At 43.9% G+C, this 72,089-nt stretch overlaps 1 protein-coding gene across 5 annotated transcripts; it reads right to left on the bottom strand.

Annotated features, from left to right (window-relative positions):
* Positions 1 to 3,856: 3,856 nt before the first annotated feature.
* Positions 3,857 to 46,113, bottom strand: EHF (ETS homologous factor). Of its 5 annotated transcripts, none has more exons than XM_025357437.1 (9): positions 45,926 to 46,113; positions 25,027 to 25,126; positions 20,806 to 21,051; positions 18,375 to 18,437; positions 15,808 to 15,876; positions 15,621 to 15,689; positions 10,508 to 10,570; positions 8,403 to 8,598; positions 3,857 to 8,299 (listed from the first exon to the last, which is right to left on the bottom strand). In XM_025357437.1, exons 2-9 carry the CDS (start codon positions 25,121 to 25,123, stop codon positions 8,200 to 8,202), a joined length of 903 nt encoding a protein of 300 aa, XP_025213222.1. In that variant the 5' UTR covers positions 25,124 to 25,126; positions 45,926 to 46,113; the 3' UTR covers positions 3,857 to 8,199. The 5 variants fall into 5 exon arrangements, with proteins under 5 accessions (XP_025213222.1, XP_025213223.1, XP_025213221.1 ...); XM_025357438.1 differs by lacking the exon at positions 45,926 to 46,113 and adding an exon at positions 45,066 to 45,204; XM_025357436.1 differs by lacking the exon at positions 45,926 to 46,113 and adding an exon at positions 44,838 to 45,194.
* Between the last annotated feature and the right edge of the window lie 25,976 nt (positions 46,114 to 72,089).

Genomic DNA, 72,089 nt, shown 5'->3' on the forward strand with positions numbered 1-72,089 from the left:
ACCTCTCTGAACCTCAGTTTCCCAAACTTGTCTCGTGAGGTTAGAGTGAGAGTTACAAGAAAAAATAAAATCAAAGTGTTTTGCACAATGCCTGCACATATAAACCCTTTAAAATTATCGAATGGGCCGAGTGTGGTGGCTCACACCTGTAATCCCAGCACTTTGGGAAGCTGAGGCGGGCAGATCACCTGAGGTTGAGAGTCTGAGACCAGCCTGACCAACGTGGAGAAATCTGTCTCTACTAAAAATAAAAATAAATAAAAAATTAGCCGGGCGTGGTGGTGCACGCCTGTAATCCCAGCTACTCGGGAAGGAGGGGGCGTAGGCAGGAGAATCGCTTGAACCCGGGGGGCGGAGTTTGCGGTGAGCCGAGATCGTGCCATTGCACTTCAGCCTGAGCAACAAAAGTGAAACTCCATCTCAAAAAAAAATTATGAAATGAACAGGGGCTAGAATCTGCTTGATTCCCACAACAACACTGGGAAGAAGGTATGTCTCCATTTCATAGAAGAAGAAACTAAGGAATGGAGGAGTGACAGGTTCATAGTCTCCAGCCAGTTAGAGTTGAAGTCAGGACCAGGAAGAAACAGCCTGTACCTCCCTTATATCATTATGAAGTTTCTTAAGGCTGAACTTTCAAGAGGCTAAACTTTGAGGCAGAGAATGGGAGGAAAGAAGGGGGCTGAGGATTTAATCTTAGGGAACACAGACAGAGGAATGGGAAGAGAAAGAACTGAAGAACGAATACTCAGGAAAGCAGAAGGGCAAGAATTTCACTGGTGCAGAAAACAAAGGATTAGATTATTTTCCAAAATTAAAGGGGGCAGGGTGTCACCAGTGTCAAAAATCATAAAGACCTTGTAATTTGAAAATAAGCATGTCCTTTATTTATTTATTCATTCTACAAATATTAATGGGGTCAGGGGGACGTGTCAGGCACATCCTCGCTCTAGGAACACATTGGTCAACATGGAAGTTTCTGGCTCCCGTTCTCCAAGAGCTTATGTTCTAGCAGGGATAAGAAATACTATAAAAGTAATGAATTCTTTTTGAGGGGGTTGGGAGACCAGAGTTTTATTATTACTCAAATCAGATTCCTCAAGCATTCGGGGAGCAGTTTTTAAGGATAACTTGGTGGGTGGAGGGAAGCCAGTGAACCAGGAGTGCTGACTGGTCAGAGATAAAATCATAAGGACTTGGTGAAATAATGAATTTTTAAAAATAATTTCAGATACTGTAAGTTCTGTGAAGATTAAATGTGGACAATGTAATAGGAAGCAACGTGAGGTAGGTGGGCAGCTGAAGCAAGTACAATCAGGAAAGCAAGGTTTTGAACTGAGACCTGCACAACTGGATGGAACCAGCCACATGAAGACCGAAAGTGCGTTGTCGCTGGAGGGAACAGCTGCAGCAAAGTTCCTGACGCAGGAATGAGTTTGACTATGACCTCCAGTAGGGCATTGTCAGTGACTTGATGTGAACAGAGGCCAGATCATGATAATAATGAAGGAGAACTGATTTATAAGGAAAGAGTGCCTAAGGGCAGTTGACTCACGCAAGAAGCTGTTCTTGAAAAGAAGGAATAAAGTGGTATTAGTGCCATTTATAGCAGAATGGGCAGTGGCAACCATTTCTATTTGGGGACCCTCTATTTCCCTTCCCATTTTGGTCATCTCCCCTCAATGCCAATATTCTCAACCAAAAAGCCACATCCTTGGAACATTCATATTAACGACTGTAGGGTATTTTTGGGGTTTGGAAATAGGAATAATCAAATCCTCCCACACCAAGGCTCCACTGACAACATCAAACCTGTTTATACTGGCAGATACTGTCATCACTCCAGCAAACACAGTTATTTGCTTTGGATCTTTATTTTTTGTTCTCTACAATTCAGGGTCACCTTTGGTTTCTAAGGCTCCCGGGAATCCTATTTCACTGTTGGTTAGTTTTGATCACTATCCTTTCCACCCTTACCCCACCCTCCCAGGTCAGATTTTAGAGCAGTATTAGCCTATAGAATTTTCTCTGATGATGGAAATGTTTGGTGTCTTCACCGTCCAGTAAAGTAACCATTTAGCCATATGCGACTATTCAGCACTTGAAAAGTGGATAGTGTGACTAGGAACTTAAATTTTAATTTATATAATTGTAAGTAATTTAAACTTAAATTGTCACCTGGGGCTAGTACCTATAGTTTTGAGTAGGTAATTCTAATGAGTTAAAATTGAGGAGAGTTCATGGTTTTCAAAGAGTCACTTTGCAAGATCTTTATGATTACTGAGAAATGCATCAATGCAAATACATAATGCCCAGGTCAGTAAGTAAGGGATTTCTTCTCAAGGAGGAAAAAAATGGAATAGATTCCATTTTGCAGAAATATTATCAGAAAATTTATTTAGCCCAAACGTGAAAAAACTACCTCTTCTGAGAAGTAATTTTTAAAGATTAGGAGTGTCCTAAGGGGTGCTGGTTTCACGAGGCCTACTTTGGTGAAAGGTGTCCATCGTCAAATAGGCTTAGGGAAGTGGGCACACTTTTTCCCTCTCTTGTAGATTCACAATGCACATTATTATCGTAAAAACTCTGAGAATTCTTACAGTAAGTAGCTCTGTTTAACTATAGAAACCTCTGTGTGTGTGCGTGTGCGTGAGTGTGTCTGTGTAAAAAAAAATTACATCCTGAGAAACTAGAGAAATATTATTGGTAGAACATGGACTTGGGTTGGGAGTGGGAGGGAGGAAAGAGGGACTTGTGTAAACAATGTCAGATCTACCCCTTATTACTAGCTGTGTGACCCTCAGAAAGTCATTTAATTTTTCTGATCTTCATTTCCCTCATTTGAAAACTGGAGATAATATCTACATATCTAAGTTTATATGAGGATTGAATATAATAATATATGTAAAGAATATTATCATAATTCCTGGGACAAGTGAATCTTCCCAGAATAGTTAGCATTATTATTTTCATGATCATTTATGAAATTATGTGATTAAATAGCTGAGATTTTCTGGACCCAGGGAGAAATGTGCTATGAACTACTAGAGCTCACTTACTGCCTAGAGACATTTTTAAGTATTGTATTGGAGACCTGGAGATGAGGGTCATCTTTTCTACCTTTCTTTATATCCAGCATTGAATGCTTTCCTGCAATCCATTCTCAAAACAACAGCCAGAGGAATCATTTTAAACCAGAAGTTGGATCATGTCACTCCTCTAGTATCTCCATCACACGCATGCAAAGGAAAAACTAGAGCCTTCATAATGGCCTCCAAGCTGTATGTGATCTAATCCACCAGTACCTCTGTTTCACCATTTTTTACTATTGCTGGTCTACTCTGGCAAACAGACCTCCTCACTGTTCCCTGGGCATGATAAGGAACACACCCACCTTAGGACCCTCTCATATCCCTTCACTATGGATCACTCCCCCAGTTATCTGTATATCTGTGTGGCTCTTTCCTTTAGATCCTTCAGTTCTTTACTGAAATGTTTCCTTCTTAACACTGCCTAAATTTACAGCACGCCCCTATCATATTAAGTGCTCTAGCACTCTCTGCTCCTCTATATTTCTTTACTACACATCCGATATGCTATGCATTGTTTATTTGTTTGTGTTTTTTCTTGACTGTTTCTACTCAATACAACATAAATTTTATGAGAGCAGAGATTTTTGTCTCTTTCATCCTCTGCTACAATTTGGTGCCTAGAACAACATCTGGCACATAGTAGATGCTCAATAAATGCTTTTTGAGTAAAGTAACACAGAAGCTGTATATGTTCTGTTGTTAGAAATTAAGTGCATTTTCTCTAAGCCCAGCGTTGAATGGCTTATTGAAGAATGAAACACACATTTCCAGGCTGGTCTCTGTGGTTTTTATTAGTGTTTCCTGGGACCCATCAAACAAATAAACATATTTTGAAAAATATAATTCTTTCATAAATCAGGAATAGTCTGAATTTAACATAGCTTAAAGGGAAAGATTTCTGATTTTTTTTTAATAGTAGCAATAGAGTTGTTTCCCACAAATTGTCAACCCAGGAGTCAGATGGGAAGAAAAACAAGAATTATGCAGATAGCTACAGAAAGATTAATCCCAATTTAGTTAAACTTGTGAAGGCTTGTACATTTCAGAAGTTCATAAGACATAGTCTCAACAGGAATTTTTTTTTTTATAAATGTTCTATCACTAGTTCCAGAAACTGAATTCCAAGAAGCAACACTGAGGATAATTCAGCTCTGATATTGTGATTGCTGTGATGTTCTTTCATTCATACAGTAAGTATCTGCCCAATACGTAACTACCAAGATCTATTGCATCCTACATAATTAGACAAGCTCCTCACACATATGGGCCCATGCCGTGCACATAGTAGGCACTCAACAAATGTTTGCTTAACTACAGAATAATAATATAATTGCCTTCCTTCTTAACTGTTTTACTTTTTTCTATACTTGATACATTTTAAAAACAACATGCTTGCAAAACTAAAATCTAATATGCATTACTAACTTTATCAAAAGATCCCTCAGTATTTTTCAAAAAGGAAAAAAAATAATAAAAACCAATCCCCAAATACTAAAACTTAGAACTGCTTTACACTTAAATAGCAATTTACATCATATTAACACATTCATAATCTTCATTGGTTAAAACAGGTCAAAGGTTCATTACTGGCTTCTCATACCAGATAAGTCTCTCAGTTCCCAACAAGGCAACAGAATTCTCATCCAACATATATTTACTTGTGGAACCCAACGGCCTGTTTTGGTTTCATTTCAGCGCAAGTGAAGGCAAAATAAAGAGTCTCACAGTAAAATGTTCATAGTAGATAATATGTCCTTGAAGGTTGTGCCGTTGTGCTCTTATTCCATTGAAGAAATGATTCACATCCCAATTATAGATATGGTCTCCCAATCAGAGGAGTCTTTTAGGAGACATTCATTCATTCATTGAACAAATATATGTTGTGTACTTGTTTCATGCTAGGTAACAGGAAAATAATAGTGATTGATAAGACATAGTCCCTGTCCTCAAAGAGCTAACAGTTTAGCAAGGCAGGAACTTTGAGAAAAGACCAATGTGTTCAAAGGAAAACTCATAACCTGGATCTCCCTTCTCAGATGGCACATTCAAGAAACTGTTGCTTATGCCCCTGGGAGCCAGAGCCTTGCTTAAGTCTTACCAAGTTAACTGTCTAGCAGCCTCAGATTATTTGAGCCTGGTAAGGTCTTAGCAATAGATCTGCTGCCTCAGGTTCCCATGAAAACCTAATAAGGGAGAGGCCTTTCAACTCAGGCATAAGGGGGGTTTAAGGATAACATGATTAGTGACCATGTGGACGTTCAGCACAGGTGAGCTTCTCAAGTGAGAGCCATGCATCCCCAAAAGGAAGGAGGGCTTATCCATAGGACTTTGCTCTCCCTTTCAACACTGTGGTGGGAAGTACTCTGTTCCCACCTCAAGCTGGCATAACTCGATTACTTTACGTTCTCCAAGTCACGAGCAGCACGTAGAAAATGCGGCAAACTCAAATCAAGACGATAGAAAGATATGCTGAGAACTTAATACTCCAGCCTTAATCAGGCACCAGGTGCCAAGAAACCTTCACTCTCAACAAACAACCCAATCCACTAATTATCTGTAGAACTGTTGTAGTTGGTACTCTTCATATTCACTTACACCTTAGCAAAGATTGCTCTTGAATGGAAAGGTTGCAGAAAGAGCCAAAGCCAATTTGAAAGAAGTGAGAAACTTACAGGTTTGAGGAAGAGTGAACTCAGAGAAGGATCTAGCCTCCTTAGATGATGAACAGGCAAAGTCAGAGAAGGAACCGCAGTGAGAGCATTGGTAGATACCCCTAATAAAGTCACACAACTCAGACACACACAGACACACAAATATTCATGCATTATACCCATTCAAGTAACTGGATATTTAATTCCTTCTATGTAATGAACAGTCAAATGCTGGGAAGGCCCCATAGTTCTTTGGCCTTGCTTGTAAAGCAACATATGTCTTTTCTGCAGGAATGTCTGAGTTGCATAGTCAAGATCTTTGCTGTTCATTGTTCCTTTTCTCAGCTCTTTCAGCAACTGTTACTTGACAACACCAAGTTAAACCTTTACAGAGGTGACTAAGTCAGGCAGAAATAAAAATGGATTTGGTTACACCTTCGGAAACTTATTCATGGGTCCTCCAAGATCATGACCTAGAATGGTTCTCATTATAATTAGGACAAATTTTTGACTCTTCCTACTTCTAGCCTTGTGAATATATTACAAACACTTTGCAACCTTTGAATATGAATTGCTTACCTCTACCAGGGAAGACACTGTGGTAGGTGCTCTATTAGTTGATGAAGAGCACTCCCTCTTACTGATACATGTCTTCATTTGCATATCATTGCTGGAGAAAGAGAGGTAGAATGGAGGAGCAAGCCAAGGACATGAGAGAGCCCAAAAGAAAAGCTGCAAAAGGGGTAAGAACATTCAAATCCATTTTCAAAGTGTCTACTGATTCCTGTGCTTCCCTGATTGCACGGCTCAATGATAAGTCTCCAGGACCCCCAGAACAATTCCTCTATTGAAGAAGAAGCTTCCAACTCCTTGGTGACAATTGTGCCTGAGCTGAGTTTTCGGTTTATTTTTTTCATCCTTTCTTTCTTTTCTTAAAAACAAAACAAAACAACCCTCTGAGTAAAAAATCTAGGCAATAAACCATTCACTTGGAATCAGTTCAGATGACACAGTAAACAGATAATCCAAAAGACAAAAAATTATGAGAATTAATACCTGCAAAGAGGATTTTCCCTGGAAATTCTTTTCTTGGTGTTTCCTTCTACAATATAATTTTAATTCTGCTTTGTAATTCCAGTGAAAATGTCTTCTATTGTAGTTTCTGCTACATTACTATGTTTACCTTATCTGACATTGGCTCTCATCTGGGATTCTGAAAAGAAGTTCCTCTAGCTATTTCAACTTATTGCCCCTAACATTTAAAACATAAAGATAGGTTGAGGTTGAAGTCTTACTTTTGCTTCACTCTAAGGAACTAAAAGACCTTACATATCTTTTTCTTCTGAGAATAAACCACCATCCTCATATTGACTAGCTAAACTGGTGGTTCTCAATCAAGGGCAGTTTTGCCCCCCAGGGAACATTTGGTGATGTCTGGAGACATTTTGGATTATCACAGCTGCGGGTTTTCTGGTGTCAAGTGGTTAGAGGTCATCAGTGGATGCTGCTGAACATCTTACAATGCACAGGAAAGCCCTCACCACAAAGAACGTTCCAGCCAAACAATGTCAATTGTGCAGATTGAGAAACCTTGGACTATAGGGATACAAGAGCAAACTCTTCAGTCATTTCCACACCACCGTCTCCTTTATCCAACTTATTTTTAAGCACTTGGAGCAAAAAAGAACCAAGCTAGGCTCTCTTTTAAATAGCTAGAAGTAAGCAGAGAGGGCAATTTTTTTAAAGTATTTCACCAACCATCCAAGGGAGAGGAAGGAAGACAGCCCTGGCATCAGATAAACCATTCCTGAATGAGTATAAAGACCCCACCATTATTCTTCTTGCTGATTTAAGTATTCCAAGTCATGTGATTATGCAGAGATTATAGCCAACCTTGAGTTTTGGAAGTCCCCATTCTCCACTCACTGGATCCTAAGGCTCAGGTTAAACTTCCCAGCATCCATCCACTTTGTCCTCACCATCTGAGACCCTGGAATTCAACCCAGCAACCATGTTCACCTCCCTTGACGAAGCCATATGGATGCTTACATGTGGGATGCATCACCTTTTTCTAAATCGTGTCACATACAAAACATTTAATGCCCTCTGATTTTTTTTTCTTTCTCTTAGCAAGAAGCACAAGGCTACAAACCCTGTTACTCTTGCAGTGAAAAAGAATTCACAATAGAGGTGAAAACAAATCACAACCACATACAGGATCATATTTCACAGAAAACTGTGTACGTTTTTTCCCCATATAGGACATACTTCAAAGTAACAAAATAATTTTTTTAATCAATTGTAGTGTTTCTTCTTCCCGCTAGAAGTAGTTTCTTTTTCCCCTCATGGTACATAAATATCAGAGAAAAGTAGTCTTTGAAATATTTACGTCCAGGAGTTCTTTGTTTGTGATTAGTTGGTGTGTGTTTTGGTTTGTGTCCAAAGTATTGGCAGCTTCAGTTTTCATTTTCCCTCCATCCTCGGGCATTCTTCCCAAATTTATATACCAGTCTTCGTCCATCCACACGCTCCAGAATTTCTCTTTTGTAGTAGTATCTGTAACAAAGGAGATCGCATAAGGTGACTGATCAGATGAAGGTTGCTAGGTAAATAATGGGTCGTGCAGTCTTATCGTTTTCAGAGACATGAAACTCCTCACCTCATAGCTCGGCTGAGCTTTTCATAGGTCATGCTGCTGTTGTTCTTCTTTTTACCCCATAGCTGAGCCACTGCCTCTGATTTCAAGAACCTGAAGACACCCTCAGATCGGTCTTCCCATTTTATTAATCCTGGGTTCTTGTCTGGGTTCAAGAGGATGTCGCGGATGAATTCCCATAAGTGAGTCCCTCTCGGGTCTGATGAAAAGCAGAAAGGGAGGTTATTAATGGCCCAAGTCACAGCAAAGGTAGGGCAGAGAGCATTGAGTTGGGTCATCTTCCTCCAAGTAGGAGATACTCATTTCTCCCCTACTTTTCAGGGAAGATGGATCACAGAATTACCAGATGTTGGACATTAAAAAGGTATTTAAGAATAAACTAGCACAGGCCGGGCGCGGTGGCTCACGCCTGTAATCCCAGCACTTTGGGAGGCTGAGACGGGCGGATCACGAGGTCAGGAGATCGAGACCATCCTGGCTAACACTGTGAAACCCAGTTTCTACTAAAAGTACAAAAAATTAGCTGGGCGTGGTGGCGGGCGCCTGTAGTCCCAGGCTCAGTCCTACTCGGTCCTACTTGGGAGGCTGAGGCAGGAGAATGGCATGAACCCAGGAGGCGGAGCTTGCAGTAAGCCAAGATCGCGCCACTGCACTCCAGCCTGTGTGACACAGTGAGACTCCGTCTCAAAAAAAAAAAAAAAAGAATAAACTAGCACAAATTTTATTTTACTATTTTATTTTACAAATCAGGAAACTGAGACACAGAGAATTTAAGTGAGTTGATCAGGGTCACAGCTAACTAGTGACATAGCCAAGACTAAGGAATAGGCCTTCCCTGTCTCCTAAGCCACAGGGAAGTTTCTTCTAGTTATTATTCACAAACTGCTTGGGGTTCATTTCAACCTGTTACTTCCCCAAAGAGCAACTCTCAACCACTTTTATCTAGTACCTCAACCAATTAAATTGCTTTGACCCAGCAACTGTGTTTCAGCCAAATGCAAATCAATAAGGCTCTAGAATGTTTACTCCCAGACTAGATGAGGGTGGTAGGGAAGAGGGTGGTCATGCAGGGACTGGAGGACCCAAATTGAAAATGAAGCCACTACTGCAATAAGATTATCAACCAAATTCAACTTGACTCCCACTGAATTTGTGATGCCCCACCCTCACCCCACCCACTATTTGAGGGGTTGCATTAATTCAATGTTGTGGGATGATGTGGAATAACAGATAAAGACATTCTAATTCCTTATAATTTCTGGATTATACTTTTTTTTTTTTTTTTTTTTTTGAGACAGGGTATCACTCTGTGGCTCAGGCTGGAGTGCAGTGGTGCAATTATAGCTCATTGCAGCCTAGACCTCTCTGGCTCAAGCGATCCTCCTGCCTCAGCCTCCCAAGTAGCTGGGACTACAGGCATGTGCCACCATGCCCAGCTAATTCTTGTATTTTTTGTAGAGATGGGGTCTCACCATGTTTCCCAGGCTGGTCTTGAACTCCTGAGCTCAAGTGATCCACCCACCTCGGTCTCCCAAAGTGCTGGGATTATAGGCCTGGATTATACCATCTTGATTTCTTTCTGTGTTCCACCCACAATTCCATGTCTCTGATATTTCATATATGTTCATAAGATTTTATTACTGGAGGAGATCCAACTCCCAAAGAGCAGTGTTGAATCTTAAGAAAAAACAGTCATTTCTTGGAATGGGAACTCCACAAAGGTAGGAGGTCAACATTTAGCAAAAGAAAGGATGATACATCTCAACTGGTTCTTCTTATCTCGCTCCTCTTCCCACCCTTTTCTTCTGGGAGAGATGGAAATTGCTAACCCCATGCCTGAAGCAGTTCTTAGGCACTGGGTGTCTCAGTTTTAGAGCACATATGACAGAACGAGGAGGAAATATCCAGTGAGGCTCCACTTTGAGAAACAGCTGCAGAGGGGGTTACTTTGCTAGCAAGTGATGCCTCTGTTTTCTCACTCCACCCTGTTTGGGATGAAGACATGAAGGCAGCAGACAGAGGCAATATTTGCTGAAAAACTAGTGGCCTCCAGGTGTGCCCGATGTGATGGGAAGGACAAAAGGCCATCTGAAAGCCAGTCAACTTACTGTGCTTTTTGGTGTGGCACTTGGCAGGGGGGTCTTGCTCCTTTTTCGTATCAGGTGACTCTGCTGAGGAGAAAAATGAGAGCCATTTAACTGACCTATTTTCTATCATTCTCTTTTTACTTCCTGCATCTACTCATTTAAGCAAAATTTACTGAGCACCTACTGCATGCCTGGCACTCTTTGAGTATGTGCTAGTGAACCAGACAAAACAGAGATGATAAATGCTATGGAGAAAAATGATGCAGGGTAAGAAATGGAGATAGATGTATGGACTTGGGAATAATTTGCAATTTGATACAAGGTGGTCATAGGAGACCTCTCTGATTCCACGACCTAAAGAATATGAGGGAGATGGTCATGCAGAGAGCTTGTGCAACAGCCTTCCATGTGTAAGACAGAAGTGCAAAGGCCCTGAGGTTGATGCGTGTTTGGTATATGCATGCTGTAAGAGGCAGAGAGGGAGGAGCTGAGGTTCTGATCATTAATGCCTCATGGGGCTTTTAAGGACATGACTCTGAGAAAGATGGAAGCCATTGAAAGATTTAGATCATTGAAAAATTTGTGGTTTTTTTTTTTACATAATACAAAAATGTAAACATTTATAACAAAGGAAGATGGCTTTTAAGCCAGAGGAGTGCCCTTTTTTGGCATGCAAAGTTACATTTTAATCAGCCTGACAAAAGGGCCATTGAGTGGCCCAAGCTCAGTACAGAGGACCATAGTGGACTATGGAAACACAGATTAGTTTAACAAATGACTCATTATGGCAACCTGTGGGACTATTACCAAAGAGGAGATGATGGAGCCGGACCTGGGAAATAAAGATTCTTCTCAGAAAGACAATTAAATGATCTAGCCGCATGTGTGTGAGTGTGAGTGTGTGTGTGTGTGTGTGTGTGTGTGTATTGGGAGGACTAAAGCAGATCTTATGAAGACTATCACACTCAAAAACCAGCCAATTCTAATACAAAATAGTCCCCAAATACAATCCAATTATTTTAAGAAATTGGGCCAGTAAAACTGATGTCTTCCATGTGCCCTTCCTAACCTAGGGTCCACTGACCCAGTGTGGCCTTCAAGGGCACCTGGACTGACTGAAACCATATGTGAAGGGAGAGGGTTCACAGTACGCATTCAGTTATCAAGAGAGGCCTATTATTCAAAAAAGCTATGAACTGTCAGCCATTAGCTCCTAATTAAATTGGTTAAGAAAAAAAGCTACTGTTTATTGAGCACTTACTATGTACCAGGCACTGTACTATGCACTTTACATGAATCACTTTATTTAATTCACACAATAACTCCATGAGGCAGGTACTAATATGATCCACAGTTTTCAGCTGTGGAGGATCTGAGAAACAGAGGGGTCAAATGACTTGTCTAGAGTCACACAGCTGGAATGTGGTGCCAGGATATGAACACAAACAGTTTGAATCCAGAAGCTTTACTCATAACCACAATTCTATGTCATTTCCAGAAATGGTGACCTACACATAATCTCCCTTTGCACATAACAGATTTCACACAAGCCTTTCCTGCCAAGAATCAGGTTCACTTCTATAATGCTCTTGTTAGTGAAAAAGATAATTTCAATCTGACAATTCTATATTTCCCAACGTTCATGGACCCTTTCACCCATCTTATCACCCAGCTAATCAAGACTCAGTGTTCCCAGCAATTTCTCGAAACGTCACGGCAGGATGGAGAGAGAGATTTAATAAGACCTCAGTAAACGAGAAACCTCTCGTCCTGGTTAAGAATTTCTCTCCTGGCATTGTCACTAGCAGGGCCTGCACCTGACTTGGGTTTCTCTGAAATCCGAGAGGACGAATTCACAGGAAATGCAAAGAGACTTCACTCTCCCTCCCTGTGGGTTGCAGGGTGAGGTTGCAACATCCCATCAGGATGTAACAATATTGCGACAGGTCTGGCATCCACTCCGGTTTCCAAGTGATACATCACTCTGACAGGGCCACGTTGTACTGCAGACAAAGAGTGGCATTTACCCAGCAGGCCACAAGCAAAGCTCGTTTTCAAATGACATCCAGGAGGGATGCAGGGCCATTCTTTCAGAGCCAGGAGTTGAATTCAGAAAAATACAAGAGTCTCAGTATATTGGCCTCAATTATTGCTTCTGGGTTCCTAGTTGATCTAGAATCAGTTACTTTAGAGTTCAGGTTCCTTTGTGAATAAGATGAAAACCTTGGACCCTCTCCTCAGAAAAAATGCACGTATATGCACACATGAAATTTTGTCAACAATTTCAGGGGGCTGTGGCCCATGTAGCAGTCCATGGACTCTAAAATCCCTAGGCCCGATAAACCATGAGGAAATATTCTTTGAGTTGTCAGCCATTTACCCAAGCTAGGCTCCATCCAGTTTAGGAATGTTCTTTTTTTAATCCCCAAATAAAAATCTTTCCATCATCATAAAAGGGAATAAGCAGTCAAAGGCAAAAGAAGAACCTAACTTCTTCCAGCCCCTCTTCCTGTTGCAGTGTGCAGGGATAAGCCACGGAATCACTGGCCTGCCTTACCACTGATATCTTTTGATCTTTAACCTCGCTTTAATATGTGTCCTCCTTCTGCCCTAGAATAAAAGTCAAGACTTTGAAGTTAGCCATGTGGTTAAGTGATTCATTCTTATAAAATAATGGCTTGCCCCGGAGAAGTTGTCCAGCCTGGCTTTCTCTTGCTCGGCTCCCAGGCACTCCAGGCCAACGTCCATCCGGTCCAGGCAGGGACAGCAACAAGCCACAGGTTTGTGATGCCCGTGCGAGAGCATGACTTCAGCTAAGCTGCTTCGCAAGAAGCAAAGATTAGAAGCATTTGCATATGATTCAGCTGTGAGCCATTTCTTTACGGGATATACAAATTTCAGTGTTCTAATAGACCGTGCCACCCTAGCTTTAGGCTCAACAAGTCAGTGGATAAACACATCAAGCCCGAGCTGGCATGACAGGCTGGAGGACTGTCGAGCAGAACAGGACACTGGCAGCGGGCATTTTATGAAATGGGCAGATGACAGAGAAATCAAAACAAAGCCTGTTTCCCCACCTGCGTTTATCACAGAGGGCATCAGTTTACGCTGAGCCTCGCCTTAGCTCAGCTGGTAACTAGCATTCAAACATAGAAAGATATTTCACTGCATTCAATTTCATGGGAACTTGAAATATAAAGACTCAGGCAAATGACCAAGGTTTTCCCTGGGGTTCTGGTTCCATGCAGTAGAGACTATCAACTATTCTGAAAGAAACTGACCCATATAAGGCTGTAATTAACTATCCTACTGAAGGGCTATTACCCCAACTAATACACCAACCCCAGAGACTGCATTGATTCTTTAGGGCCTGGGTGGTTGATCTCATTTTCCAGCCTGGTCTACAATTACAGGATAGGAATGGGGAGCTGCAGCAAACAAGGATCAGAAGGATAAGGAGAGCAGATTCCTGAACTCATCTTAAGAAGGACTATTGAAAAATACAACCGGTGGACTCGGGAGACAGTGAGTTCCTTGCTGCTGCAAATGCGAAAGCAGAAACTGGTCTCTAAGGCCCCTGTTGATTTTGAGATTCTAGAAGGTGTAAGTCAAGATGTAGAAAAGAGGATGGCCCGGCTGTCAGGGCAGCAGAGCTGTAACTATGACGTTTTGGTTTCCTGGGTACCTCAAGACACACTAGCCCCTGAGGCTCAGGAAGTGGTTGGTTCAGCTTTATTCTTAGTTGGAATTTTTTGCCATAAGTCAAAGACCCAACTGGAAGGATGGAAGGATGTGGGAGATGACACTGTAGGAAGTCGCAGAGGAACTCAGAGTGTGACTCGGGAGGTTTCCTCAGCCCTGAACCCCGTGGTCTTGACTGAGTGGTAATGATTGCCACAGAAATTTTACCTCGGTTGGCTCAGTTCCCCCAGAATAGCAAATACACAGCCAAGCCTTGACAGTATTTGATCTATTTCCTAATTTTAACAAATACTTCAAGTGACATATAATGCTAAGGGCTACTAGGGGAAGGAGAAGTCGAGAGCTATGCTGGCCTCAGCTTTTAACCTCAAATCCAGAAGCATTTACACTGGCTCCCAGCCCCATCTCATTTAAGGGGCTTGACCCAAATAAAACCTCAAACTAAAACCTTTCATTATTTCAGTTCTCAAAAGCAAAAACAAAAACAGAAAGAAAAAAAAAAGAAGGAAGGAAGGGTTGCAGACTAATTTCTTTCACAAAGACCCAATTAAATCCCAGTTCTGAAGTTGCTCCAAATTTAATTCCAGGAGAGAGGCACTATCACTTGTGACTGATGTCTAAGTGCCATTTCATAGACCCAAAAAGATCCACAAGTTTGTACCCAGATCACAGGAAACCATAAGATCCTCTTTCAACCAATTCCCACGGTGTACATGCCAATGCACCTATTTGTAGGTGGGGGTGGTAATCTGAAATCCCCTCTCCCAGACTCCTAACATCCCAACCTTCTCACCCAGTGTAACCTTGGTTAAGAAGCATGGATAGCCCCAGTTGCATCCAACCTTAACCAAATGCAGCTAATGTGAACATAACTCATAAAATGCAGGTGCTCTGACTGATTAGAGCACTGATAAGTCATCAGAATTAGACTTAAAAACTGACAAAATAGTGTAACTGTGGGGATTCTGGAAATTTCCAATGGCTGCCCTTTCACCCAGAAACCATCACTACAGGTTCACGGACCTTTGAACTTCACTATGAGGTATTCTTCCTCTAAAGCCAAATGTAGTTTGTTGAAAATTAAATATAGCCTTATTTCCCATAAGTATGCCCAAATACAAATAATTTTATCAGCTATATTGCAAGAGTAAGTTTTCGTTGAAAATAAAGAAAACCCTAAACAACTTTTATTGTCACAACAGAGTGACTAGTTTTACAGGAGACCAACATTTGGCCTAGAGGATCCCTACTGGTCATCTTCAATGTACAAATATTGCCTCAAACACAAACCTCGTCTAATGGTAACTCTATTCCTTCCCTAGCCCTTCAATTAGAAAGACTCCAGCAAGGCAGAAATGTAGATTGCTGGTAATTCCCACCAATTCTCCCTAAGTATTAGGCACACCCAGCCTCAGATGTGATGACAGCTTACCAATAGGAAGGTGACTGGTGGTTGTCATGGAGATCTGAGCCCGGCAGAAAGTTTTGCTGTCCAACAGATCTGTGGCCATGAAAAGATAAAGGACATTTAGAGTCCCCCCACCTCACAAAGAACACTGCAACTCTTAGACAAACAGAATAAGAACGTAAAGGGCCTTAAGTGTCAGGGAGTTAGTTACCTACTGTGCTACCATAGTTGGTGTCATATAAATAGTTCTCATCTTTCCAGGTGTTCATGATGGAAGGGTCTACAAAAAATAGAGAAGGAGAATAGTCAGTGATCATTTTCCCCAGGGAGAAGAGGCTGCGTTTTCTAACTCATTGTTTATCAACAAGGTATGGTGGGGTGAGGAGTGGTCCTCAGAGACAAGGGATACAATTCTGCTTCAGTTGCGTTACTTTATAATAATGTTGTCTAATTTTCCTTTCAGCATCCTTGGGGAAATGGCCTCATCCACGTGTTCCATACCTATTGCATTTTTAGGGAAGTGAGAGAAGTTGCAAGAATGGGAACCTGTCCTAGACCAGTGGTTCCTGGGAATTTTCCTAACCTGGCTTGGCATTGTTTTGCATTCTACTGCATAATCACCACAATATTTTTACCCTGGGGTGTGGTGGGGGGAAGGCCTTGTGAGGGATAAATTTATTTAAATGTATAATAAATAATTAACGAGTATCTTTTTCTATTAATGTCTTCCTTGGAGGGTTAATGATGTTTCTTTCAGGAAGAGTCTAGTCAATCTTATCACAGTTTCTTTGTTGCTGAACTCCAGAGATTTGTCATCCAAGTTGGATGACAGCCCCCTCCCTCTAGGATTTTTCCAATTAGCTTAAAGGATGACATAAAATTCTCAAAACAAAACCAAGGAGAAGGGGTGGAGACTGTTACTAAATCAAACAAACACCTTTTAAGAGTGGAGCCCCATTGCCCCATCGCAGAAAAGAAGTGCTCTTGTACTCTGTCTCTCTCTCTCTTTCTTCTGTGTGCTGCGGTAAGCACATCTCACTTTGACTGACTCTTCAGATTTCAGATTCAAAGGGAACTCCCCTCCACCTACCCCAAATGGAGCTCAACTTCCACACAACCCCCAGATCTGGGCTGGTCTCCAACAGAAGCACTTTGTTTCTTGGCTAGCCAAAAGCTGTAAGATCTCTCACCTTGTCCTCACCAGAAACTTCCTGCTTTCTCCTTACCACAGACCTAGGTTACCCTCAGCTCCCCTCCTTGCTAGGTTCTGAGTTTTAGGGCCGGGGTGTAAGCCACTGACTGAGTTTCATTTTGTTTTTATAGCACAAATGATATAAAACCTGACTTACTGGCTAAGTCCTCCTGTTTACGACATAGGGATTTAGCCGGTATTTTAGCTAATAGCTACATGTTTGGACACCCCAAGCCCAATCTCTTGGGGTTACACCCTCTCTCCTTGTTGGGTCACCTTGTACACCTGTTGTTGTCTCTGAAAACAAACTGAACCAAAGAGGTTTGGGGGTGTTGGCCCCTCTATGAGTGTCTTCTCCCCTCCTCCTAGGGTGGACCTTCTTCTCCACCCTTCCACTCAGCTTTTCTGAACTGGCAACACAAGAATGTCTGGATGGTCAAGAAGGAATTATCAAGTTATTTAGGACCTCTCCAGTATTACCCTGGCTCCTTCGGTGGGGCTCTCTGTCAGGTCAAGCAGGGGAGGGGGTGCCATCCTCCTGACCAAGTCCTGCATCCATCTCCAGGGCAATGCCAGGCCCGTAAAGCACAGAACATCCAGATGGCCCATCCCCTGGCCTCTGAAGAGAAGGGCATGGCTAGCAAAGCCTAATTCGCATGCTTAGCAGCTATTGCTTTTTTCTTTAATAATGAATGGTAGGCCAGCCCACTTATAAAAGGGTAAATAACTGCATGGGCCAATTTTGGCCCCAAGTGACTCACAAATCACCTGCATGTCAAATTCTGTCCTTGGTGACTGGGAAACATCCTCAGAGAGGCCTGTGGCAAGCTTGGTTGGCCCATGTGGCTCACAGGCTCCCTGGCATGAACATGGGGAGTGACCTAGGAGCAAGAGTCGCTGCACAGTTTTATGATGGCTCATAGACTTTGGAGGACCGTCTCCAGGAGACAGATTTAGGACAGGGGAAAGGAAATGAAAATGAATGTAGATGCTATGGAACTGTAGCCTCTGCTCAGAGCCCAGAATTGTGTCCTTCATATAAAAACATATAAAAACACATGGAAGGCAGGAGCTGAGTTGCAGGTACCTTTGTGCATCTCTGCAGAAGCTCCCCAGGGCCCCTAAAAATTTGTTAGCTACAACACCAAGTCAACATCTTCCCCCTTTTGGTGAAACACACTCCCCTCAAGGGAGGAGGGAGAGAAGAGGAGACATTGCCCCTTCCTCTTCTCTTTCCAAACTCGGCCAAGTCCAGTCCCTGACACTTTTCGTAGTGGGGAGGCCCACCTTATATTCTGCATTTCCTTGGCTACTGGCCTGAGGTCTGGATGATGCCACAACCAGGAGTAGGAGGTCGAGAAGTGTGGCTTCCCAGAAGTCTATAAATCGGAAATAGGTGGCAGTCACTGGTCGCAAGGGCAAGAATGAGGTTCATGGTGGGGGTGGCCTATCAGAGACAGCCAGGGAAAAGGCCTCCCTGCATTTCCTGCAAAAACTTGCTCCCACATTCTCTCTTGCCCTCTCCCAACTATCCTCCCCAGAGCTTTGCCTGACTAGATTGGCTCCCTTTGCCCACTACTACTCACCAGTTTGTTCAGTCTTGACTATGACATTGTGTGTGGACTGGAACAGGTCACTACTGCACTGGCCTGTGAAGGACAGATTGGGATAGTCAGAGAGGATGGAGCCAGAACTGGGTGCTTAAATAAGGACAGAACTGGCTTCTTTGCAGAGCTTCTGTCATCCTACTGCCTGGTCATCTATGTTTGTTTATGGGAGGGGGTTTCTCTGTTAGCCTCTACAAACTCAAGCCTGCAGTCTCTGACCCCAGAAAATCAGAAATCTAAGGCACTACATTAGAAGCAATTCTTTGATGTGGTGTAGTAAAGGCATCCAGTATGGTGGAAATAGAACTTCAGAAGCCCTGTTTTTCCACTACTAGCTATGAGGAAGGTGTGTGCCCTTTACCTTTCTGGGTCTCAGTTTCCCCATCTGTAACAAGATAAAACTAGATAAGGTCACTAGATGACTTCTAAGGTTCTTTCCCATACTAAGATATGATATGAAAATGAAAATGTAGGGAAAACCATTTTAACTAGCTTGATTCTTCTTTGATTTAAAATCTAATCAAAGCCATCATGATTACATCCAATCTGTGAGATATGTCTGGACAAAATGCAGTGACTTTTTCCTTATTTATGTCTCAGCACATGTACAAGCAGTGCACGTCACATGTCCTTGTTTGCTTGCAATTCCTCTCCCATTATCATATATAAAAGCATATATATGCATGCTCATATATATATATATATACACACACACACATATGTAAATGCACAAATGAATCTAGTATGCTTTTCTTCCCCAGACAGATTATAAACATCTCAAGAGCAGAAGTCATGCCTTTAACCTCTCTGACATTCAGTCTTCCCACCTGTAAAATGGGCACAATATTTACTTCGTTGTAAAGTTATTAAATGAATTAACTCACTTACAGTGCCTAGTATAAGTAAATACTCAATAAATGTTAGTTAATAGAATGTCTACACAAAGGCAAACAACAAAAGAGTGAGAAATCTGGCTGGACGTTAGGAACTCAGAGGCTACAGCAGCATGCGGTGAGACCAAACAAGCCATGGGAGGTCAGAGAGGGAAGGTCTAAGACGGCCACAGCACCTCCCAGGCCTCCCTGCCTCAGGCCTCAATTAGGGTAAAGCTTTAAAAGAGTGGATTTAATTGGGGGTGGAGGTAAATATTTTTAATTATTCAAGTGTAAGTCTGATCTTTCTGAAGATTCCTGAGGGTTATTTATAGAGCCTTGTTTGGTTTGATTCTAGTCAAAGAAAAATGAGCAGCCACCAATGTGAGGTGGGTGGGAAGCAGGGTGTGGCCAGGGAGTTGAATGACATCATCTAAAATGGCCTCCGCAGCCACAAGCTCTGCTGCAAGGCCCCAGGTTCTCTCAGTGTTGATGGCTGTTGCCAGGGTATGACTCTGGTTCACAGCCCTGGAGCTCATGCTGCCCAACTCCCGGTTACTTGCCCAAACATGGGTTCTACCAAGACATAAATGCCTTTTCCAGTGCGAACAGGCCAACTCCCTGTTCTTAAATATTGCTACTTTTCAGGATGCCCATAGTTCTCAGAAGAGCTAGATTTTTACAGCCACTATCAGGGGAACTTTATGCCAGTGTCAAAACCATTCTGCAAGGTCAGTTGTCCACCCTACTAGGTCTTACATGTCATTATAGGATGTGTTCGTGTGTGAATAATCTACCATTCAAGGACAACATCTGGAGTGGTGGCCCATCCCTGTGCTAGAGGAAGCCTCAGAGAGACATCTGGGACATTAGGGCAACAGAAATTCCAGAAGCCACCACAGAAATATTCCCCATACACATATCTAGACCATATGTTCTAACCCTTTTTTTAAGTTACAGACCTTTTAAGAATCTGCTGAAGTATTGTGAGTCTTTTCCCCTCCCAAAATACAAACATAGTTCTAATTTCATATATCTTCTTACCACCCTTAGGACCCTATCTTAAGAACCTAGGTCTAGAAGGTTGTTTGAGGTTGTTTGTGTGTGTGTGTGTGTGTGTGTGTGTGTGTGTGTGTTTTGTTTGTTTGTTTGTTTGTTTTGTAACCATGATGATCTTTAACAAACAAGTGACTGGATGTTAAACTATTGAACCCTGTTTGCAAAGGAAAGAAGAAGACATTTTCCAAGGGTAGTAAATACTCTATGAATTCCTAGCCAGCTTTTGTCTTCCTGAGAATTATCACCATAAGGAGAGGATTAAATTACACTGGCGTTTATAAGGGATTAGACACACCAGGTACCCTAGGCTTCAATCCTGTCCTCTCATCTTCCTTCCTCTTCCCTGTCTTGGGACATGGTAATTTGGAAGTGAGACCACTCTTTATTGTCCCTGACAAAGAATCCTGTCATCTGCAGAATCTCTGTTCTTCCGGCTGGCTCCTAGCAGGGTAGGGAGAGACACAGAAAGAGAGAGTCACCGTTCCACTTAAGATGCTGCAAGTTGCTGTAGAGAAGCTGCCCCGCCGTCCCTGCCGCTCGGGTGAACTCCTGCAAACTCATGCTGCAGAGGTGCTCGCCGTTGATGTCGAACTCTTGGAAAGGGATACAACTGGCATCCAGCTGGTTGGTGTCCAGGAGGTGCTGGAGCCACTCCCACACCTGGTACTTGGTCCAGTACTGAGGATGAATTTCATGCCACTGGCCTCCAAAAAACCCGCTGGAAACTGCAAAACAGGAGGCAGTCTCGTGAGTGACCCCTGGCTGTTCCTGGCCATAGTATCTGACACAGGGATGCACTATTGGCTGCCAGATATCTCAGAGACACAGCCACAGTCAGTGTATGTGCCAGCATGGTGGATGCAGCAGAAATGCATATTCATGTCCTCCCTAGCATGCTATCTACCCCTGGGCACTGGATGAGAACAAGAGAGCTGAAGTGCTCAGAGCTCATTCCCCCCCTCACCCACAGTAAAATATCATGAGAGCTAGAGCATTGCTATCATTTCAGCAATTTATTAGCTTATTGTTCATACCCAAATAGTTCTGCTCCTCTTTTCTCTCACTCACTCTCTGTCACTTTTTTCTCTCTTATACACACACACACACACACACACCCCAAACTCAGACCATTTTCAACCAAAAATAAGGCCTGAAATTAAGGTTATTTTCTATATAATGCCTTTGCTTTTCCTCAAAGTGGTCCAGATTATTGATCTGCTAACTGGACTGATATCCCACTGCCCCAGCCTAGTCATTATAGCTATCATGATGTCACTTCCCTACTCAGTTACCTTTAGTAGTTCTCATCACCCACTGAAATTAGGTATAAAGCTGCCTAGCGGCCGGGCGCGGTGGCTCAAGCCTGTAATCCCAGCACTTTGGGAGGCCGAGACGGGCGGATCACGAGGTCAGGAGATCGAGACCATCCTGGCTAACACGGTGAAACCCCGTCTCTACTAAAAAATACAAAAAACTAGCCGGGCGAGGTGGCGGGCGCCTGTAGTCCCAGCTACTCGGGAGGCTGAGGCAGGAGAATGGCGGGAACCCGGGAGGCGGAGCTTGCAGTGAGCTGAGATCTGGCCACAGCACTCCAGCCTGGGCGACAGAGCAAGACTCCGTCTCAAAAAAAATAAAAATAAAAAAAAAATAAAAAGCTGCCTAGCTAGGCATTGAGGCTCTTCACTAACTCTTGTCTTTTTTCTGTGCTGTTCTTTCAGTTCAGCTTGTGTTCTACCTCTCACTCCTGTTGAATTCCTACCCATCTTTCAAACTCTGACCACCCCTTAAAGTCATCACCAATCCCCCCAAATTGCCTCAAGGGCTCACTGTCCTCTTACTCTTCAGGAGACATGCTTGGTATTTCTCCTAATGGCTTTGTCATGTTCTGCTTTTCTCTACAAGTCTCTAAGTGCCGTCTTATTCTCCTTTGTAAATTGTATACTTGAGGTCACAGACTGGTTTACTCCTCTTTGTATCACCTATAAAAATGACCTCAGAGACCTTGCCATAGTAGATGCTCACCATATATTTATTTAATGGAATATGTTTTTGAAGAAGAAATAAGGTAGACATCTGAGGAGCTGGGAGGTGCATTTACAAGATGGTGCATTCAGATACTGATGAAGAAGTGCAGTTCATTCACCTGGATAAATATTGCTGAGCCTAATATGTGCTAGCCATCTAAATATGTGACTCATGCTCACTTTTAAAAAAACATTCCATAGCCCGCCCGAAGTTTTGGGGCAATGGAAAAGACAGAGCCAGCATCTGAGGGCATGGAACAGGGTTGAGAGAGCTTACAGTTCCCTTGAGAATAGACGTCGGCAAGGAGCTCTCTTTCAGGAAAAGTGAGTGAGAGGGGCAAGAGGCAAAGACTATTGCATCCCACCAAGCTGAAGCAAGGGAAATCCAACTGAACATGACACATGGATATTCCAGCAAACTCGAGGGTGGACCAGTAGAAGAAAATGTAGTGCAAGAAAACTGTCTCTAACTTTTTCTTCAAGGTCACACCAGATCAGTTCTTCTCAAAATTTAGTATGATCGTGAATCACCAGGGAATATTGTTCAAATGCAGATTCTGATTCAACAGGTCCGGGGAGAGGCCTGAGTTCCTGCATTCCTAGCAAGCTTCCACGTGATGCTGATGTTGCTGGTCTATTGAATTACAAGGAGCTAAAGGCCTTAGAAAGGTTTGACTCCCAGAACGCCCATGGTCCAGCCCACAACACCCTCAGAGGAGAGACTGAAGGGGAAATGTTTCTGACCCAATCCCTCTTCTTCCTCATTCATTCAGAATCCATCCATGGCTTCCAGACCTCAGAAGCACTAAGAGCAGGAGGTCAGGTTTATCTAGTGCACAAAGGTGACCGCCATTAGCAATACCCACCACTCACAGTATGCACTTAGCTCCTCGTACCTCATGGCCAAACAAAAGCAGCCCCAGTCCTCAACGTGGGCTCTAAAGAGGAAGCCAATAGTCAGGGGTTGGGGGAGGAATGGAACAATCTAACCCAAAAATCTAATTATATGGAAATAGTCCCAGATACACAGACCTTGGGCTGGATCTTTCTATTTCCCCCAATTTTTGGTGCCTCACAAATAAAGCTGTTTAAGGATGGAAAATATATTTTTGTGGCTCCCCAAGTCTTTCATCTTTCTTTTTCTAAAATAATTCTGATGCTATGACAGTACAGCTCCGGTTTTGGCAACAAGAGGCACCAACTTTTAATAACCTAACAGCACATCTAGAATAATCTCATCTGCAAACTTAATATGGTCTAGATTAAAAGATAGTCCCTGCTAGTGTATCTTGTTCAAACTTGGGAAAATCAGGGATTTTTGTCTGAAATTAACTGGGCAGATTCCACATTAGACAGAGAACCCACCAAATTCCTGAAGTTTCAGGAGAAACAATAAAAATTCCTATGAGTTCACATCCTCTCTGCCATTCAACTGATCTCCTTCTCCTCTTCAGTCTTGATCAAGGCTGAGCTTTCTTTGAGATCTCTGGAATTTAAGAAATAAAAGTGGCACCCCATTTCTACTTCCTGCTGAACACATTTCCCCAACTTTCTTCAGAGCAAGCAGGAGAAATGCTACCTTCATTGAGGGGCCAGGGTCCGGGGAATGCCAAAGACCTCCAGTTTTATTTAGAATCCACTTTCTGGGTCCTCATAGGGTATCTGAGGCTCACAACAGAAAATGCAACTGCCCAGAAAGTGCAGCAGTTTGTGGGGGGGCAGGTGACTGAGTAAGGGAAGCTTACCTGCTCACCCTTTCAACCATGTTTGACTAGGATTCCAAATTAAAAGAGGTGGAGCTCCACATGGATCAGCACTCCCTACAGAATAACTCTCCCATTATCCTCCCACTCCTGCTTCCTCCCAAGTTCTGGTCACCAACAAACCATCTCCATATTTCAAAGCAAACTCAAACAGCAGAGCCTCTGGCAGGGAGATTAGCAGTGGGTGTGGATCAAGAAGAGGCCCAGAGCTTCCTAAACTCACTGTTGTTGGATGCACAGCTGAATGCCTAAGCTGGACGGCTTCACAATGGGGTGTGGGGTTCCTGATTCAGCAACAACTTGATTCAGGGATTCAACTTGATTTAGGGATTCAGCTTCATTCAGGAAGCCACAGGCTTGATCATCAAACCCCCTGTACGCCCCACCACCAGGTCCCCTCTTCTTCTAATAGACGTGTTCTAGATTAAAGCACTAGGGAGAACACCTGTTCTCCTTACAAATCTCCTCTCCCCTTTCAAAGAGAGGCCACTGGAAGATGAAAAATAAAGACTAAACTGCTATAACCCTCTCCTTCCTAACCTCTATGCACACACACATACACATGCACACAGACACCCTTTTTCTCCTAGCCTATCTTGGTATCCCAGCAAAACACTATTAAAAGCTTCAACAGGGAGTCTTTCCTTTAGGCATCTCTTCTACCCGCCTCACTGCCAGGCTGTCAATCTGGAACCTTTAATTTTGGGAGGAGGCAACAGAATATCTCAAATGAGCTTTTGTCTGGAACCCTGGGGGCCGGTAGGGAACTCCGAAATTGAGTTTTCTCCATTCCTTCTTGTCCCACATCTTCTGCTGAAAAGCCTATATTTTTCAAACATTAGGCTGGGAGAAGAAGTAAAGCAAAGAGTCCCCACAGCACAGCAGTGACACCAACACCCACGGGCCCCCTTACCATTGCACGTGGAGTAGCTGTCTGTCCAGGCTGGCGGCTGGTGAAGGAGGTTGTTGCCGGGGTTGAGATTCATTACACCGCCTCCTTCCAGAATCATGATCTGTTAGGGGATCAAACAGCCTGTTCAGTCATTGCCTCTTGGACAAATGTCATTTGAAAGTGCAGATCACAGAGTAAATTTAGGAAGAAAACAAAGAGAATTTGTCCTTCCACCCATTGCCTGCCACCCATTGCCAAAGCCTTTTTTGTAAAAGCAAAACTCACAGCAATTAAAAATTTCCAGGTTCAATTTTCATATGCATGAGGCAAGTTTTTACAGCCACCCATTCATAAATGAATAATCTCTGATCAGGAATGAAGCGGGAGGAAAATGCAATACCTGCTCCCAGGGCGAGGCTGGCTGGCATCCAAGTGGTTTTTTTTTTTTTACAAAAGTGAAAATGCCAAAGAGATTTTATATAAAGTATTTAAAGTGCAATTTCAATCAATGAAAATCCAAGCCGGTGGCAGCACAGCCCCAGCACCTGTGTGGGAGCTCGGACGGCAATTGCACCTGCACACCCAGTAACAAGTTTTCTCAATGTGGGTGTCTGCCACAGGCTGGGCTGGTCATCAGACGGCCTCAGTCATATTTTAATAGAGCTCTTCAAGTATCTGGCTTTGCAATAATATCAGGAATCAGTTGGTTTCTCTGACAGACACTGCCCATTTCTGATAAAGAAAAAAAATTTTCCTTTCTGGTAACAATTATAACCATTTTTTTTCTCTCCTGTTAGAGACCTGGAGAATTTAGTGGGTTTCCAAGCTGACCTAAGTAAAAGTGGCTTCCTCAGTCTGTGGGATCATTTTCTCAGTAAAGGACTTGGGAGAAGAGATTTCTTCTGTGGGCCTGTTTGGGTTTATTTTATAGCAATGTAAACATTTTACACTTCAGAAATACTGTCTTCAATTCTCTGGTATTTATAATGTCCCTACTCCCAAGCGGGGCACCCTCCACCTTTCAGACCACAGCCCCAACTGTGTGTTCAGTCATTTAAATGAAGAGCAGCCTGTTTCCAGATCACTATTGGGCAATATCCAGAGGCTGTAAAAGTCACTTGCTCTTTATAAAAATGTTGGGGTAGGGAGAGGAATTCAGCTTTATAGCAGCAATTCATGGAAAATTTTCTGCCTGTTTTGGGGAAATTTTGCATCCTAGGGTATTATCAATGTCCACAGGAGTAAAATTGCCACTCCAGAGGATTTTCAGCCCTTGGCATTCCGTCCCCTAATTTAGCTACCGCTCCTCTGGTTCTGTGTAGGGCCTGTCGGCGGGGAGGGGGGGTCTGCAGAAGGCATACGAATATATTCATGTATTCATTTATTCGACAAGTATTTATCAGCCTAGTAATAGGCTGGGCACTATTCTAGGTGCTGGGGAGACAGCGGTAATTAAAGGCTGAACTAGGCTGCACACAAACATGTATGATGATTATTAGCATCATCATCACTGTTGTTTGGTAAATAATTAGGACTGAAGTCTAAGTAGAAGGTGGAGAAGGAAAGACAGGGTAGGGATGGTGGACATTATAACAGCAAAGAGCCACTGGGTGGGAAGGCAAAAGAGCTGGATTCTATGTCCTGGCACCATGTATTGGAGCTTTGAAGCCAGAAGAGCTGGGGTCAATTCCAGGTCTTCCCACTTACTAGGTTAGTACTCACCCAGACATGTTACCTAACCTCTCAGAACCCCAGTGTTCTCATATGCAAAATGCAGCTAATCATACCTCGTCTGTACATTGGTTGGAGATTAAATGAGTTTCTGTACCTCGAGCACCTGGCACAAAGTAGGGCACGAATACATGTCAGGTGCTATGATGAGAAGCGTCACTAGCTCTGTGGATAGGCTGAACCAGAAATGACGCTGGGCCTCAGTTTCCCCACTTGAAAATTTAAAGATGGTGACTATACTGATTCGTAAGTTCCCTTTCTGAAAACCTCTTTGATTCTTACCCTCAGAGAAAGAAAACAAACTCATATCAAACCTTCTTTTCTTTTTCACAATAACTGGGCATTTTCCCATCCAGCTTTGTAGAGCAATTGCCCTAAAGCTAAGAAATCAGATTGGGAACTTCAAGGCGAAAGAAAGTCTCTAAGTCCCCAGACCGGGTGGCTGGGGGAAGGAGGGGGGCCCAGGGCCCAGTCTCTTGTTTGCTCAAGGCTGGGCTTGTTCCTTGCTAGCATTTGCTCAACCACAAGCAGTGGAAAGGTTACTGTTTAACCCTGAAAGGGCTGAAGCTCAGAGCCCAGCCCATTTGCAAGGAGGGATTGGCCTTCCAGGCTCAGGGAGGACAGGCAGGGGAGGGCTTCTCTAAAATTCTTTCACAAGGATTTACCTGCGGGGTTGTTTCAAAGTGGTCATTTCAGTGGCAGCACCTGCCTGGGCCAACTATGCTTCCTGACAAACAGAAAGCAGGGTGGCGTGGAGGCTGAGCACGCAGGCTTTGGAGCTGGAGAGATGCAGACTCAGATTCCAGTTCCCCTGCTTCCCGTGGGTGACCCTGAGCCAGTGCCAAGTCTGTCTAGCCAAATACATTCTGTTCCTCACTTTCTGTACCTGATAAATGGGAACAATACCAAACTCAAAGGGCTGTAAGAATCAAATGAGGTCATACACATAGAGAGCTCGGCAAGTAGTGAAAAAAAAAAAAGAATTTAATAAATGTTGCAGAACAATATGGGCCAGTTCTCCACCTGTGGCCAAATGCCCACAAGCCCCTCTCCTCAGGGCCGACGTCATTTTCCATCCTGACCTTCTGGAAGCATCCAGAACTTCTCCCGACCCGCAGAGATACCTTTAAGACTATGGGATGGCAGCTGCCCCATCGCTATCCTCCCACAAAAAGATGGCCTGTGCACAGCCCTGCTCCCTGCTGGCACTCCCTTTCCAAGGAAAAGCAGCCAGCATGGTGAGGGGCCCTTTTTTACAGGGCACATTAAGTGGTTTCCACTCATAAAAGAGTTTGTGTGGCTTAACCCTTAGTGAGTCAGAGTTCACTTGAGCTCACCTGGGCTTGTAAGCAAAGAAGGTCAGAATCTCCGACCAGGCAGGGAGCTGCAAGGAAAGATGTTCTCAGGGTGGGCACATGAGGTCCATGGCCAGTGTAGCTGAAGGCCTTTGGCCAAGTCCTACCCTCCTCTGAGGCACAGTTCTTCAGGTGTAGAGTGAAGACACTTGCCCCCAACGGCCTCACAGGACTGTTGAGATGGAATGAGATCATGGATAACAAATGTGACTTGAGAGTTGTGAAAAAGCCTTGTTATAACCAACTGACCCACACCCCCATATGCTAATGTAGATTTTCTATGGTATATAGTAATTGCTTTCTGGGGTATACAAAGCAATCCTTTTAATTAGAAAGTAGGGGAATTATTGAATGCTCTTATTTCAGCTCCCTACTTTACCTTCAGCATAGCTTTCATTATTTCTTGAAAAAAAAATACCATCAAATGTGTGGAAGTAGAGATTTCGGAATCTGAGAATCCTGGGTTAGACTCTAGGTCCCATCTTTCAGCCATGTGACCTTGAGCACATTAACCTTTCTGAGCCTCCATTTCTCACACTGGTTTAGAAATGGGAGAGCTGGAGGGGATTGTGGGAGAGTATTCGTGTCTCCTGAGCCTAAAGGCTGTTTTGAAAGATAAATAATTATAGTGGGTCTAAAGGTGTCTTGTCTAGCCCCTGGCAAACATATTCCCTGTCAAAATCAGTTTCCTTTCCCCTCTTTAAACATTAATTCTCAAGGTGTTCCTCTAACACATTTTATTTCTTCCAGGATTGAATCCCCAGTTCAGAGCCTAAGTGAGAATGACTCTATCCTGGGAATCAAAAGGAAGCTGGGAAAAGAACTTGCTTCTCCCCATCTTCTGCTGGAGGCAGGACCCTCGGATTGGGAGGCAGAGGAGGAATCCTCAGTCGCCCTAGGTTGTGGTTAAAAGCAGAGTTTCTCAACCTCTCCACCACTGAAATGTGGACAGTCCTTTCTGTGGGGGCTGGCCCGTGTATTGTAGGATGTTTAGCAGCACCCCTGGCCCCTACCCTCTAGATGCCAGCAGCACCCCCTCCACACACACCATGTCCCCGAGGCAAAAACCACCCCCAGTGGAGAATACTGGTTAAAAGCTTGTGGAGGCAAACAGCTCAGGCTTTGCTCTTACTGATGTGACAAACTTGGGCTGTCCTTTAGCCTTCCTGGACTTCCATTTCCTCTCCTGGGGAATAGGCATAGACTTGCTGGAGGGTTAAATGAGACAAGGCACCTCAAAGGCCACAGCAGAGTGCCTGGTACCTATAGAGTAATTGCCTGATCTATGAAGGTTTAAGAGAATACACTGGGTATCAGAGCCACCTTTGTCTGTTCCCAGGTGGTATATATTCTGGAGAGGTAGTATAAATTATTACCTGGGCTATTAAAAACTGCACACACGCAAAGAAAAACTATACCTTTTATTTCAAACTCAAAGAGTGGAGTGTGACCAGGTACGGTGGCTCACGCCTGTAATCCCAGCCCTTTGGGAGGCCGAGGCAGGCGGATCACTTGAGGTCAGGAGTTCGAGACCAGCCTGGCCAACATGGTGAAGCCCTGTCTCTACTAAAAATACAAAAATTAGCTGGGTGTGGTGGTGCATGCCTGTAATCCCAGCTACTTGGAGGGCTGAGCCAGGAGAATCGCTTGAACCCAGGAGGCAGAGGTTGCAGTGAGCCGAGATCATGCCCCTGTACTCCAGCCTGGGCAACAGAGCAAGACTCTGTCTCTAAAGAAAAAAAAAAAAAGAGTGAAATGAAATGTAGATTATCCCGAGATTTTTTTTCATATATATTCCCCTATCCTTTTTTATAGGTAGGAACAATTGGAGGGAACTGTGTTTGATTTTGAGTCACTACTGATTGTCCAGAGGTTGACATTTGTCCCAAACTTCACCTCTTTGTGTAAGACCCACAGTTGTAGGGCAGAACTGTACTCTTTATTTGAAGAGAAGAGCTACCCGATAGACTGAAGAACTGGCGAGTACATCATGCCAGGCTTCTTGCCAGGACATATTTAACCTTAGGCAGCAAGTCCCCTACAACGTGCCGTCAGCTCCCCTAACATTATGGGCCACTGGGGTTTGGCCAATCTGAAATTCTTTTTCCAGCAAGAAAGCACTGTTCTGTGCTGAATGACCACAGCCTGAGACATGGCAGGAGATAGGCCAGCCTCCGCCTCTCACTTCTTTTAAGGGCAGTTTCAGGTAAACAAACTCCCACAGTGCCCTGAGTTGCTAAGGACTTGGACTACTTCTGCACCAGTCACACACAGAGACACATCCCAGCCCCCTGTGCCTTCTTCTCCTGGCTTGCTTTGTCGAGGGCTTGCTTCCAGAAAAGCACCACCCTGACCACCATGCACAGCCTTGACCAATGAAGGGGAGCAGGGAGAGCATTTGGTCTAACCTGAAAGTTTAAGAGTCTCCCATTTTGGCTGCTGGTCAGTAGCAAATATGGGCATAGCAGAAAAGCAGCCTAGTGGTGCCGCATGTCTTGAGGGAAACTCTTAAGCGAATAAGGGCTCATGATTCAAACGGCCAGGGTTGAAATCTTGGTACTATGGCTTGGTGGGCTATGTTGACCTTGGAGAATTTCTATCCTCTCTACCGCCTCAGTTTCCCCACATAACAAAATTCCACTTTGGAACGTGGAGCTGATATGAGGATTAAATGAGATTGTTTGTAAAGTCACCAGCATAGCATCTCATATGTAGCAAGTGTCTAGTCAATCTCTATGCTTATTAGAAGTTCTGCCCAAGTTCTCTGTTTAAACTGTGTTGGCTGGCACTGGGGGCATCCTCATGGTAGGGGTACACTCCTCAGAAGCAAGATCATTGTTGGGAGCCCCAGGCTCTGGAGTTACATGGCCACAGTTCAAATCTTGGCTTTGCCAATTTCCTAATGGGGCAAGCTTGGACAAGTTATTTAACTTCTTGGGACCTGAGTTTCCTCATCTATAAAATAGAGATGATATGAAAAGCGTTGTTGAAAGACAACAATGAAATTATACCTGTAAAATGCTTGGAAAAGCATGACACATAGTAAATATTTGATAAGTGTTTGCTGGTTTTTAAATAATAATCATAATCATACTTGTAGTTTCTATTTTATTGAACACTTAAGGAGGAAATTAGAGCCAAGTTCATTTCAAGCAAGGCTTCAACGCTCTCTTATCCGTACTGTCTTCTCCAGTTCCAGCTGACTAGATCTTATGCCTCCGCACTCCCTATCCTGAGAGCTGCTGTGAAGACGCACCATTATGGCTGAGCTATAAACAGCGGGGCTTGGACCCTGCTTGCAGAAGCCATGATGTTTCCCTCTGACTGGGCACAGTTCTTATCCAAAGGATGAAAGCCATCCCTCCTGCCCCCCTTTCTCTCACCAGACACACTGTCAAGGCTGCCAAGAGCAGTGGTAAGGCATATGCTCCTAAACTCTGTGTTGTCAAAGGCTATGCACTCCCACATACCATGGCTGGTTTGCAGGTGCAAAAAAAAAAAAAAAAAAAAAAAAGACCAGGAAGAGCAGCATGTCGTCTAAAACACGAGCCCCTGGCAGAGAACGGCTGACCGTTTCTCTATCCTCCGAGTCCCTTAGCACAGAGAATGCTCAAATACTGCAAAGAATACGGTTTGCTACTTGGGAGGCTGAGGCAGGAGAATCGCTGGAACCCGGCAGGCAGAGGTTGTGGTGAGCTGAGATTGCGTCATTGCACTCCAGCCTGAGCAAAAAGAGTGAAACTCCATCTCAAAAAAAAAAAAAAAAAAGAAAAGAAAAAAAAGAATAAGCTTTGGGATTGGGACTGGGGTTGATAGGGACAGATACGCAAGAAGAACCCCTGGGCCACCGGCAGGGAGCTGGAACCACACATCCCAAGGCCCAGGAGGCTCTGCTCAGCCTTGGGATTCCTAACAAGCCCAAGGACTGCTCCACTGGCCTCCCTTCTTAAATATACAGAGCAAACCTCCCAGAAGAGACCAACACAGGCCAGCTTGGGCCTGCTCAGTTACAGGGAGGTCTTTCTTTTGCTCAGTGATGGGGCTATTTAGACTCAGGATTGAACACTTTAAAAATAATAATAATAATAACTATATTATAGTAATTAGGACTTACTGAATACTTAAAGTGTGCCAGCTCTGCACTGCTGGTTTAAACATATTATCTCAATTAATTCTCACAACAACTCTAGGAGGCATTATGTCATTTAACAGATGGCTTCTCTGAGGCACAAAGGAGTTAGGTGACTTGTTCAAGGTCACACAGTTTAGCAAGGGAAGAGAATTCAAACTCAGACTGTCTTGCAATAAAACCTGGGAACTTGACCACTCTCTGCTGAGAAGAGGGTACTTTGCCAGAGAAGACTCATTCTCACTTTGACCCCCATTCTAGACATGGTCATGGCATTCTCCCTGGACCATCTGCTGCCTTACACCTTTATCAAGTTTACATACATATTATATATATACACACATTCATATGCCTGCATATATACATGCATGCATATATAATGTAAATTATCCCCCTATGACTCAATAAAGTTATTTTAATTTTGTATTTGGGAAATAGACTGGTCCATAATTACTTATGCTTTACCTGAATCAGACCTCAGGCCAGAGAGCATGGTCTGCTCCTGCTGCAAGGGTGAAGGAACACTGGGAGCCACCAGGGCCACAGAGCAGATCTTAACCAGGGCTCACACCTGCGTTCCCTGTCCCCAGCCCCAGGGGACTGAGAGTCAAGGCCACCATCAGCCATCTTCCTAGCTCCCTTATTCATCCAACCACATCATCACCAAACTGCCGCAGAACTGGCTGCCATGTGGGCATCTTTACTCCTGAAGCCAAAGAAGCAATTAGTCCTTTTAAATAATTACTTTTGTGATGACAGTGATACCGACACCATTCTCAGTCCTTAAAGTTACCAGCAGGTAAATTCACAGCATTTGCCCTAAGGATGTTGCAACAGCTTACTGACTTCCTGTTTCAATATGACTGTCGTTTCAAAGGACCACTCCCAAATAAGAGAAAAAAAAAAAATCATGTACATGTGAAAGGCAACTGAATATAATACAGACAATCATTTGTGTTTTTACAAATGAATTGAATTATGAATCAAGCTTGGGGAATGTATTTGATTCTCTTGGGATTACATCACAGATAATTTCATAGCCTTATAATGTGTTTTGAAACAGACATTTTTCACGTTCCCAGGGGCAACATCTGAAGTATTATTGCTGGGGTTTCAAGGGTTTTCATGACCAATAATGTGGCACTGGGAGGCCAAGTCTGGATCCATTATAGGTACAATTTATTGACTGTAAGCCATTTGGAAATATACATAGTATGCTGATCTTTATCAGTCTTGGTGTCAGACCCAGGCTAGGCGGCACATACTGACAGTGGCAGGCACCCAAGTTGATCAAAAGACAAGCTTGCCTAAGATGACCCCCAGGGCCTTTATCAAACCCATTCAGATATGATAAAGTAAGAATAGGGCAAGCTTCGGATTGTAAAAGGTCACAGAGGCTTTTGAGGCCTCAAAAGAAGCTTTGCCTCTCCTCTTCTTCCAAACATTTACATCTTCCTGGTTTTGCTTGTTTTCTGTGGGCCTCTGTGGACAACCTATCACTATATTATTTGCCAACTTGAAATAAAATAGGTCCTAATGCTCAGTACCCCCATATTGTTAGAGTCAACAATGTTTGATTGCTGAAACCCCAGACCTCTAAACTAAAATCTGCATTTCTAAGAACCTCCCTTAATGAAGTCTTGAACACTCTCACCATTGAGATTTTCTGGTCTGTAGACTCACCCACTTGGCTCCCTTCCCTTTCCCACCACAAGATGACAAACTCCAGGAGACACCAGCCTTGAAAGAAATGTCCATAAATGCAAGCAAGTCCTTATAAAGTCAGAGAAAAAAGATTCAATGTAGAGAATTCAACCTCTAATCCATCTGCAGATAGCCTACTGTTACATTATTTGCCAACTTGAATTAAAGCAGGTAATTGCTTAGTTCTATTAATACCAAATGGTCAAATTCAGCAATGATTGAATACTTAAAAGTATGAGTCTCTGAAGGCCGAACAGACAAATCTGGTCCCAGAATATAGCGCTTGCAGAGGATCTCTCTGATGGTTACTTCCATCAGGAGGACCTCAAGGCTGGCCAAGCCACCCCTTACCCCATCCCACCCCCATCTCAGTCCTTCAAAAGATTACTTAATTACCCTGGACTTAACCCCTCATACCCAAGACAGTCTCTCAGCCTTTAGCAGAAGGAAACTATCACCTAGAAATGCTTATCCAGCCATTACAATATTGTCTCAGACCCTCTGCAATTCATATATATTTACCAAGTGTCTACTAGATTCCAGGCACTTTGCTAGCTGCGGGGGACACAATAGTAAATAAAACATAGACGCTGCCCTACCCTGATGGACTATTCACAAGGACACGGCTTCCCAAACAATAGTGGCTCCTTCCAAAATCATCTGAGCTCATTCCCCACCTCCTGTTGTGAATGGAATGGGGCAAGAGTGGAGAGAGCCAGGCAACCCTCTCTGGCATTTGAGAATGACCAACCTTGAAAAGTATTTCAACTAGTCTTAAAAGCAGGACCAATCCTCTTCTCTCCGGCAACCCCATGCCCTTGCCTTCACAGAAAACTCTGACTAGGACGTGGAGTTGGCAGACAGGATAATGCTTCTGGGTTTCACAAAGCAGCCTGAGCCAAAACCAATCTCCACTCAGGGCAGAATAAAGCAGTGGGTTGTCCGGATGGCTGAATGTCTCTCTCCAAGACAATGGTGTGTTTATGTGTAGGAGGGTCAGAAGCAGGTTGTTAACATAAAACCCACCGTAAACAGAGCTGTTAATTCAGTTGCTGGCAGGGGCTTCTGTTATCTTCTGAATACCTCCCAGAGGGTATAAGCCCTACCGTTTCATTTGAGTTGGCAGCAGAGTTATTTTTTTGCACCTGTTGCTCTGCTCCGATAACAACGCAGTTAAGCATTGATTTGTAGGAAAATAAACAGAAAAAGGCAAAGAAAGGCATCTGCCCAAACAGCCTGAGCTGGTTTGACTGAGTGTTCATGCCAATTTGTTTTTCCTATAAAAAACCAAAGAAAAACCTGCATTTTCAGTTTGGATGCTACATTTCCACTCCCTTAATATAAAAGAGGGTATCAAATAGGCCAGAGGGAGCTGGCAAGGCTGAGAAGCCAGAAGACACTGTACTTTTCCATTGGCTGGTTCTGTGAGGGCACTCAGGGGTGTCCAAGGTCTGCAGAGTGACATGGCCAGCCTCCAGCCAGCCCAGGTTCAGATCACAAATCAGATTAACAAGGGCAGAGAAAAGACTGCTGGGATACGATCGAAACCAAAACCACACTCTTCCAAATGGTTGACTTCCAAAAGTCAATACAGTTTAGGGAGTAGGTGTAGTCTCTAGGTTACCTCCTAAAGTGGAGGCTCAGTGTACCCAGATCTCAGTCTAGCTTCTCCCCCAGACATCCTACATCCAGCCCTGGGCAAAGAGCATAATTTGAAAACCCTTAGTTCCCAGTCCACAGTTTTCCCATCGCATAAATGAGGCTAGCCACACCTACCTCAGAAGCGGGCTGTGTAGACCCACTCCTCTCCTGCCAAGAGATTTGAGGTCTCAGGTCCCAGGTAGAAAGGGCCTGAGATGTGCTAGATGTGATTTCTGTCCTAATCCAAGCATCATCACATGCTCACTTCTCATTAATTTGTCAATGTCACATGATAAGCTAAGTCCAAAAGGGCCACAAGGAGTTAAACAAATCGCCTAAATGGAGATCATGAACAACATTAATTAAGCAATGGCATCAGCACTCAGCCTTCAGCACACACAGTCAGAGGGAGTTTTTGAATATCTCTTTTTGGCCAGGCGCAGTGGCTCATGTCTGTAATCCCAGCACTTTGGGAGGTCGAGGCGGGCATATCACTTGAGGTCAGGAGTTCGAGACCAATCTAGTCAATATGACGAAACCCCGTCTCTACTAAAAATATACAAATTAGCCATGCATGGTGGCATGTGCCTGTAGTCACAGCTACTTGGGAGACTGAGGCAGGAGAATCACTTGAACCCAGGAGGTGGAAGTTGCAGTGAGCCAAGATTGTGCCACTCATTCCCAGCCTGGGCAACCAAGTGAGACTCCATCTCAAAAAATAAAATAAAATAAAATAATATAATATCCTTTTTAAGCTTTGTAGAAGAAAGCACAATCAAGGCAACATGCAACATTTCCGCAGACAAATACCTTGCCCCAGTTTTCTGAGGGCCGTGGGGGGTTCATTACTACCAGACCACTGGCTTCATGGGGGAGGGGGGCTTATGGCAGTGGGGAATGGCCTCAGAAATGTTGCCTCTCCAGGAGCATTAAGAACTGGGTGTTCCTACGGGGGAGGGATATGACTGGCTGAGTGTTCCCAGGCATTCTTGTCATGAGCAGCGTAGGGAGTGGAGTGCATAGAACCAAATCGGGCAGCAGAAAAATAAAAGATTTAACAACACCTTTAGTTGACTGAAAAATAAATAAGACCAACTGTGCAGGAATGTGGGAAGGGTGGAGGACGGTAAGGGGTGGGGATTGGAGCCAGGGAGGGGTCAGGATGGACTAGGACAATGGATTGGACCATTTCAAGAGTCAAGTTTCCTCATAGGAAAAGACCGAGATGTTCAAGTCAAGGAAAGAGCAACAGCCCCCAGCTCAGAATCTTGAAAACCACATAATTGCAAAACAACAACAAAAACTATGACAGTGATAATAGTTCATATTTGTTGAGGGTTTAAAATGTGCTAGAAATAGAACTAGGCATTACATGAATTACCTCATTTAATCCTCACAATAACCCTGAATGTTAGTACTAATATTAGCACCATTTTACAGAGAGAGGTTAAGCAACTTTTCTAAAGATATAAAGCTAGCAAATGGACTGGATATATTATAATAAGTGTACTTGGGAAGGGGTGGGGAAAGCAACATAATTCTTTTGAAATTACTTGAAAATGGATCCTTGTGTTTCTAAGAGAAGGAGGATGTCTGTTAGGACCTCATACTTTCAATTTAAAAATTGAGATCCTTTAAGCACGGTTCCCACAACTTTTTCCCCCAAATATAAATAGGAGACATATTGATCATCCTTGTGCCCTAATACAGAAGCTCCCTTTCCGTGCAAACCAGTCTGGATGCTATAGAAACACCACTTCACAGCCACTCAAACCCATCTATCAGAACTTCAGTCTGGCTTCCCATTGGAGGCCCCAGATTGACCCAGGGGTTAGGATTGGCTGCCTGAAGCCACCTCAGACTTATTAGCCATGATAAAAGAGCAGTAATAACAGGAAGAAAAAAAAAAACTTGAAAAATGAAGGGTGAATTATGGCTCTTTTGGAAGAGCACCTGATGTCTTAGCCATCACAGATTTGTCCTGATGACAGGCTTGCTTGTGTTATGAACATCACTGACTGACCAGAGAAAGACCATGAAAATGTTATTGGGGAAGCCTGAATTCCATCCCAGAGACAAAGAAATTGAGTAAAAGTCTTCACTTCTTCCACCATCACTATGTCCATGACCCTGTTTTCAACAATGGAACAGTCTCTAAAAACCTAGCCCTAAAACACCACCAGAACTTCATGAGACTTATTTCATTAGCATCCTTGCAGCTCAAGAAGCAAATAACATCTGAATTTTCTCACAAGTTAGACGACCTCTTCTTTAGAAGAAGTAGAGTTTTCCTTTTATAGCGATAATCATTCAATAGCAGCAGGCAAGAAAGCCAAGTTTGTTTTTAGATCCTTCCTATGAGAACACTAGACTCATGGCATACCAGGTCTCATATTTCCTTCCAGATCAGACTTTATTCTGCTTCTCCTGGCTCACTGGTTTATGCAGCAAGCCCTCTGGAAAATAAAATCATGAAATTGCCAGCAACTCCCTACCAGAAAGGTTTTTCAAGGAATTAAATCCCTTCCAGGCAATTATTCGGCTATCCTTCCAGTTGTTTGGAGGAAACCTTTGGAGCTCAAACAAAACCGTAAAACTCACTAACTCAAAAATGACATCCTCTCTCCTCAACACGCCGTAGCTTCCTACCAGAGGTTGCGTGGCTGAGCCTGATGAAAATGAGGAGGGGGCTCTCTGCAGCAGCTTCCCAGACTCCCAGCCCCGGGAGTTGTCATACATTCCATTTCACCACAACCAGAGGCAGGACCAGCTACATCATTTGCAGAGCTCAGTGTAAAAGGAACATGCAGGGCCCTTTGTTCAAAACTTATGAAGAATTTCAAGATGGCAACAGCAGAGCCTTAAACCAAACACGGAAACTTTCTAAGCATGGGGTCCTGTGGAACTGCACGAGTTGCACACTCGTGACATCAACCTTCTCCAAGGGGTCAGTAACCACATTGGCCTTCACCCGTACCCATGTTTCATTACCGTGGGTGGGCAGGGGTCTCTTCTGTCTTTGTTCCATGGACTACCTCCTGAGGTCGTTGGGAGGATTAAACTAAACATGACATTGAACAGGCCTGTAACCACCTGGCTTACAGCAGGCACTCAACAAATTACCATTATCATTCTTATTATCATCTTCATTATGCCAAAGTCTCTTCACAACTCCAAGGCTACCCATAGGCAGGAACATATGGGAAGATCATATTCCCCTTTTGGCAGAGACCATCTATCAACTGGTGCTGTTCAGAAGTCATTTCGTTAGTCGTGTGTGAGAGAATGCTGTAAATGAGGTGTTCTTAACCTTTCAACTGTACGATGGATCTGTTTTGTCATCTAGTGAGGCCTACAGGCCTCTTCTCAAAATAATATTTTTACATGACAAAGTAAAATATTATACGATTAAAAAGAACTTTGTTTTAAAAGACAACGTCAAAATACTTTTTAAAATAAATGCATGATATCACATGCTGGTGCAAAAGTAATTTCAGGGTTTTGAAATTTTTTTGAGACAGAGTCTCACTCTGTTGCCCAGGCTGGAGTGCAGTGGTGTGATCTCAGCTCACTGCAGCCTCTGCCTCCTGGGTCCAAACGATTCTCCTGCCTCAGCCTCCCAAGTAGCTGGGATTACAGGTGTGTGCCACCACCACACCCATATTTTTAGTAGAGATGGAGTTTCGCCATGTTGGTCAGACTGGCTATTTTTGTAATTACTTTTAATGGCAAGAACCACAATTAATTTTGCACCAACCTGATAACAATATATGTGCTTCTTCATTAATACATTAAATAAGAATATCTACCTAGTGCAAATCTAACTTGATATCAAATACCCACATTTTGTGATATATGTAATAGGTGTAATAAGACATGAAAATGTGATTTCTCTTGGTGACAATCACAGTTGCAGTTAATACTACCATGGAGTTTTGCCTACATTCATATTGAAAGAAAATATTAAATTCTAGTTAGAGAGTATTGAAAATAAAGACGATTTTTTTTTACATCCAAGTTCACAGAACCTGAATTTACCCCTGGACCCCAGGTTAGGGATCCTTGCTGTTTTACTAATAACAAGAACTACTTGTTCAATTCAAATGGACTCTAGAAACCACATTTGCATGACCAGAAACCTCATTTGAATAATTTACCAAGAGGTAGACCCCAGAGTGCCTGCGCAAAAGAAGTAATTTTTTTCCCCAAAGCCTCTAGAATGCCCAAGATTCATGACCTCAGCATCAGTGGTCAGTAGACATCTGGAGACTTGATCAAGAATTTTAGAGGTGGGCAATAGTATACTCACTCCTAAAAGCTAGTCATGTGAACTGCCTGGAGGAGAATCAGTATTTTCTGCAGGTCCCTATGTGCCAGGCATCAGGACACAAGGACAGGAACGTGCTGTGTACCCAATCACCCCAGGTCTCCCAGGACCTCCTTGGTGATGGTTTGCAGCTGACTCAAAACAAGGTTCAATTTGGAGGTCCCCTCTTAATATGGTTCATCCATCTCCCTGCTACCCACCTTCCCAGTAAAAACCCTATTGCATTTCTTTCCCAAGGTCACAGTGAAGAACCAACGTTGATCTCTACACACACACACACACACACACACATACACACACACAACCAAAATCCCGGAATTCAATACACATTCACTCTGACCCAACAGAAACTCACTGAAAACACCCAAATTGAAGATGTCCCTTAATGTCCATTCCACAAATTACTAATTTTTACTCACAAGGTTTTGTTCGGGTGCTTTCACATTCTTTGTTAATTTAATCCTTACAACAGCCCAGTGCAGTAGACGTTATTAACTCCATTTGCCAGATGAGAAAATTTAGATGCTACAGCTTATATAACTCACTCAAAGTCATTCAACTATCCAGTGGTAGAGTCCAACTTGAGCTCAGATATCTGGACTCTAAGTCCAGTGTTCTTCACACCACATCTCAGCAGCTTCCAAGCCATAAAATCTCTTAGCCTTCTACCCCTTCAGATACACATGCAGTCAAATTTTACTCCATCAACATTCCTTGACCCATGGCCTTCTGCCTACTGGAATTAAGATGACTAAAAGGTGAGCTAGCTGCACTCTTATTTTCTAAGTGGGCATGATCGAGACAGAGGCTGAATTTAGAGTCAAATCTAGAGTACACTGCAAAGACAAAGCAAGTTTTATCATTAGTCAGCGTCATGACAAGATTGAAAATTGCTCTCATCTTTCAGACTCTGCTCACCTTATTGTCCAGAATATATCATCGGCCATACTGAGGAGATTTTTTTTTAAGGTTCCTAAGAAGAAGCCTGGAATAACCTCCACAAGATGACCATATTTTCCAATCTCCATTACTCTATTCAAAAAGTAGAAGATCCTCTTCTTATTCCAGGAAAAGCTCAACAGACTTTTGGGGGACGTTGTATCAGGCTGAGAAAGGGCTGGACAGGCAACCGAAATTTTTTGAAGCCACAATTGGGCCAATAAGAGCCCACCCCCCAAGATTATTTATTGTGCTTCTGTGATAGAAAGTGGGGTGGAGAAGCAGCTATGAAATTTTATGTTCATAATTACAACAACATCAAAGAAAAAGGACATTGAGACAGGGTCATACAAAAGTAAAAATAAGTTGTTATGGTAAAATGGCAGGGTTAATGAAGTGGTCTATTAGTCTAAAAATCCAACTATTATAATAGGCATTTTGGTTTCTTTTTATTTTTGGCTTTGTTTTAATCAGAAAGCACATCTTGTATGCACTTATACTGGCCATATTTTAAATAAGTAGGCAAGTACCCCTAATAACAACTAAGATGTTTCTGAGTAAAGAAGTGAGGAAGGCTCCAAGGGCCAGGGTGTGCGGCAAGATAGGAGGAGGAGAGATAATGTGGACCAATTGACCAGAACAAGGGGCCCAGCCCTGTAAAACAAACCGAAGACAGAATGTGGTTAGGTGCTTGTGAAATAAGTTTTCATAGGAGTATTTTACAGGGTGTCTCTTTTAAAACAAGGTCAATTAAAACCCCAGGAGCCTCTTTAAATGGGCCACCCTGCTTGGTCCTGTTGCAAGTTCTGGTTTCTCCAGATACAAGGTTGAGGCTTTCTGGGTACATCAGGGTCTCCAGGTTAGAGTGCTCAATGTTTGGGTCAGCCACAGGGTCTTCCTCTAGGAGGAGTCCACATACATTCGATCTACTCAATAAGCCATGGATAATCAGTCAAGCAAGCTCATCAGTACCATACAAACTCAGTAGACACCATGAGTGCCTAAATGTCCATTTTCTGGCAGGCTGCTTTGGCGTTTTATGGAAGACACCAGTAGAGCACCTGCCCCTGTGCTTACATGGTTCCCTGCCATCACAAAACAGTCTGTTTCGTCCACTTCTACATTCCCACCAGCTTGAGACACATGAGGCAAATTGACACAGCTGGGATGTTGTCATGGGAGTGGATTCTAACATCCCTAATAAAGGCTCCAGGTGTCAGATCTTAGTACCTCCACTAGGTATAGCCCTTAGCCAAAATTCTGAAGGCCCTAAAGAATCCATTTAAGGGCTCTTGCTAACCTTTGCTGCCTTATCCTTAGAAGGCTTCTCCCACCTGTTCTCAGTTCTCACAGATTCGTGCTTATCCTGCCGACCCCCAGGCACTCCCACCACTCCCAATCACCACAGCCAAGGAATCTGAGGGTTAAAATGGATCTTAAAGATGATTAGGCTCAAACCCTTTTGTCCAGAGGTGGAAACTAAAGCTTGGCAAAGGAGAACGTGTGCTCTGGGCCACATCGCTCTGCCAGTGCTAGAAGACCAGTTCTCTAGACTACTGCCTGGGTACCGCCTCACATCCCACCTTCCCTGCACTGTGCTCCCATCACTCCAAAGCTGGAGTTCAAAATTCTTCAGGGAAGATTCTTAAATAAATATTTCCACCCCCCTCTGAAGTATAATAAACATTGTAGCAAATAACTCTGAGGGATCCCTGGAAATTTCTACTTCAGCACATCCTGGCTTCCGGACATCAATGCCGTTTAGCTTGAAACTATGTCCCACCCTAAGAATAGCTGTGGTGAGGAGCCATTCTCCTCACTGTACTGTTTGTTTCCTGCACAGCTTAGTAGCTTGGCCCTTTGAAACCTGTTCAATTTAAGTAAACACGTTTTTAATAACATCACGATTGTTTGCTCATTAGAACAAATCTATTATTTTAAAATCACATTCCTAAAAATTAGATCTGAAAAGTGTCAAATAAAGTTAATTATCTATGCCCTCCTTTCAGTTATACAGCAAGAGATTTAAGAGAACCTGGGCAAGGTGTGGCTGCCCTCCTGCATCTGTCTTCAGATGGCGATCCCTGCCACAGACCCGGCTTACCCAAGCTGAAAGCCACAGCGCCGCGTTCGGTTTCCCAGTAACAAAGGCAGGGTGAGAATGTGGTCTCTAGACACCCAGGCTACAGTGGAGCCAATGCCTCCCAACCAGGGCCCCACCCACAACAGAAATGAGTGTCACGTCAACTCTACCAGAGAGCGATCTTAACAAGAGAAATGGGCTGAAACGGCAGCAACACGGTATCCCTGAAAATCAGGTTCAAGCTTTAGATTGAGTTCCTTAAAACCACGACATTGCTTCTCAAGTGTGTTAGCAGATTCTGCCACGAGATTCTTGCTCGCCACCCGACCCCTAACCCAGAGGTCTTTGTAAATCACATCTGTATGAAAGGGCATAGAGATGACTCCATCTGGAGGAAGGGAGAAAAGACAGTAACTTCTCAATTATATAAACTTCTGTGTCTGTGCTTGATACTGTGACATGAAGCAGGGTCTTGCCCTGGGCTTTCAGAAAAGCAAGATGGTTGAATAATCACAACCCAGTGCTCAAATCCCCAAATTTGTGGAGATTGGGTGGGGCGAGGGCATGGGAAAGATATGGAGGAAATAAAACATCGCAAGATTGCAGAAAGTGAAATTCTACTTCCTTAGAAGTGAACTTTGGCCAAAAGCACTCACATTCTGACCTGAGACCCAATAGGAGTTCCTTACAGTTTCCAATTCGCTAATTGAATTCAACCTAGTAAACCTTTTAACCTCTCAGTTTCCATTTTGTCTCATACCTTAAAGGAGTCAGAAAGATATTGAAAGAAGATCAGGGTAAAGTTGGTCAATTAATGGGAGCATTTAGGGTACCCATAAACATGGAATCGCAAGTGGGAATGTAATAAGGCTTTCCTGATGTCCACAAAGGTCAAAGACACTTCCATTGGGAGATCACATAATAGATTAAAAATGAAAACAATACGGCTAGGCACGGTGGCTCAAGCCTATAATCCCAGCACTTTGGGAGGCTGAGAAGGGCGGATCACCTGAGGTCAGGAGTTCAAAACCAGCCTGGCTAACATGGTGAAACCCCGTCTCTACTAAAAATACAAAACTTAGCCGGACATAGTGGGGAGCACATGTAATCCCAGCTGCTCGGGAGACTGAGTTGGGAGAATCACTTGAACCTGGGACATGGAGGTTGCATTGAGCTGAGATCACGCCACTGCACTCCAGGCTGGGCGACAGAGAGATACTCCATCTCAAAAAAAAGCCCAAAAAGGATTGTTTGAATTTAACAAATAGGTGCTTTTTAACCAAAGAAAAAGAACAAATACAATTGATTTTGAGCCTTTCCATAACAAATGAGGCCTGAATCAAACACATCACCCTACCCACACTACCTTGAAAGGTCTTGATGAAGGCCACCGTCTTGCACGGTTATGTAAGAGAACTTACAGCGCAGCTATTCCCTCAAAGTGACTTTCATTTAAAATGCCTCTCTAAAATATTTTGGAAACATAGTGAAGTATTGTCTCCATTACATTTATTATTTTTTCAAGTTCAACTACAGACCTCCAAATGACTCTCAATTCGCATTCCATCATGGTTTTTAAATACCATTAGCCATTGGTGTGAAAATAGTGTTGTCTACGTGACTCCGTATTACAAGAAGATGGAATTGGTGAGTTATTTCATCGTCCCGGAATTTTAGGTCACAAAAAGAAGGAAAGTGGATCCTCTGCAAACTCCAAATGCAGCTATTAAAGTCATTCTTAAAATCTCTTAAGAGCCTTTTCTGATAGTATCTCCTAGCCATGAAACTCTTCCTAATAACGTATCTTCTTCTCTTCTGTTAGAAATAAATTTTTCCCTTGACCCCAGTGGAATTAACACACAGCCACACAGAATCTCTAATTGCGCTTTTACACATTGAAAGACTATCTGAACACATCTTCACCTCCATGGCTGCAGAACCAACTCCTGAATTAGACCTTCCATCAGTAAGTTATTGGAATCCATTCGCTCACTGTCTCGCTGTTACCAAGGTGAGTGCAGATAACCAGCAGAGGCCCCTGTGAACTTGGACTCAGAATCATACACTCTCCATCTTAAAAACACATGCTCCCACTATCCTGGGAGCATGGTAAATCAGCAAAGACGGATGGTGAAAATGTCGCTTTCTCACCTCAGTCTGATATTTACCAATAAGAAGTTAATTTCCCACTGTTCCCAGATCAGTCCACACTGGGGCTAACACTTCTCCACAATTTGTCCATGCAAAATCAAAAGAATCCCTGGCTTAGAAGGCATTTGTTACTGCTGAGTCACAACTGCCTGTCTGATCATAGTCTCCCAAAATGGAGTAAACAAAGGGTTAGTTTGTCCCCTTGTTATACAGTGAAGCCCTTTGCCAAAATTGATTTTTGTTTTTTCTGGATTTTTGTTTTTTTTAGATATTCAGCTCTCCCAATACCCCTGCCTGCCGTGGCTGCCTGGCCACTTTTTCCAGTGTGATTGTGTATATTCTTGCCTATTTCAAGCCATTTTCCAGTCCTGGAACATATTAAAAACAAATTGGCCTTTCCCTATAGCTCATGAGTCAGAAAAATTACCAGCAGAAGATATATCTAGAAAGCGAGACGGTGTACTCTGAGCCCTAACAGCTACTTAGCCAACCAGTTCTTCACTGAGCTATATCAGAGCCACCTATCTCTAGCTGCCTATTTGTTTCAGAAGAATTCAACCCAGGGGAATGGTTTTGCCACATAGGCATAGGGAAGCAAGGGGGCTTTTAAATTCACAGAGATTAGAAGTCCAAACAATGCAGGAAATTCACAGATAATATCCAAAGTAGCCAGCCTGCCCTCCAAAATAAAATTCTGATTTGACCCAGTGAGGTAAGCCCAGGTAAGGTGAGCTTCACTTCCTGCCAGCCGTCTCCAAGAGTCTCTTCTAGTTTCATCTGTCCGGTTTAAAGCAGGCTTCTCTTTCCACTCAGGTGTTTGGATTCCAGACTCAAAAGAAGTTTTAAAAATCAGGACTTACCTCATTTACCTAAAGATTCTGGGTGGGAAATCCAATAGCTGTGGCTGATGGAGGGGAGGCAGCAGGCTGCAATCTCACCAGCTCCTACAGGGATGGGGCACCACTGGCGTTATCAAGTCTGAGCCCTCATCAGAGTGAAGATAAATGCATATGACAATAATTTTAAATCATTTTGTAGGATGTTAAGCAATAAGCTACCAACCGGGAATTCCCTAAGTCACTTCCCCCTCTTCTGATTGGCTACCTAGCCCTTTAAAAAAATAAAATAAAGGATTACAAACATTGGCTCATTTGCATTTGGCCAACTCACACGTTAGTGTTCAAACAAAACAGGTCTAACCAGGTAATGCCTGTGTCTCAAGAACAGAGAGACAACCTGTTAATGGATGAGGAATTGATTTGGTGGTGACTGTTCTTTTCAGCTCAGAGGCTGTTTCAGGTGAAAAGCACCCTGTTCACCAAAGACACCATCAGGAAAGGGGAATGTAAAAGCAAAGTGAGTAGAAGTTCAAATCTGGAGGAGATGATGGTATAGGGGGGCCCTCTTAAGCACCTGTCTCATTTATTAGTCTGTATTTAGTCCACCCTGCTTTGGCATCAAGATCTTTGCCCTAGCTGCATAAGTACCAGGCTCTGAAGGGGCTCCCAGCAAGTTCCCTCTCCAGGCACCATGACTGCCTTCTTGACAGAGACTCTTGGCAATTCAATGGACTTTGAAAAGCCTATCTCCCCTGGCCCCAGGTAAGAGCCTTGAGAGGTTTGAAAGGGAAGATCCTGGGAGGGAGGGTCCCTTCTGAGGAGATGTTCAGGTCAAGCAGTCAACTCTCAAATATGCAAGAGCTGATTATCCGGTTGGTGGATTATCTAGGTTCTTCACTTCCTCTTGACACTTACATGATCTTTTTAAAAAGTTTATTGACACTCCCTGCAGGAGTTAGAGATGAGAAGACCAAAATGCTGAAACTGGAAATAAAAAAGCAGAGTTTGGACAAGAAGAAGGTGGAATATTAGGGAGGATCTACAGATTTAAATACCCATGCAACCTCTATTCCCTTGGGCCAAGGGACATCTGGGGAGTTACCTGTACCTGCTTCACTGGGTCACAAATGTACCTTCTTTCATATGGGTGAGTGACTGCTCCTAGCAAAGAGAAATACACCCCCCAACCATTAACTTTCTCTATCGAACCTTCCAGGACACTGGCCTGGCATGAGCAAAGTGTCTAAGCAGATTTCTTTGACTCAACGGGGCTCCCCTTTGTGGGAGAGGGAAGGGAAGTTGAGATTTGGCAACGAGATAAAGATTTTGTGATCAAAACCAAGAAATCCCTTGTGTTAAAAAAAAAAAAGAAAAAAGAAAAAAGTTCTGCTTATGGGCAAAGGCTGACCAAATAGAATAAAAACTGGTTATTATATTAAGGGGGAACAGTGAGTGAGCAGTAGTATTAGTCTTTTCTTACTTATTTTTCTAGTTTCAACATGAATTCGGAGGTTTCTGAAAGTGTAAAAGACTCAGTGGGAGGACAAGGGTGGACTTGGGAAGGTCTTGGAAGCTGGGCAGGTCTTGAAGAAGGTCTTGAGGCTTTGGGCAGTGCAGTTTAGGGGAGTTCTAACAAGCCCCTCTGCCTCCCTAACCTGCCCCAGACATTCCCACCCTTTCCTACAGTTCAACCCTGTGAACTTGCCAAGGGCCCTGTAAAAATGCAAATGTAAACCCCGCCCCACACACACACTGATAAAAACAACAAATGTCATTATTGCCCATTATCACATTAGCCCCAATTAGTCTATCAGTTCCAGATCTGAGCGCAGGGCCCTAAGGGAATGGCCTGCTGGAGTTTTGCTTGAGAGACAAATCAGGCACAACCTGAAGTAACTACATTCCACCCACTGCAGGGCATTTGTGTGTGGTGATGGTGAAGGGGGGTGGGTGGGAGGCACACGTGAGAAAAGGGAAGCATTAGTGCTAGAGCCCGAGGGACTCCAGGGAAACAAACTTGGCCTTCTTTACCCCATTGCCTGAGATTAACCTGAGACAGCAGGGTGGGAGTAGAAGGGGTAGGGTTGTGTGGTCAAGAGGTAGTGAACTTCAAATGCAACCCTAAAAGTGATGTGGCTCTCTGACCCAGTCCCAGTCACCTTTAATTATAGGCCCTTTAATTTCTAGCTGAAGAATTCTGGTTAAATCTCCATTTCTTTATCCACTTGTATTTAGTCCATTAGATTGGAGGACTCCTGAGAAGAGTCATATTGGGGTGGTAATGGTGGGAGGGGAGGGAAAGATGTCACCTCATACTCACAAGCCACTTTATTTATGGAGGGTTTTTTTGGTAAATAAAGTACCTAAAAGTGTGCCTGCTACTTAGTGGGTACTTATTAAGTATTGATTCTTCTTTTCACTTGGGTCTTAGTTGAAACTTCCAGAAGAAAAACAAAAATGAAAACAATACCCCTCTCCCCCAACCTAAAAAAACAAAAAGCTAGAATTGCAGGTATATTGCATCCATAGGGAAAGTCCTCTGGAGTTTGAGGTCTTTCACCCTACTGCGAACTTCAACAAGACAGCACTGGCAACAGGGATGGATAGATAGGTAGATAGATAGATAGATAGATAGATAGATAGATAGATAGATAGATAGATAGACAGACAGACAGACAGATAGATATGATGGGATGGGATGGATGTCTCAAGGCCTTCTACTACAAGTCTCAGATACATCAAGTATGTTGTTTATAGATACGAAGTTTAAAGTATGATCACAAAATCATCAAACACAGCAGATCCTTTATATGGACACATTGTAAGTTCTCGAGGACTCTGGCAAGAGAAACACCAACACTTGTTCTGTGCTCCTGGATTCTCTGGGGGGCTGATAAAGACATAGCAAAGTGAACAGAGTGATAAACAAAGCTGATTGTCTTTATTCTGTGGAAGGGAAGAATCAAGAGTGAGAGGCCAAGCAGCTTGCCCTCAAATCAACTGAAACAAACTCTAGAAACCCAATTACTCTGCATAGAAATCTTTCTGGTCTTTCCTACAGATCAAGGCCCGATCACTGTCTCCAACCTGTGCATAGACACAGAGCCTTTGAGTCAAGTCCTGTGCTGGTCCCCACAGAGGAAAAGGGGAACAGAGCAAAGCAAACCAGGTTGCATGTGGTGGCCTGGAGACTGGGAGATCAGTTGGGTTGTCTCCTAGAAGATCCAAATTGTAAAATCAAAAAACCCTAGGGATCTTAATTCCCAAATCAAGGCCAGGACAAATAATCTTTTTAAGCCAAGTATCAGGCCTTAAGGAATCTCAGTCTTAACACCAACACAGGCTGTGGCTACAAGATTCATGGGAGCTGTGTGCTTGCTTTGCAAGAAAGAGGATGCTCACATACGTTACACAATACCTTTTAACTAGAGGGCCTATATTTATTTTTGAAAGCAAGTCTGTGTTTGTATATATTTCTGTCTATCATCTCCTCCTAATGACATGATGTTACCTCCAGGGCAGAATGTGGCATCTATTTAGTGAAAGCTATACAAGAATATTAATGTAAGACCAATGGGAAGAAGAAACTCTTTCTGGTCTTGTGAAACTCATGGGGAGGGGGAATTAAATCGAGCAGAATATGATCATTTATTACACTGGTTACAGTCAAAGAAGGAACAGAATTAATAAGTATCATTTTGCCTCTTAATGCTACCCCCCTCTAAAGGTCACATTTCCCAAATCTTTTGGTTTTGGATTAGATGAGGTTCCTGGGGATCTTCATTATCCTCTAAGGACAAGCTTCATGGTCTCTGAAGGGGGCACCTGAGTTCTGTTTGGGAGGTCACACATTGACAGTTGTTCTAACATGTTGATGTGAAACACACCAGTCATGCCTCCTGCCATTATGCCTGTGTGCCTGCATTCTGCGCAAATCCTGGCCCAGTGGCATTTGCCACTGGTGTGCCAAGGTGTGGCCACTTTGGTGCTGGAGGAGGAGAGGGTGGCTCACTCTTCCTGGGAAGAATGACCCATTGCGTACACACACACATGCATGCCCATACACATACACACCACACACACACACACACACAGAACTCGGGCATCTGAGCATGTTGCTAAACTTACCCAAGCACCAAGGATGAATTTTCTGAACTCCTCTTTCATATCTTAATTATTCTCAAGACACCTCCATTCTTGCCTAAACTAATTTGCCCCTGCCCTATTCCTTTGGCCTTGTCTGTATTTTATTAATCTCTTTCTGGCCTTATCTTTCCCCGCAAACAGCTTTACACAGTTCCCTGACTTAAAGCCAACCTCACTGCTACGATAAGCATTTTGGTTCTTGAATCCAACTGTCTTCAGTTTCTTCACAGTATTTCCATCAGGGTCTTCAAGAAGGCTCATTTCTCAGTCTCAGAAAGGGAGGGAAGATCATGAAAAAGGTGGCCATTTTCAGGCAACATTCCTGTGGCCAGAATGTCTTCTTTTTTGTACGAGGAAGAGTTCTTTGTAAGTATAGCACTTAGGATGTTTTGTTTGTTTTTCCAGGTATTATTCTTTTTATATTGACAAATAAAATTTGTATATATTTATGGAGTAAAACATGACATTCTGACTTGTCATATGTGTGAGTGTGTATACATATATATGTGTATGTATACACACACACACATTGTAGAATGGCTAAATTGAGCTAATTAGCATGGGCATTACCTCACATACTTGCCATTTTTGTGTGTGGTGAAAACACAATCTACTCTCTTAGCAATTTGCAAATACATGATACATCATTATTGACTATATTTACCATACTGTAAAATTAGATAGCAATTGTTTTAACATAAGAACTCTTTTTCTACTACCATGGAATCCCAAAATATAAAAGAGATTAAAGAAATGCAGCCATATATGAACCGGAGGTAGGGCAGCTACAGCCCCGCCCCCTTGTTTTCTCTTCCCTACCCTCGTAGGCATCCAGCCTTCTCTGCTGTATAGTTCTCCCTGCTGTGTCCTTTCTAAGCTAATGGAGCATCCAAATTACCTTTACAAATTCAGACTCCTGAGTTCCTCCACTCATCTACCAAATCAGCAAACACCTCCAAGGGTGAGGTGACAGTGGAGAAAACCATCGGTTTTGCATTCTTCATTGTCCATTCATATTTAGTGGGCTCCCACATTGTTCCATGGATGATCAACCAGAGAACTCCATTCATGCCACTCAAGAGGATATTTTGGTACAGCCAACCTTGGGTAAAGGTCTCAGGGCCCGGCCTCTTTCACCCAGGAACCATGAGAGACAGCAAACTCTCAGGCCCAAGTAGAAAATGTATAAAATCTCCATCCAGATGCCTAATTATTTGGGATAACCTGTGGTGTCAAAAGACCGGGGACTTTCAGAGCCTATTCCAACAGACTTAGAAAAGCAAGGTGGCTCTGCTCCCTCAGAAGCAGCCTGATGTGGTGAAAAGGACATCGTTTTTAGAGCCAGACAGCCTAGGACAACCTGCCATATTTGCTCAAACTTTGGGTCTCAGTTTCCCTATCTGTTTATTGGGGATATTAACATACTCAGTGAGCTGTTTGGGGAGTTAAATGAGAAACAGTACAAAGCATTAGGAGATTGCATGGCACTTGCTGGCTCTCTGGAAATGCTTATTTACTCCCTCCACTAAGTGTAGAGCTTGAACCCCAATACCTCCACCTCAGGAAGGAATGAAGTTTCATATGAGTGGCCAGAGAACTAACCTTCCATGTTTCTAAGAAAAAGTAGGAGAAGAGGCCAGGCACGGTGGCGCATGCCTGTAATCCCAGCACTTTGGGAGGCTGAGGTCAGGAGTTCGAGACCAGCCTGGCCAACATGGTGAAACCCCATCTCTACTAAACATACAAAAATTAGCTGGGCATGGTGGTGGGTGCTTGTAATCCCAGGTACTTGAGAGGCTGAAGCAGCAGAATCGCTTGAACCTGGTAGATGGAGGTTGCAGTGAGCCAAGATCACGCCATTGCACTCCAATCTGGGCAACAAGAGTGAAAATCCATCTGAAATAAGAAAGAAAGAGAAAAAGAAAGAAAGAAAGAAAGAAAGAAAGAAAGAAAGAAAGAAAGAAAGAAAGAAAGAAAGAAAGAAAGAAAGAAAGAAAGAAAGAAAGAAAGAAAGAAGCAAAGGAAAGGAAAAAGTAAGAGAAGGAGGTGAAGCTGGAGTGGCATAGAAAAAAAGAAACAGAATAGTGATTATTCGTATTCACTAAGTTTTAATCTTGTCCCAGTGACTAGACTAAGAATTTAATTTGCATTATTTCATTTAAGCCTCACAAAAACTCAATCAGACAGGTTCTGTTCATTTTCTCATTTTACAGATGAGAAAACCAAGCCTCACGAGCCTGATAAGTTAACATGGCCAAGGTTGCACAGTAAATAAGACAAGTAGCTGGAGCTCAGACCCGACAGTGTCATTGCAAAACAAGATCTCTTAACCGCAATCCCCTCCAGAAAAGAGAAGCTTTGCAGCTGGCTGAAATTTGAATTACAAGATCTTAGACATGGAAAGTCAAGCTCAGTTCTGGAATGCAATTGGAAATGTGAATGTTTCTCAGAAGAGAGATATCAGAAAGTTAAAATGAAAACAAAAAGTATAAAATATACAAACAGGTTTGGATCTTGTAGAACAATGTTTAGCCCCTGCCCTTCAGAACCAAATATTTAAAAAGCTAAATGCTCAGAATAAGAATTGAGGGGAAATCCATTGGCAAAGTTGTGACTTGGCCTTGCCTGGGAAGTCATGAGGCTCTTGTGATACAAAGGTCACTCTGCCACCCACCAGGCTTAATAGCACTGAGCAAGCTAAACACCCCAGGGAGATCCTTAGGCATTTGGATCCAGAAATAGCAGAGAGGAATAAAGCAAAGAGTTGCTGTGATAACAAAGGCATTAAATATGAAGGTCAAGGGCAGTAGTGAAACCTAATTGGGGTGAGGGTCACTATCAGTTTCTCCATCCTCATTCTTCATATGCAATTGAGAGTGTATCAAAGTAGTATAAAATCAACCAGACTGCTGCCCATAATGCGTTTCAGATAGAAAGCAGGAGATCCAGACCAGCTCATGCTCATGGAAAGAATGCATCTACAAACCTCCTGGAAGTGATATCAGAGAGCTGGCAGCACATCCACTGCAACTATGCAAAGAGACTCATTTGTATAAATAAATTATCCATTCAGTTCATTCAAAACATATGCACCTGAACACTGGTGGAATGTCAGGAAAGAAGCCCTTGGAATTATTTCTGAATAATTTCATACTCGGGGGAAATTCAGATGAAATCTCCCAATATGTGTCATGGCATGTCTATGACTTTTGTCCCCTCTCTCTCCCCGACCCCTATTCTTAGCAATCACATGTGAGTCCAGGGTTTAGAATTAGTCAATCTGTCTTCCTGGACAAGGAAAGTATGCCAAAAAGTACTATTTTGAGACTTAGTTTCTTTTATGACAAGGCCCTAGGAAAGTTTGATGAGAATTTTGATTTATATTTAAAGGTTAATAGCTCTGAAATTCTGAGAACCAAAAAGTATTATGTAGGTGGATGTACAGTAAAACTGAAATAAGGAAGTCTTCTGCAAACTGAGCCAAAAAGCTGCATAGTCAGTGCATCTGAAAAGTTTTCGTGTGAGGATAGCCCTGCTGTGAAACAGACCAACCACACTCGGCTCACTTCCTTACCGTGGAAACATGGAGGCTATTAAGCTTGGTTATGCTGGAAAGAATGGGGTAAGGAGAGCAAGGGGAAAAAGACATCTCTGACAAGGAGAGTGGGAGAGAAGGGCATGCCTGGCTTGCTGTGGACTTTGTCGATTAATGCCAAAGATACTTTAAAGTCTGCTTAAGGTTTATGATCCTCAAATTCATCAGTCTGTGGCTCTCCAGGAGTTGCCAGAACCACCAGGGCAGAAAACCTCAGGGAGTCCAACTTTAGATCTCACAATTGTGCATGGTTGTAGTGGGGGATGGTGCTCTTGGCAAACATCTGATTTTTGCAAATCCATTTTCTTTCCAGCTTGGCAGGTCACCTTAACTTGGAAGTTCAATGCCCAGCTGGGAATAATATGCTTGTTAGGGGATGGGCCAACGGTCTGTGAACTTGAGCCTTGGCTGGTGGTAACATTCTTTGCACAACCAGGTAAAACAAGCCTGGAAAGCCACAGCATCATGCCACTGCAGGCATCATTGCCAGGCACCCAGACCCACTGGGGGTCACTGCATGGCCCATGGCCTTACTCAGAGTAGACCTGTTCTCTCTTTGAACTGCAATCCCTCCCATTCCTCAGAGCTGCTGGCAGCAAGCATGGGGGAGAAGGCAGAGCTGCTGGGAAAGAGGGCAAAGTGAGACCAAGAAGGGAAAAGACAGAGAGAGAGAGAGAGAGCAGTTCTTGCATATTTCATCCTGATGACCATCGAGAGACTTTGAAATGCCCCCCACAAACGTGCATTGATAATATTTCTTACCATGTTAGTCACAATTCTGCCAAAATTTTATGCACATGTCTTCCACTCAGTACTTCCTCACATGTGTAGTCTTCTCAAAAAGCAACTGAATCATTTCTTCTTTCAAAAATCTTTGTAGGTTCCCCAATTGCTGGAGCTGTGGTCCTCAGAGGGAAGTACACCTACCTCAGGTGGCAGGCAAGATGATTCTAAGTTCAAATCATAAGTTTTATTTTAACAGCCATGTGTGTTTGATATGAAAACAAATGTAAAGTTAAAAAGCAAGTCACTTGAAGGAAAAGCATTAAATAAGTAATACAGGTGGGTGCACAGACATGCAAATATGGTGACAATGGAATGAGAGAGATTGAAATTTGGAGAAAAAAAAAAAATGGCTTAAAGACAGGCAGTCCAAACTCCCTGAGGGTGCGGTATTCTCCATCCTCCACCACCTGGTCTCCACTGACATGTCCAGTCCTCAAGCCCTTGGTCTCCAACTCTACCTCACAGTGTCCACCCCAGGTACAGTGGACCCATGTCACTTCCACACAAGCATTCTGTGCTCCTCTGCTTCCTGATCCCAACACGTGGTACCCAAACCGTTTCCAATGCCATTTCTCCATTCAGTCTTCCTCATATTGCCTTCATCAGAATTTAAATCTCCCTGGACTGTTGGTTTGCACTTGGAACTATTCAATAGTCTACATTCCACCAATGTTTCTGGAGTTTCTGCCATGTGTTGGGCACTGTGCTGGGCACTGGGGCTTCAGTTATAGAAGTAAAAAAGAAAAGAATTCCTGCCCTCATGCAATGTAGATTCAGATGAAGCAAGATGACAGCATGTTTCCTATTCTGCCATGTAGGGTTAGTTTGGAGCACTATTTTTCCACTTTCAGCCTGGTGAACTGAGGCAGACAGGGCTGTTCATCATGGCCAAATACCCAGAAAGTCCTGACATGACTCCTTCCAAGGACGAGGGTATTCAAACCTGATTGTTGAACTGAACAAGCAGGTTGAATTGAAAAGACGTCTTTGCAGAAAGAAACAGTGCAGAGTTGCTTCTCCCATTCCCTCTGCGTCCTCCTCTTCTCTCTCTTATCCCCATCCCCTTTCCAGGCCCACCAACCAACCCTCCACGGGCAGGCTGCATATAGAGTAAGCAACTCATCTTAGATTTTCCTGACTTTGGCACTGAATGCCCCACATCCTAGAAAACTGTATATTTCCAGGCAAACCAGGAAGGTTGGTCAATCTAGATGCATGCACATAGATTTTGCTCCAATACTGCTTTCTCCAACAGCTATGTGTCCTCAGGCAATTACCTACCATCTCTGAGCCCCTATTGTCTCATCTACAGATGGCAATAATACCATCCCCCAAGGCTGCTGTGAAGATTAAAGATATAATGTAAGTTTAGGGAGATTACCTTGCACCATGAATGGTTGCTGTGATTAATACTGTTGGTGGACTGAGAGCAGTGCAAAAAGAGAGCACTGTGCTGAATCAAAGAACCTCTGATCTGGTGAATGCCTGCTAAACAGCCTTGGAGGCTGACATGTCAATGGTCATGTGGCCACGATGGACATAGTTTGGCCAGGGTCTCTGAATGGCAGGAAACAAGAGACTTGCTGCCAAAGTGCTGTAAACCAAACCCTCAATCTACCCAGCTCTGCCTTATTATTTTTATTAAGCACTTACTATGGGCCAGATACTAAGATCTCATTTAATCCTCACAAAGGCCCCACAAAGTAGCATGATAATCCACCATCTTAAGGATGACGACATTGAAGCTGAGAGACATTAACTTACCCAAGGTCACACTGCTGGAAAGGACAGATAGAAACCAGGTCTGCCTGATCTCAGAGCCTCTACCCCTAAGCACCACCTACCCATCCATAAGAAAAACATCCTCTCCCTGTGCCCCGGCAGGAGCTGACAGCTTTGCTCCCCTTCACATAGAAGGAAACTGGCATTTTACTAGGCACTGGGCAATCTGATAAGTCTTGGAAGAAAGGGGAATTAGCAGGCGAGCCCTTGCTTGCTGGGAGATGGTTTACCCTGAAACCCTTCTGGGTTTCCCAGAACCCTGAGTAAATATTAACATAATCTCATTACATTGCTCATTATGTTGCTTCAGATTGAGGATAAAACATAGAAGCAACCTGGGCCAATGTACCCTTGTGGTTTGAATGGATTTTTTTTTCAGCCCAGCAGTCTAATTTATGCATACAGCATGATGGAGAAGAGGGTTCCTGACTTGGAAACAGACTGGGGTTTTCATCCCAAGTCTACCACTTACTAGCTATGCCACTTTGGACAACTTGAGGCTCAGTTCTCCCATCTGTAAAATGGGTGTAAGTTTGTCCCAGCATCAGCATTAGCATCCACATGCTTGCAGTTTGCTAGGCACTATACTTGCGTCTTTGCATCAATTCCTCTCAAAAGCTCTTGGATGCAGTTACCATTTTTATCTCTATTTTATAGTTGAGGAAATCAAGGTGTAGACAAGTTAGGAAGCTTGGGCCAAGGTCATACCTCTAGATAAGTGGCAGAGCCAGGTCTGAAACCCACCTAAGAACCTTGCTCTTTATCCCTGTGTACTACTTGTATAACCTGTGCTGTAAAGCTTTTATTGAGATGACACGTATGAACGTGCCTGGCTCACAGGTCACCTATGATAGCATCCTCTGTTCAGTAATTCTCTGCCACTGCTCCTTACGCATGCCTGGAAAGAAGAGAGAGGGGCTCACCCTCTCCGTGGGAGCACCCACACCTTACCAAACTGCACTGCTCTCCAGGGTGACAGTGAATGATTCACCCGTTTGGATAAGCACAAGTGAGCCTGCTAGTGACTCAGGGACAAGCAGGGACCAAGGAAAGAGCCTCTACCTACAGAACAAAGCCAGACAGCAACTTGTGACGGAGATAATTACAGGCTGGAATGGCAACACCAAGGCCAAGGGCTGTCTAGTTTATACGGTAATTAATCACAACCTCAAAGACTTTGAGGAGGTCTGGAGGCTCCACCAGGACCCTGGGGACCAACTAGGATTTTAAAAACAAAAACCAAAACCGAAAAAACTTCCCCCAGTCCCTATTGCCACACTGTATAATCTCCTCGCCTTTCCTCCCAGCGTACGCCCAGGCCCAAGTCCCCCAACACTGCCCCCAATTAGCTCAGTATTCTCAAAAAGGGTGGGAGGAGGGCATAGGGTTGGGAATGTGGTAGAGCTGTCAAATATACACAAATCTACAATGTCAGTTCAAAAATGGAGGTCATGATCCTTTGCATTGTCTTGTAACAGGATAAAAATAGCTCATCTTTCATCAAGATAGAAGAAGAAAACCTACCACTATCATATCTGGTAATCTACAATACCACCCTCTACCTCCAAGTTGAACCCTGCCACGCTGAAATCGAAGCTATATGAAGCATTTTGATTTAAAGACAGATAGACCTAAGTTTGTATTCCAGATTTGCCACATGTGGTTGTGTGACCTCGACCTTGGCCAAGTAATTTGACTTCTCCAAGCTTCTGCTTCATCTGTTTTTTTTTAATGTGGATCCTGACAGTGCTAACTCTATAAAGTTAAGAGGATTAAATTAGATAACACACGTAAAAGGCTACTTTTGTCAGTCATTTCATGTATTATTCCTATAATTCTGAATCCTGTCTCCTCCTTCCCCAGCACATAGCCATCTATCTTACACAATTTCCATTCATCACCATCTCCATAGTGCTCTTGTCTTGATCCTCTGTCCCTGCTTACAAGAATTTTAAAATGGGCCCAGTTGAACTGGAGACCAACTCCAATGTCATGTTCCTAATTATTTGGTCATCGCACACATGCCAGCAGTGGGGCCTGTCTTCTTAGTGATCCAGTTCCAGAACTTTCCACTGGCCCCTTGTTTTAGGTTGCAGAGGCTGGAAAGGCCCCTTTTCCCCACCCAGGCCATCCCTTTCTGAATGCTCACTGTCTCACCTGTACACAGCACCAGAGGTCATGGGATACTTCCATGGAAACGCTATTTGGTTGCCTGGTGTTTTGCATTTTGTAACACCAAGGCCTGATAGAACCAGGTTGTGGGACCAGCCACAGCTTGACAATGACAAAGCCACACTTTTTAAAACACCTTGACCTCCTCATACCTTCCTCATCTCTCTATCATCCTTCAAAATACAACCGAGATCTGTGTGTCAGAACTTTCAATAACAACAATAATAATAATTTCTTGTGTGAGGTGCAAAACTATCTGCTTAAAGTACATTTCTCCATTGCTGCTAGATTTTATGTTTGGAAATGTGAATATTCATTCCATTGAACCCTCAAAGCCAGTTTCCCAAATACCCTAGGGCTGGTTCCTACCATTTTATTGGGTAACCATGTCTCAGATGGCCCTACCTACTGGTGTTACATAAGAACAGGCTTGTCAGACAGAGGAGCAGAGTGATGAAGCAGGCAGTGGCCACATGACCAGTTGAGGGAGGATGAGAGTTTCAAGGTTTTAAAAGCCTCAGCAAGGCCAGGGCAGTGGTTCATGCCTGTAATCCCAGCACTTTGAGAGGCCAAGGCTGGCAGATCACCTGAGGTTGGGAGTTCGAGACCAGCCTGACCAACATGGAGAAACCCCATCTCTACTAAGAATACAATATTAGCCAGGTGTGGTGGCACATGCCTGTAATCCCAGCTACTTGGAAGGCTGAGGCAGGAGAATCGCTTGAACCTGGGAGGCAGAGGTTGCAGTGAACCGAGATCATGCCATTGCACTGCAGCCTGGGCAACAAGAGTGAAACTTGGTCTGGAAAAAAAAAAAAGCCTCAGCAGGCCAGGTGTGGTGGCTCACGCCTGTAATCCCAGCACTTTGGGAAGCCAAAGCAGGCAAATCACTTAAGGCCAGGAGTTTGAGACCAGCCTGGCCAACATGGCAAAACCCCATCTCTACCAAAAATAAAAAAATTAGCCAGGTGGGCCGGGCACGGTGGCTCACGCCTATAATCCGAGCACTTTGGGAGGCCGAGGCGGGCGGATCACAAGGTCAGGAGATCAAGACCACGGTGAAACCCCGTCTCTACTAAAAAAAAAAATACAAAAAAAATTAGCCAGGCGCGGTGGCGGACGCCTGTAGTCCCAGCTACTCAGGAGGCTGAGGCAGGAGAATGGTGTGAACCCGGGAGGCGGAGCTTTCAGTGAGCCGAGATTGTGCCACTGCGCTCCAGCCTGGGGCACAGAGTGAGACTCCCTCTCAAAAAAAAAAAAAAAATTAGCCAGGTGTGGTGGCACGCACCTATAGTCCCAGCTACTCCGGAGGCTGAGACATGACAGTCGCTTGAACCTGGGAGACAGAGGTTGAAGTGAGTGGAGATCACACCACTGCACTCCAGCCTGGGCAACAGAGCAAGACCTTGTCTCATAAATAAGCTTCAGCAGAGGTGGTAACGCCTGTGGTTGGTCCAGGCATGGAAGGCAGGCACTCTGTTTGTGGGAGGGTATATTTGTACAGTCTTTATGAAGAGCAATTTGGTAGTGCCTACCAAAATTCAAGATGCTCGTATCCTTTGAGTCAGCAACCCTATTTCTAGGGATTTCTCTCATAGATATATGTACAAAAGATCGAAAAAATATATGATGAAAAATCGCAACTAACTTTAATGTTTACCAAAAGGAAAATGCTAAATAAACTATGGTTCACCTAAACCATGAAGTAATATTAAAAAGACAGATCTATATGCCACAATACTGAAAGAGTTCCATGTAATGTGAATAAACAAGCTAAAAAACAAAGCTTATAATATGATTGTATTTTTTGTTTGAATATATATATTTTGTACATGTCTGGGAGGATATACAACAAACAATAGTTGCTGCTAGGGGTGAGATTGGGGGAAAAGTTCATCTTTTTTTAAATTTTATGACAGATATATTTGTTCATATTTATATCTATTTTTATATAGATATATATTTGTATCTCATATGATAAAAATATTTCAAAGAATAGATTTCTCAGTTCCTCTCCTTCCATCCCTCTGGTAGACTATTCCAGCAAAGCAGTTCCTAATAATCCCAAATAAACACTTATTCAGAGCTTTGCAGTTTACAAAGCAATTTAAAAAAAAAAAAAAACTCGTTCAAATCTCACACCATCACCATGACATGATTCCCATTTTACAGATGAGGAAACAGAGGCTCAGTGAGGAAAAGTGCTTCTGCCCCAGGTCAAATGCCTGGTGGCTGTGAGAGCCAGGACTGGAAGCTCAGGTCGTCCATATCTAGCACCAGGCACCTTTTCCAGCTCTCTCCAACTGATACCTGCTATACCTCTTCCATGGCCAAAGTCAGATAGATCTTCTCTGGCACAGGTGAAAACGAGACCTAGCCATGCCTTAGAAATTTGAGGGTGGAAGGGAGAAGAGCAGAGAGAGAAGGGGAGGTGCAGGGCATGGTATAGAAGAAAGGTTAAAAAGTATTTGAAAAGGCACAAGTGCCTTGGCATCCTGTTCTATAATTAAATGCATAGACCATCAGCAAACCAGGTAAGCAAGACCCTAACCAGGGCCTCCTTCCTGTGCCTGTTCTGTCATTTGAGGACGAGTCATTTGTCACCACCTTGCTGTGAGCTGCATGTGAGCTGAGCCTAAACACCAGTGTGATGCTGCCCAAGAGCACCATAGGGAGCTGTCCCCAGAGCCACAGGTTGGAGAAGAGGAGATCCCAGAGGCCTTTCTGGCCTTTCTATAATGTGCATCTCCTTATTCAACATCCTTCGATGGCTCCCATGCCCTTTGGAATAAAATCCAGCCTCCATGACACTATTCACAAGGCCCTCTGTGACCAGGCACCTACCTATTTCTGCAGCCTCATCTCCAGCTTTCTCTCACCTGGCTTTTTACATACTGGCTGCTTTCATTTCCCCAAACAGGCAAGACATTCTCCCATTCTCTTTCTCTCTCCTTCCTCCCCCAGTCCCCACATTATTGCATAGACTGCCCCACATGCCTGGGCACCTTTACTCTCCGTCTTCCCTGGCTAACTGCTACTCATCCTCAGACCCCAACCCAAACACAGCTTCCCCGGGGGCCTTTCCTGATGAGCCCATCCCGCCACCATTCAGTCTCCACCTGAGTTGTTGCTTCTCTGCTCCAGAGTCTTCCTCTCTCCAGCACGTACCGTACTTTGTGGTAATGCCTCATGTACTTCCTCTCTCTTGAGCTGGACTATCACAGCGGCTGGGGCATTCTAGGAATCCACAAATATGTATTGAATGAATGGAGAATGACACGGTATGGATGTCACCCCACAGCAGATGACAGGTATCAGACTTCAAGAATGAAACTTAGCCCCACTGGCTTGGCAGGTGTCACATAAATCCCACTGCCTTGGTCCACATGGCCAGTTTCTCTCTGTCAATGCCGAGGAAATCGTAAGTCTTCAATGACAGGCATGTTGAAAAGGGCAGTGACCAAGGGAAGGTTGATTCATTGTGAGAAATTTCTGGCAGGTTCTAACCACAACTCCTTAGGGATAAAAACAGAACACCCTCAGGTTTACAAGGTGGCAACAGAACCAAAGGGCTGAGACCAGTGTCAAGAGGTCATTGAATTCATTCCCCTGCCTTCAGGCAAAGCTGGCTCAGTCACAGACCAGTGGGTGTTTCCTTATATTATTAGCAGGAGTTATTATTATTATTATTTTCATTAAGAGCAGTATACCAAGGTTTTTATTAAAAATAAGCACTCGCAGGGACCATGGTGGGTGCCTGCCTGCATCACCCTTCCCAATACTCAACAGAACACAGAATCTGGTCTCAACAATGTAAGGTCTGACTCCATCCTCCTCATGTCAGCATGATTGCTCAGTGGGAGAATTGAAGCAAGCAGGTTCTCATTTAGAAGAGACCAAAGAAAATGTTCCAGAATCAGGCTTTGGGCACTCTCTCTCACAACAGCCCAAAGCATATGCAAAGTCATGGGGCCACCATCAGGCATTCCCTTTGCTATTTACAATCGACCCAGCTGTTTCCCTGTGCAGAGGGCACGCAGTTTAGAGTCCTGTCCATCCATGACCTCGTCTGATCCTCACAGTAACACGTGCATCCAAGGAATGGCAAGAAGCCAAAGGTGGGACAGGCTGTAGGTTGGGTCACCAGAGTTCTCAAAACCAAGTGGATGAGTGGGCTTGAGTAAGGAATGAAGACATTCGATCACCAGTCGGACCCTCCGCACTTTATATTCTGCTTCTCAGTCTAAAAAGAGTCCACGTAGTCAATAAATATGTGAGCACCTACTATATTCCAAGTACTGTTCCAGAGTCTAGAAATACAACAAGGAACAGATTTTTAAAAGACAAAACAAAACCAAAAACCCTGCCCTCGTGGAGCTTACATTCTGGTGCTGTGGTGTAAGCCACTTTAAGTAACATGGTTTTAGATGATAGGTGGACCTGGAATTAATCAATATTGAATCACATAATGAGAAATGTGTGCCCTTTCCAATTCTCTTAATTCAATCCTTCACAGACTTTAGAGGAGGTCTCAGTTGGCTGATATCCCCCTTCAATGAAAGGAGCACAGGCTGCAGGATCCAATGAGAAGTTAATTCCAGCCTTGGGCTTCATCCTATTTATTAACAGTTACCTTCTAGGTGTAGCCTGGGTTGCTAATTTTACATTAAAGGTAGTGATATTGTTGCTTTGTAAATAAATGCACATTCTTTAATAAGTGAGTCATTTATTTAAAAAAAAAAAAAAACCTAAGAGGCTAATAGTACAAGTGGTAAATGAATATAGCAAAACATTGGATGTTTAGAAGACTTGAACTAGGTGGGGCCCTGAGCTTAGGAATAGCCAAGAGCACTTCTGCTTCTAAAGACCCAGACAAACTAAGGTTGCCTCACTTTTAGAGCGGGATAATCTAAAGGTTCACTCACTGCTTCTTTTTTTTGTTTTGAGACAGAGTTTCTCTCTGCTGCCCCAGCCCAAGTGCAGTGGTGCGATCTCCGCTCACTTGCAACCTCTGCCTCCTGGGTTTGAGAAATTATCATGCCTCAGCCTCCCGAGTAGCTGGCACTGCAGCGCACCACCACACCCAGCTAATTTTTGTATTTTTTTTAGTAGAGACAGGGTTTCATCATGTTGGCCAGGCTGAACTCAAACTCCCAATCTCAGGTGATCCACCTGCCTTGGCCTCCTAAAGCGCTGGGATTACAGGTGTGAACCACCGCACCCAGCCACACCACCTCATATTTTAATTAATCCCACCCCTGTCACCTTCATCTCTCCACTCACTCTCCAGCAGCCACTGCACTCAATGCACACCATCTCGAGGAGAGGGCTAAGCCTGGAGCCTGACAGCAAACACCCTACCCTTCCTTCTAGCTGCCAAGGATTTCTCTCTCTTATCTCAATCCCCACACCTTCACTGAAGGCAAAGGTCACTCCAGGAAGCTCCCCAAAGTTAATTACCCCTCATTCTCAGAAGCCAACAACCTCTTACTCTAAATAGGGAAGAGCCATTCAGTCCCTTCGAACCCGGCTTCTCCTTAGGTCAATGAGTTCTGCACAAGCTCAGTATCAGAATCACCTGGGAGCTTTACCAAAATACAGGTGCCTCGCTGCCTACCACCGATTTGCTGAATCAGTCACTTCAAGATAGTGCCCGGAAAGCTGTATTTTGTGCCCCTTTGGAGAGTCCAATGTTCAGCCAGATTTAGAAGCTGATATTCTTCATTGGAAACAACTTCTCCATAGGCTCTTTATTTGGCCAAGTAACAACCCACAATTATCTTATCAAGGCAGGAAGTGTGTTGTTTAGTACACAGGCTTTGGAGTTGAGCAAACCTGGATTCAAATCCTGGGCCCACCACAAGGAAGTGACCAAGTGGCCTCAGGTTAGCTGCTTAACAACCCTGTGCCTCAGTTGCCCCAGCTATAAAATGGGGGTATCAATGGCACCTACTCATCATCAGGTTGTTTGAAGGATTCCATAATCTAATGTATGCAAAATGCATTATGCACTGGCTTGGAGTAAAAGCAAAAAAAATACCAGCCATAGTAAATGTGGACTGGTTTTATTTTGGTAATCAAAGGGGGCTCAAAGTGGTTTGCAGGGAAGACAAGAGGAGAAGAGGACAGAGTAGAGTGAGAGGGAAGGCAAGCTGAAATAATCTTTGATGTTCGGATCTTATTTGCCACTTTCCCTTTAACAAGTGAGGCTCTAAGGCCAGAGGCCGGGATTCTAGGTCATTCCTCACCCCTTTCCTCACCTTCTGATCTAGAGGTCCCACACTGGATAGGTGGCCAAAGTTGCTGAGTGACCCACAGATGTGGGGCAGACATTCACCGAGAGAAATCAACTGAGTGGACCATTGAGAAGAGCAAACTAGGACCCCTGTGCAACGTTAGTAGTAAGGGAGCTTGGGAAGGCCCTACTCTTCCCTGACACACAGCAGGTACTCTCGTCTCCCCTCCACTAGCATACTTCTTTTCTTCATTTGGAAATGGAGGACTCTTTCCTTGTGGTGGATGATCAGTTCACTCACTCGTTTACTGGTTCCCTCATTCAGTAAATCCCCACTGAGTGCCTGCTGGGCACCTCATCCTGTGCACATAGAATCTGCTGCTGGGACCAGACATCTCTGGCTTGCCTCCTGGTTTTACTAATTAGGAACCTGGGATCCAAGAAGGTGAAATGACTCAGCCACAGTCTCACAGCCGGCAGGTGGTAGCACTGGATTTAGATCCAAGTGTCCTGACTTGCATTCCACACACTGCCTGCATGAAGGGCGTGGCCAAGTTCCATAAGGAAATCTGTCTCTTCACCTCCATCATGCACCTGGCACAATGTCTGGAGCTTGGTAATTGTTGGCAGGTGGAATGAATAGTTTGAAAACGAAGTCTGAGAATGATTGTGAAACTAACACAAAAACAGAAAACCGAACACCGCATTCTCACTCATAAGTGGGAGTTGAAAATTGAGAACACATGGACACAGGGAGGGGAATATCACACACCAGGGCCTGTCGGGGGGTGGGGGGCTAGGGGAGGGAGAGCATTAGGAGAAATACCTAATGGAGATCATGGGTTGATGGGTGCAGCAAACCACCATGGCACATATATACCTATGTAACAAACCTGCATGTTCTGCACATGTACCCAGAACTTAAACCATAATTTAAAAAAAAAAAGAGACCTGGCTCACGCCTGTAATCCCAGCACTTTGGGAGGCCAAGGCGGGCGGATCACAAGGTCAGGAGATCGAGACCATCCTGGCTAACACGGTGAAACCCCATCTCTACTAAAAATACAAAAAATTACCTGGGCATGGTGGCGGGCGCCTGTAGTCCCAGTTGCTGGGGAGGCTGGGGCAGGAGAATGGTGTGAACCCGGGAGGCGGAGCTTGCAGTGAGCCGAGATCGCGCCACTGCACTCCAGCCTGGGCGACAGAGCGAGACTCCATCTCAAAAAAAAAAAAAAAAAAAAAAAAAAAAGAAAAGAAAACTAAACCTGTATTGAGCATAGAGCCATATAATGTGAAAAAGGCAGTGCTTCTCAAACTGTAATGTGCACACCAATCACCTGAGCGAGATCTTGTTAAAATCTCGCTTGCTAATTTGGGGAGTTTGGGGTCAGCTGGGGATTCTATAGTTGTAGCAAGCTTCTGGGTGATACTGACATTGCCAATACCAGACCAGAACCTGAACAACGGACAGCACACTTTGAAGCCGGAGCGCCTAGATTCAAAGTCCAAATTTGCTACTTATCAGCCATGCAGCCTTGAGCCAGTTATTTAAACTGACTGTGCCTTGGTTTTCCTGCCTCTAAAAAGAAGGGTGGTGATGATGGAGTAGCTGTTTACAGGGCCATTGGGAGATTTAAGTCAGGTAATATGTGTTAAGCACTTTGTCTAGTGTCACTTGCACATACTAGGCACTCAGAGGGCAGAAGGTGGAAGGAGAGCCTTCCTTGAAGTAAGGCAGCCTTCTTGCTTTCTGTCCTAGACCCAACCCAGAAAAGTCAACTTATTCTTCTCTGGGATCTGGCTGTTTTTGATCCAAACCACCAGACCACCCTTGAGCAGCTCCTGAAACCAAAAAGGATGGACGCACCCTAGCCAAGATAATGGTCAGATTAGCCCAGAATGTGACTCCAGCCCCAGCTGTCGCACAGCTACGTGAGCCCAGCAGATGAAAATGTGCCAGCAGGCAGATGTGGCAGGGTGCTGCCTTACAGAGTTGAAGTTCCAGCTGGCAGTCGTTTAGATTTGTTTCCCCTAAAAGCCTCTTTCCTTGAGCACATGGACAGCAGAGACCCCGTCTGATTTATCTTGGATCTCTGCGCCCTGCACAGAGCTGGCATAGTAAATGGGCCAAGCTGAATTCCAGGCCCGGACCTTAGAGATAAGGGAAGGGCTCCTTGAGAACTGCTCCTGTTTGTCTTCAGGGCTGAGGCATGGCTGAAGGAAAGGGCCCTAGAAGGAAAGGGGCAGCGGCTGCCATTGGACCCTCAGCCTGGGATACTGCAGCCCCCCAGAGACTGGTATGTCAGCTCTCTTGAGTGAACAAACTCAGTTTGATCACGGGTTTCTCTGGGCAGGCCAGGTTCTGGCGTGTGCAGGCAGGGAAGCACTAAGCTCTGGGTTGGGCATTTTCTCAATTGTTTCATTCTCTCTCTCTTATCTCCAGCTAGTTAGTGATTAACTGGTCTTTGAAAGTTTCCCAGCCTCCCCCAAGCTCCCCAGGAGCACAGGTGGCCACTGGGTTGGAGCAGAAGAACCTGACTCAGGGCCCAGTTTTCTTTGCAGGACAAGGAGGACCCAGAGGCACAGCCACTGGGTCATGGGCTCAGTGGGGTAAGGCCAAGAGGTTTGGCGCTGTGCTGCCTGCCAGGGGTTACTGGGAGGGCACCAGAGAGGCATGTCTGCAGGCGCCGGTTCCTTGGAAGTCTGTGGGTGGGTGGGTGGGGGTGGAGAGGGACAGGGGATACAACCAGGATCTGGGAGAGAAGCTTGACATTATCTCCCCACCACCAGGAGCTTTCTGTACAAACCCTCACCCTGGGCAGCTTTCATCAGATAACACCTACATTTACAGATAGCCCCCATAGGTTGGCGCAACTACCTCCCACAGCTTTTTCTAGCAAGCCCCATCCCAGCTGAACCACAAACGAGACCAGGTAGAAGAAGCAGCTGACTTGGTCAAGGAGGCACCATCCAGAACCTTCCAGGAGTCATTGGACCATTTTCTTTCAGAGTGTGGGCCTCTCTTTCATCTTTTCCTTTCTTTAACCCTGGGATTTTTTATTAGAGGTTTATAATTCCACAGAGGGACTTTCAGGGAGACCTGTAAACCTCTAAGAATACAAACAATATACAAGATATGTTTTGGTTGAGTGTAGAAGCCCATCCTAGAAAAATGTACTTAAATATGTATTGGATTTTCAGCCCCTGCCCTCTTTCCTGTCTTGCATCTTCTGTGAATTGCTCCCTCTCCTTCCCAGAAGCCCCTCTCTCTTCTGCCTGCCCTGCCACTGACCTAGGCTCTTGGCTGGCCCAGGGGAGAAGCAAATAGAAGAATGATAGTGGTCAGGGGTGGACAAGTGACAGTGGAAAGGAGGGATCATATTTGGAAACTGCACTTCCCCTGTGGTCGCTTCAACACAGTAAGAAAAACCTGGGCAGGAGCCTTGATTAGAAACTCACGCCAGATGAACCCTCTGTCTGGTATTTCCGGTAGGGGGTAATGACTCTCGCTTTTGTGGCTGGTTTGTGAAAAAGAATGGGTCTCCTCATAAAAGAGAATAAAGAGATAATCTTATGAGTACTAGTCCTGGGAATTCAAAGACAGATGATAGGAAGGTGGAGCAGGAAGAGATTAATTTCAGAAGAAATATGACTGTGGCTTCTCCACCTCTTGGCTAAGATCAAGTGCAAAAGAAGTATGACTGATGCATTAGTAAATGCAACCAGAAGAGGACTGGGCAGTGTGCTCTGTTTGTTTTTGATGGCACCATATTGGCTAAAGCCTTTCTATCCCTTTGTACCTTCGCCGGGTTTATTAGAATGGCTTCCAGTGGCAACTACCAATAACTCGTAGGGGACCACCTCAAGACTGAGGTGAGACAAAGATTCTGGGCCATGAAGCACCTCTTTGTTGCCCAAGTAGCAAGAGGAACCTAGCAAAGAAAATCAGATGGCAGCAACACAGAAGAAACAGGTGGACAAATCCTCAGAACCCGTGGTAGAAGAAACATTTGGGTTGGGTGGATTACCCCGACTTTCAGATGTGATCTGTCCCTTCCAGAGGTTGAACAGGACCTTTCTAAAAATTTCCCATCCGCAACTTCAGTTGGCAAAGTGCCTTTGTTTCTTCCAGGGCTGAGTGGCCATTTTTACACCAGCAAAATTCAGAAAAAAACAAATGTTTATACAACTGATTTCTTTTTCATTCAAATGAAAATTACTGCATGTAGGTGAATCCCAGAGTGAAAGAAATATATATTCTTTTTTTTTTTTTTTTTTTTTTTTTTTGAGACGGAGTCTCGCTCTGTCGCCCAGGCTGGAGTGCAGTGGCCGGATCTCAGCTCACTGCAAGCTCCGCCTCCCGGGTTCACGCCATTCTCCTGCCTCAGCCTCCCGAGTAGCTGGGACTACAGGCGCCCGCCACATCGCCCGGCTAGTTTTTTGTATTTTTTTTAGTAGAGACGGGGTTTCACCGTGTTAGCCAGGATGGTCTCGATCTCCTGACCTCGTGATCCGCCCGTCTCGGCCTCCCAAAGTGCTGGGATTACAGGCTTGAGCCACCGCGCCCGGCCAAGAAATATATATTCTTACAACTCAAATTCAATGCTAAAAAAAAGGAAAGCACAGAAGTAAGTCAATAAAAAATGAGCATCATTAAACACATAAAAAGATGCTCAATCGGCCAGGTGCAGTGGCTCACGCCTGTAATCCCAGCACTTTGGGAGGCCAAGGCAGGCAGATGACTTGAGGTCAGGAGTTTGAGACCAGCCTGACCAACATGGTGCAACCCCGTCTCTACTAAAAATACAAAACTTAGCCAGGTGTAGTGGTGCATGCCTGTAATCCCATCTACTCGGTAGGCTGAAGCAGAAGAATCACTTGAACCCAGGAGGCAGAGGTTGCAGTGAGCCAAGATAGGGCCATTGCATTCCACACTGGGCAGCAAAGTGAAACTCCATCTCAAAAAAAAAAAAAAAGATGCTCAACCTCACTGATCATCAGAAACACTAACACACGAGAAGCCACTGCATTTCCTTCAAATTGGCAAAATTAAAAAATCTGATGATACTTTGGGAGGCCTAGGAGGGCGGATCACAAAGTCAGGAGCTCGAGACCATCCTGGCTAACATGGTGAAACCCCATCTCCACTAAAAATACAAAAAAATAGCCAGGCATGGTGGCGGGCGCCTGTAGTCCCAGCTACTTGGGAGGCTGAGGCAGGAGAATGGCGTGAACCCGGGAGGCGGAGCTTGCTGTGAGCCGAGATCACGCCACTGCACTCCAGCCTGGGTGACAGAGTGAGACTCTGTCAAAAAAAAAAAAAATTCTGATGATAATAATTGTTGGCCAGGATGTGATGAAGTTGGAATCCCAACCCACTGCTGGTTCAGGAGTGTGGATTGTTATAAATACTTTGGAGAGTGATTTGTTAATATCTAGAAAAGAGGAAGATACACATGCCCACAGCCCAGCAAATATAAGCCCATGGAAACTTTACTGCATGCTCACAGGTTCAAGGATATTCAATGCATCACTATTTGTCAAATGAACATTTGGAAGCAAAGTAAGTGCACCTCAGTAAGAGAATGGATACATACATTGTGCCAGCCATCACCATTTGTTGTTTCATTTATTCTTTTATTCATTTTTCATTCAATACATTTCCATGAGTTTGTATTATTATAATATGTATAGAATCACCTGGGAAGATTGTGAAAAGGGCAGAATTCCTGGTCCTACCCTCAGAAAGACTGAGTCTGGGAATGAGTCCAAGAAATGGGGTTATTTTGTGAGTACATGTGATACAACTGCATGTGGTCCTGGGCCACACCATATATAATCATTCACTCTGCCATTCGATTTCAAGCTGCATTACAAAACTTGCAGGGCTACATGTGGCCCCTGTACTCATCACTTACTGGGAAGGAGGCCTGGATTGGTGGAACATGGGAGCCTGAGAAACTTCTGGAGCCTCAGGCATGAGACCCAGAGGAAGAGAACAGAAGAGGAGATAAGGGGGTACAGTGAGGGGGAAATGGTAGGGAATGGATCTGAGGGCAAAGAGGCCTAGAACAGCACATCTTCTGATCTTTTGCCCAGACACAGGTCTACCTACAGATCTTTGTTAACAGAATTTGGCTTGGAGCTAAGAAAGCTACCCTCCTCTATCCAGTCCGTCGGTAACACTTAATGATTCAACTCAACAGTCTTTCTTTTTTTAAGTCCCAAAGACTAAGGTTCTAGATCTGGGTCACTTCCCCCACATGACCAAGATTCGTGAGAAAAAGAGATGACATTGAATCAAGCTTTTATCTGAACCTTTGGTCTATTTTTCCTTGTCCACAGAAGTAGGGAAGTATCTGTAGGGAATTTAGCCAACCTTTGTCCAAACAGTTTAACACCAGTCACATAATTAACCAGATAGTCTGGCTTTTATAGCTGTATCTAATATGCATGTATTGATTTTTTTTTCAAGGCCTTAGAATCTTTTATCTATATTCAATTGGGAAATGGTCTCTAAGCATAACTTAATGTTTCTTTGATGAAGATGCTTTGGGAGTACACAGGAACCATGAAGAAATTTAAGGGACTGGGAGTCCCAGTTAATAGAGAGTCCTGATTAATGCAGTGCTGATAAACAGAGAGTTGCTGTAGATAGAGGTGGTGCTGTGGGCTTGTTTGGAAAACTGTTCATTAACTGGACAGCTTACTTACCCTCACTTACTTACCCTGAAGGGAGAGAATCATCGAAGTGAGAAATGGAAGGAAAAATTGAGCCATCCTGTTTGACCCTCTTGTTGTATGCAACGAGACTCTGTTCTGTAGAGAAGAAATGCTCCCCTGAGTTCAGCCAGTGAGGTGCCTGCAAGGACTGGAGAGAGGAAATGAAACCAAGTATTTATCTGCTCCCTCTCTGCCCTGAGCATGCCTCCAGCAGCTGCTACATTTCCTCCATGGCCCCAGTGCCCTCCAGACAAGTCCATCAGGGATTCCAGGAACACTACCTCCTCCCTTTCTCTTTTCAGCCTATGAATACTAGTGACTTTCTGCTCTTATTAACCTTTGAGCTACGTCTTCATCCCCTCTTTGGCACTGCAGCTTTTCTAACACTGGTGTGGCCCATTCCCTGCATTAAATTCCCTCTGTTGAAGACACAGGTTTCTTCTTGGTTAGACTCCAATTGATAGAAGAGGTGACTGGTCTTTACTTTCCAGACCACGTTCATTTTACAGAAGAAAGAACAGATTTATAGAAGCTCAAGTAACATGCCAATGTTGCACAGCTACTGAGCTAGCAACCAGGTGTCTTGTGGCCGATGTTAATTTTCCTACGGTATTCAGGCTCTTCTCTCTCTCCCGCAGTCCTTACCAGCAAAGACATTCTTTCTGGGTCAAAATAAGGATTCATTTGCATCTCATTTGCACATGATGAAAAAGTGCTATAACTATGCAAAGTGCACATCCAAAGGA

The sequence above is a fragment of the Theropithecus gelada genome, chromosome 14, assembly GCF_003255815.1.
Source record: "Theropithecus gelada isolate Dixy chromosome 14, Tgel_1.0, whole genome shotgun sequence".
Classification (NCBI taxonomy): Eukaryota; Metazoa; Chordata; class Mammalia; order Primates; family Cercopithecidae; genus Theropithecus; species Theropithecus gelada.

Coding starts and splice junctions, on each gene's coding strand:
- EHF (XM_025357434.1), bottom strand. CDS start 34,738: ATGGGGTTGCCGGAGAGAAGAGGATTGGTCCTGCTTTTAAGACTAGTT. Junction 21,052..25,026: donor CAGCTACTCCACGTGCAATG/GTAAGGGGGCCC, acceptor CCTGTTTTGCAG/TTTCCAGCGGGTTTTTTGGA. Junction 18,438..20,805: donor GCAGCATCTTAAGTGGAACG/GTGACTCTCTCT, acceptor TGTCCTTCACAG/GCCAGTGCAGTAGTGACCTG.